At 42.0% G+C, this 72,089-nt stretch overlaps 3 protein-coding genes across 3 annotated transcripts; 2 read left to right on the top strand and 1 right to left on the bottom strand.

The window, feature by feature from the left end:
* The first annotated feature begins 13,494 nt into the window (after window positions 1-13,494).
* On the top strand, window positions 13,495-61,760 carry LOC139784131 (uncharacterized). The gene is made up of 3 exons (XM_071723297.1): window positions 13,495-13,521; window positions 15,926-15,942; window positions 61,181-61,760. The coding sequence occupies exons 1-3, from the start codon at window positions 13,495-13,497 to the stop codon at window positions 61,758-61,760; spliced, it is 624 nt and encodes a 207-aa protein (XP_071579398.1).
* Window positions 48,829-49,927, top strand: LOC139784130 (uncharacterized). The gene has a single exon (XM_071723296.1). It carries the CDS (start codon window positions 49,054-49,056, stop codon window positions 49,771-49,773), a length of 720 nt encoding a protein of 239 aa, XP_071579397.1. The 5' UTR covers window positions 48,829-49,053; the 3' UTR covers window positions 49,774-49,927.
* A 1,308-nt stretch (window positions 61,761-63,068) lies between the features above and the next one.
* LOC139784124 (stromelysin-1-like) lies at window positions 63,069-63,767 on the bottom strand. The gene has a single exon (XM_071723290.1). The coding sequence runs from the start codon at window positions 63,765-63,767 to the stop codon at window positions 63,069-63,071; it is 699 nt and encodes a 232-aa protein (XP_071579391.1).
* Window positions 63,768-72,089: the final 8,322 nt, after the last annotated feature.

Raw genomic sequence — 72,089 nt, 5'->3', positions numbered from 1 at the left:
AATTTAATATTTAAAATAGTAATAAAAACCAAATAAGTTTAAACAACGTGTAATATAACCTCTATGTAATATGACTTCTAATTCCTTACAAGTATTTATTAACTTTAGAAGTTAAAGGACGATGGGTACAGAGCCGATTTAGGTCCTGACCATTGGGGAATCTATCTTATGTTTTTTTATACCCTTGATGTACTGAATCATTATCAAACGTTAATTTCAAGCTAAACTAATGAGAGAATAGCAAAAATCGCATTCAAAGTATCACAGTTTTGTTGGAATCTGAACAAAAACTCAAGAATATACAGGGTGTTTTATGACATGTGAGACCCACTTTATCAGCAATGAATAGGGGACACAAAAACAATGAAAAAAGTTCATATATACATATGTTTTATTTGATCTTGTTTCCGAATTATAGCTTTGTGATTCAGTAATTTTCAGCTGCTTACCTTTTATGCTTGGGAAGTGCTTGAAATAGCCTCCTCAGTTTGTATGTAAGTTTACAGTCATCGTATCAAATTTTTCAATCTTTTAAAAATTCCAGGTATTTGTCGGATTTGTTGGCAGCCTTGTTGCATATGTTCACGAACTATTTCAACACTGGCTGTGGGTGTTGAAAATAGAGCTCCTTATTTCACGTGTACACGGGTACACGAATTACACGTGTAATTAGCATTTACGTGTATAAACACGTGTATCGTGTACCCGCGTGTATTACATGTGTACACGGGTTACACGTGTTTTAAAAACACGAATAAATAAATTAGTAAATAAATAAATCAATCAATCAATAAATATTAAAATTAATGAATAAATAAGTAAGAAAGTTCGAATTTCACACTAATCTTATATTTATATGACATAAAGAAAATAAGATTATTCGCAATTAGCAAAGTTATTTATCATTGCTTCATAAAGAAAAATTTAAAATTTAAAATTTTGTATTTTATAATAACAATATAAATTTAAAATTTTAAAAGTAAAAATTTTTTTAATTGCAAATAGATATAAATTTCTGTTTATTGGCCATTTAATACACACATTGGTGGAATATAATAAGAACGTATCTTCAAAAGTAACAAAATTTTTTATTGAAAAAAATATTTTTAACCCTTCACCTGCATACGTTTTTTTGGAACCTTTTTAGTTCCACATGGGTCTGTCGTGTCCGACGTTATTTTTCCTACTTTAAAGTATTTTAAAAAATTTGAAAAAATTCACAAAACATCTGTCTACATTGTAATTGACGATTTTATATTTATTTTGATAAACATCGTTTATTTAATATTTTATTTTTAATAAACTTTAAATAAGAATAAAGGAAAGAGATGGATTTGTTTAAAAATTTGTAATTTCTTTTATGCAGTACCTATAAAAAAATATATTTAAAATTGTTTACTTCAGAGATAAGTGTTAAAAAAAATAATGCGGATTGATATCTTCAAAAAAGTTGAATTATTCAGGAGGATTAAAATGGTACTTTTTAGGTAGGAAAAATTATTGATAAATAAAAAATTAAAGATAAAATTATATAATATAGCATATATGACATTTTTTAATAATTTATTACAAATTTATGTAATATAATGTTGAATATGTTGAAAAAAATTATATAATATGTTGAAAAAAAATTATATAATATGTCAAAAAAAATTTGTCTGCCGAGCTTCGGCCGCCGTCCAAAATTCCATTTCTTGGGAATAACTAGTGTATACCTGGGTCTAAGACGTACATACGTACGAAATTTAATTTGCTCGGCTTTCAGCGATATATCTATTTTTCGAAGTAGCTTTGGGTCCTTGGATTCCTTCCCCCACCTACTTTTTTTTAGAAGGGGGTCCCAGACAAACAGGCTTGTTGGTTCTCATTGTTTTCAAGTTACGAGCAGATGTTTTGGCATGGACATCGTAGACCCACGTATACAGGTGGAGGGTTAATATATTTAATATGTGTTTCGTATTTTTTAAACAAATTTATATGTTAACATAAAAACACAAAATAAAAAAACGCAAACAAAAAGGTGAACATACGGTAACGTATTAGCCGATAATAAACTTATTAATGAAAAAACAACTAAAATATAATAATAAATATGCATTATTTAAATATAAATTAAACATGCATTTGTCACAAAAATAAATTGTATAAAAATTTCTATTATTTTTGTAAAAAAATGGCAAGGGGTATGCTATCTCTCTAAATCTGAATCAGTGAAAAGTCACTGAAGTAACATACTTTATACTGATATCACTGAATAGTCACTGAACGCATCGTGAGAGTGTTCTGACAATGAGTAGTATTACGTATTTTGAGAATGTTTAAACGTTTAGCGATGTGTTTTTTAATAAACGGTTTAGGAAAGCTATTGTTATTCAAAATTTTTTTAACTATTTTAATATTATCGTCTTGGAATTTATCGTCCGAAAGTAGAATAGCGCGATCCACTAGACTAGTAATAGTATTTAACTTGTATTTTAATGGATGGTTGGAGTGAAAATTTGTGTATCGTCCTGAGAACGTAGGCTTCCGATACCAATTTTTATAAATATAAATACGTTAAAGTATGTTGCGTGACACACGAACGCAAACATACACGCGGGTAATTTAAATACACGGGTACACGTGTACCCGCGGTGATCCGTGTCAGGTGTAACGTGTAGTACGACTACACGTGTCACGTGTACCCGTGTATTTTAAAACACGTTTCTGACCGGGAGCTCTAGTTGAAAACAATTATTTTTAAGTAGCCTCACAAATAAAAGTCTAATGGATCTAAGTCTGGGGAACGAGCAGCCATTCCTTGATCTGAATACTTATTCATTCTTCCTCACTTAACTATTCTAACGTACAGCAAATTAGTGAATTATTAAGTGCTTCTAGCAAGAGAATGAACTGAAGTGAGTAAACTCAATCAATAAAATGTGTGAAATCAACAAGGTCAGGAAATATTCAGGAGATATTAATCACTGTTTACAAATATAAATCGAATATGGCTATTTCGATTTTCAAGCATCTCTTATAAAGGTATGTATAGCTATAAATTGGAGCAAAAAATGGTTACAATTCGGAAACAAGTTCAAATAATAGAACATATGTTTATATCAACTTTTTTCATTGTTTTTGTGTCTCCTATCCATTGCTGAAGTGGGTCCGTTAGGAAACATCCTGTATACGGGATGTGTTTTAAGTCAGGTCGATATAACTTCAAGGTTTTATAGGAAATTAAATTTGGAACAAAAAGTTCCTATAAACATAAATCCGAAAACGCTTTGTTGATAAGTTATAGCTACAAAACTTCAAAAAAATCACGTTTTTTGATGACTTTTAAAAATAACTTTAAAACTCTTCATTTATTTGAAAAAAGTAATGAAATAAATCTAATGGATAATTAAATAACAAACTAAATTACACACCAATTTTATTTAATTCTGATAAAACGTTCAAAGGAAAATAAGCTCAAAGCAATGAAAACAGCAGAAACTTGAAAGAACCACCTTTCGATGATCTTTGTGTAAACTACATTTGTAGCGTTTGCTTTAATGTAACAATTAGTAGCTAGTTATTTAAAAAAATCATCAAATAAACATGATTTTTTAAAATTTTAACTATAACTTTCAAAAAATTAAAACTTAATACGGGCAATAAGAGCCAAGCGTGCCGTTTTACCGCTCAAATTTATTATAAAATACATGTGGTCAAAATTACGAACGTTTCGACCCTTTTTTGGGGTCTTCCTCAGCGCATTGTATAACAGTAAATTCTACATAAATATAAGACTATATAAAACCTTCTACACCGCAAACATCAAGTCATCGTTAATTGTTTGGGCAGATGTGCACTCCGACACGTTCCTAAGCATCGTCGTGTAGTTTCCTGGTTAGAGCGCCAGGAAATTTAAACTGGTGTCATGTCCCCTATCAATGCATCCGATTCATGAATTAGCATGATATCCGAATATTTGGCTTTCACAAGGAAACTTGATGTAACATCAATGTTCCCTGCATTTCTGGGGTGTAAGACTGTTTTTTCTTGTCCAACAACAATTTTTTACGGTGAAATAAGTTCTGCAGGGGGGGGGGGGCCAAAAATCGAACTTTTTTAACATCATTCTTCAGAAAGTAATATTAATTTAAAAAATACAATTATATTATGGCTATCAAAAATGTTTTTACACTTTTTTCTTAAAGCGGAGCAGCAAACAGCAAAAATAATTTACTAAAAAAGTGTGCAATTAGAAATTTGCACATTGCTTTTTATTGCGCTCACAAAGCTCCTCTATGAGGAAGGTCGTATTTTATTTGATGCATAATTATTAGTATTTATTAAAGTAAACGGTCCAGTTTCTGACATCTTTAGAGTAGCGGCCCCGGTTTTCTATTGTTTACGAACGCGAGATATTGTCAAACCCAAAATAAACTGTTTTAACACGTGCATTAAAGCTTTCTGATTGTGAGTAAGATTCACCCATATTTTCAGTTAAATCATTTAGCTCTAATAATTAAATTATATTAATAATAATGCTTGTCTACTACCGGGATTTCTGACATAACCTTAATTATGTGACGTACTTATTGTCTCTGGAAATTTAAAAGAAAAACTAACAAAATAAACTATTACACTATCTGATCGATAAGTGGTTGCTGAACATGTTTACGTAACTTTTATGTCATTTAATACTTACGTGACGCTAAAAATTGGCAATTTTACATCTGTTATCGCTAAAGGTATGTTTCAACTAGGAATGCCGTTTGGAAGCTACTGCAGAAACGCGAGTTACCCTTTTCACCGGTAAATTTAAATACAAAAAATTAAAAAAAAATGTATCTGCAATAATCAACAGTAAAAAGCGTTCTTTAACTGTTGGTGTCAGAAACTACGGCAGTGTCAGAAACTGGGTAATTTACCTTAGTTTGGCTACCTCATAAAGGAAGCTTTATGAGCGCAATAAAAAGCAATGTGCAAATTCTTAATTTGCACACTTTTTTATTTTTATAAAATGTTCACATTTTTACGGGCTTCATCCTCTTCTAGGTAAAATATTACATTATTCTAGATCAGATTAGGATATCGCTTTTTAATGTATTTTTTGTTTAAATAATGCTAGATTTTCATAAGTCATTTCTCAAAAAATTCAAAATTTGATCGCGTATAAAGTTAGATCTAATCACCCAAATCTTAGAGAATTATACATAAAATAAGGGTAGAAAAGACTGAAGAATATAATAGAATTATAAATAGCTCGATATCTCAAAATTGGCGGAAGTTGGAGCAACGACGGACATTTCTCAAAAAATTTACAATTTTATAAAGAAAGAACCCCTTTACAGATTATCGCCAAATTCAATACCAACTTTCCTTCGATAATACTCGACATAAAAAAAAATTGAGTCCGTTATCTCAAAATTTGCGGAAGTTAGAGCAACCACAGACATTAAATCCGCACACATACGCGCGCGCGCACGCACGCACGCACAAACGCGCGGACATTTTATAAAAATGTGATTTTTCGGCGTTTCATAACATTCTGAACACATTGGCAGAGAAAACTAAAAAAAAATTTTTTTTTCATGAAAACAAAGCTTTCTTTATGAGGAAACAAAATGGATTTGAACGATAAAATTTGTTAAAGGCCACTACCTCGACATCACGCCAACTTGCCTTGTTAATCGAGGCATGTTAGCAATAATCTGCATGTTTATATTTCGGTTAAAAAATAGTAATAACACCTGTATGTTAGAGTAAAATCTATTAGTACAAAATTACCTTTTTCAAAAAAGGTTAAAAAAGGTGCCAAGTACACGCGCAATGTATGTTGTAAATCAAAAAATGCAACCTAAGTGGTAGTAGATTTATTTCTTTTGAACAAAATTATTAAATCACAAAATTGCATTACCTAACTCAACCTAAGTAATATGTATTTTTAAAAAAAAGTATGAAATTTTTAAATTGCGCCAATTACATATGTATTACCTCAAAAAATAATTTGCAATTTTGCACTTATAAAAAATTAAACCCAAGTGGTACGTACCTTTGTATTCCCATTTAAGGATTTTCCTATTCCAACCCAAGTGTATGTATATATGTAACTTTATTTCTTCCCCTAGGGGGGCTTGAAAAGCGTTTTTAAAAGGAACGTACCCAAACCTTTACAGCCATTTTACATCTCTCCTTATCCTAACTTAACCTTGGAACCAACGTCTAGGCTACTCAATACCGAGCTAGCCACCGCAGAGGCCGGAGACGCAATGCCGACCGTCGCAGGCCAGAGGATGGCGAGGACGACCCAGGAGGAGAGGCCACCGACACCCCAGCCACAGAGAGCACCGACGCCATACGATTCGGTGATCCAGGGTGCCGAGGAGTCGCCGTTTTTATGTTCTCAGGTTTTGCTAGACGAGGATCAACTTCAGAAGGAGCTGGAAGCACTGCGTGACCAGAGGGACCAGGCGGACATGACGATCTTGGAGCCCGAGCCAACAGGCTTGGCGGATGTCAATCTGGCAAAAATGGCAGCAAATGTCATGGAGGTGATCGAGCCTGAGGAGACGACGCAGATTCCGGCGGAGGAGAACATCCGTGCCGAGGATGCGTCAATAGGGTCTGCGGACACACAACCAGCTACGGAGACACAATCTCTGTAAAAGGTTACGCGAAGTATGTAAATATAGTAAGTAAACGATTAGAATGTAAGTTTATATATGAAAAGTAAGATTTGATAATATTTTGACAGTTCCTATAGCTCAGAGTCCATTCGGGTAACGATGGCATACTTTTACGATTAGAGAGTAGATTTTGAGTAATGTGGATTAAATCGAGTTGTCTTAAAGTTTAATAAGCAAGAGACATGCTTTTTATAAGAATTTTGACAGGTTCGTACATTGCGTGTACATAGGTCACGTGATGTGACACAATTTTATATTACAAGGTTTATTTTGACATCAAGAGCTTATGATAATTTAAACATTTCTTACGTTTATAATGATTTTGAGTCATTTACTTTAGCTTATGTCCATGCGTGACAGTTGAGTACAGAGAGACCAATAATGGTTATTTTGAGTTATTATTGATGAATTGAATTGTGATTTATGACGAGATAAACATTTCTGTGAGTTTGAGAGAATGAGAATAAAGATACGACCAAGTTGGAACATAGTGTGAATGTCGTGAGCATGATCACGTGACGTGTCACGAAAATGACCAATATGTATATATATTTAGAGATTCAGTATGATTGATTCATTTTATTGAGATACGTGTTCATTGCGAGCGATTTTAAGAGCGGATTAATAACACAGGACCACAAAAAATTTTTTTTGAAAAGCAACTGGGATCAGAGTAGGTGCTTCTTATAGATTTTGGGTCACTGAATCCGAATTCGTAAACCGTTTTGCTCCATCACGTCTAGATTTTTAGATAATCGAGAAAAATAGCGGAAAATCTGTGAAAATTGAAATAAACATTTAAAGAAAAAGCAAAAGTATAACATCAAAGAAAGAGAAAAAGTATAACATCAAAATGCGGTCGCAGAACTGATTTAAATATATTTTGGTAAGTTAAATAAAGTGCAAAAAAGGAGGATGTTAAAAAAGGGACGAATTTCGCCCAAAAAGGTGTAAGTAAAAGAAATAGTGTTTTTTGTAGATCTTGATCTCCTGAATACGATAAAGCTAATAAAAAGTTCGTGGTGCTTGGGGAACACCTTGAAAATTGAGCATAAACGTGGTGTATTTACAGAAATTCGGATGATATATGCTATATCATAAAATGTACTGGTGAAAGATTTGTTGGGGAGAGAAACGGGGGAAGAAAGAGTGTTGTGTGTGTGTGTGTGTGTGTCGGCGCGTGCGTGCGCGCGCGCGCGGGTGCGGGTGTGCGCGTGTGTGCGCGCGTGCGTGTGTGTGTGTGTGCGTGTGTGCGTGCGCGGGTGCGGGTGCGTGTACGTGTGTGTGTGTGTGTATGTGCGCGGGTGCGAGTGCGGGTGTGCGCGTGTGTGCGCGGGTGCGGGTGTATGTGTGCGCGTGTGTGTGCGTGTGTGCGTGCGCGGGTGCGGGTGCGTGTGTGTGTGTGTGTATGTGCGCGGGTGCGGGTGCGGGTGTGCGCGTGTGTGCGCGGGTGCGGGTGTATGTGTGCGCGTGTGTGTGCGTGTGTGCGTGCGCGGGTGCGGGTGCGTGTGCGTGTGTGTGTGTATGTGCGCGGGTGCGGGTGCGGGTGTGCGCGTGTGTGCGCGGGTGCGGGTGTATGTGTGCGCGTGTGTGTGCGCGGGTGCGTGTGTGTGTGCGTGTGTGTGCGTGCGTGCGTGTGTGTGTGCGTGTGTGCGGGTGCGGGTGCGGGTGCGGGTGCGGGTGCGGGTGCGGGTGCGGGTGCGGGTGCGGGTGCGGGTGCGGGTGCGGGTGCGGGTACGGGTGTGTGCGCGCGTGCGCGTGTGTGCGAGTGTGCACACACCCGCACACACGCGCGCACACACACGCGCACACCCGCACACACCCGTACCCACACACGCACCCGCACTCGCACACATGCACACACACACACGCACACAAAACACTCTTTCTTTCCCCTTTTCCCTCTCCCCAACAAATCTTTCACCAGTACATTTTATAATATAGCATATATCATCCGAATTTCTGTGAATACACCACGTTTATGCTCAATTTTCAAGGTGTTCCCCAAGCACTACGAACTTTTTATTAGCTTTATCGTATTCAGGAGATCAAGATCTACAAAAAACACTATTTCTTTTACTTACACCTTTTTGGGCAAAATTTGTCCCTTTTTTAACATCCTCCTTTTTTGCACTTTATTTAACTTACCAAAATATATTTAAATCAGTTCTGCGACCGCATTTTGATGTTATACTTTTTCTCTTTTTTTGATGTTATACTTTTGCTCTTTCTTTAAATGTTTATTTCAATTTTCACAGATTTTCCGCTATTTTTCTCGATTATCTAAAAATCTAGACGTGATGGAGCAAAACGGTTTACGAATTCGGATTCAGTGACCCAAAATCTATAAGAAACACCTACTCTGATCCCAGTTGCTTTTCAAAAAAAAATTTTTGTGGTCCTGTGTTATTGATCACGTGACAGGCGGATCGGGTATGTACGACGATGTACCAAAGTGAATGATCGTAGATATAATTGTGATATTCGTAATCAGTATCTCATCCCGAGTACGCCGATACCCATTTTATGTATGTTAGAATGATTTTTGACAATTCGGTAATGTTACGTGTGATAGAGTGAGAGACAGAGAGTACGCGAAGGCACGGAAATGCCTAAAGTTGATTATTTTTTATTTCTTTCGATAGATTCGTATTAGTTATTGTTCACTGAGTGAGAATATGTATTTTATATTGATTTTTATATTAGTTTTGACATGAACGTGCCAAGTCACGTGACGTACCAGAGAGACGGTACCAAGTATTATTTTCGAGTCTTTTATCATGGTTTTCTTTATTCTGATATCGAATGCATTATCGTGATGTGAATTTTAACGAGATAGAGTGATTTTTGTACATTGATTGTAATCTTAAGACTTGGCGTGATCCGAGATCGCGTGACGTCACGATGGGTGCGTAAATGGCTAAAGGTCGAGTAAATTTATTTTAATTAGTTATTTCATCTATGGTATGACGTTGTGGATGTGATTCAATGATGTTTTTGAGATTATGGGCGTTTTGTGCGTTAAGTTTGACACTGACAAATCACGTGACGTCATACTTAATTTTATTATTGCTAAAAGACAAAGTTTGATTTGATTAATGATTCCTGCTACAATTTATATTCATTTGAGTGATACTTACCTTATTTTTATCTAATTTTGTCTCAAGGTGACTTCCTGCTGTAAAGTAGGCGATCCTGAAAAAGAAAGGGTTAATTAGTAATTAAGCGCGTGTAAAATAATGTAATTTGATTTATACTTACCATTTTTTATACTTACCTTTGATCCTATGATGATCCAGCGTAGCGAGGTATTTGTTGCGACACGTATTGTATGATTGTATTCATTTATATCCTTAATTATGGACTAATTAATTATTTACAGCTTAAAAACAATCCTTGATGATTCCTAATTAAAGTAAATTCATCATATTTAATGTTAATTTCAAGAGTTTGTACAATGCTAGTAACAAGCCACATGATTGGCTGAGAACGAGTCGACGTAAGCCGGAGAGTAGGGAGTGGCGCGCAGTGCGTGCGCGTCGTTATTCTCGAGGGTCGGGAACGGCATTCGAGGTCTTTTCGTCGTAGACAATCGTACGGTACGGACGTGTGAGCCAAGTAAGCCGGCGATCGGCAAATTACCCGCGACGCAGCGTTATTGCGTAATATATTTTCGGTTAATCGTAATCCGGTGATTACATTAATCGCGAGGCGTTGTGATTATACGCGTAATACATATTAATGCCTTTCGATTAACTACTCGACACGAAAGATCTTGTTCGAGCGAGAGTGACCGCGTTGTGCGTACTTGATGTACATTTTGATATTCAAATATATTAATTGTTATTTGTTAATAACAAGGTTGATTAAGCCAATTCATTACAAATACCCGAGATATCCTATCCGAGTTTCGTGAGTCTCGCGTACGCGTAACAAGGACGTTCAGGCGTAACGGCGACACGGAAGGGCGTGGCACGTCGGCCATTAGGAACAGTCTGCGACGTGGACATCTACGACTGGAAGGAGGGGACAGAGGCCATTACAAGGCACATTACGCATTACATAGTTTCTGTTAAGCTGAAAACACAGTGGCGACCGATATTCAGCCCAGTAAGTGGCATATTTTACATTATATTCGAGGGATTATCCAATCACAAGTCGAGCATCCGGTTACAACCTAACTTATCTCTACTTAACTTACTTGTGTGGCTGTTGGTTTTCCGTCGCCCACACCCACCTCCCTCCCACCACACCCACCTTTCACCTCCTTATACCATTTGTTGTATTTGGACTCTTATCCTCTCCCATCTCTCTGCTCTTTGTTCCTCTCTCTCTTCCACCTCACCATCTCCTCTAGCCGAGCCTCCTCCTCCCCTCTCTCCTCTCCTACTCCCTCTAACAGCAATCCTCTGTCACTAAAAAACTTCTTCCTATTTTCCTCCCAACTCAAGCTCCCCTTCCCCTTCCCAGCACATTCTTGCCAGCTCGCTTCCTCCTCCTTCTTCTAGTCTCTTTTCAAACCCCCATGCCCTCCTACCAGCTCTACCTCTTAATTTCTTCCTCTGCAGTTCTTCCCTCACCAAATATCCCGGCGTCCTCCTGTCTACTCTCAACACCCATCTTAAATATCTTTCTTCTAGTCTCTCCATCCCCTCTCTCTCTTCCCATCCCCGTATTTCGACCCAATACCCCAATACCGTCCAAACCAGCTTATCAAACAGCCATAGCCTTCTTTCCCAGTCCTTACCAAACCTTCTTTTCCTTATCCCCCACACTTGTCCCATTACCGCCGCCGTCTTTCTAACCCTTTCTTTTACGTGCGCCTCTTGACTTCCATTCCTTTGTAGTGTGTACCCTAGATATCAGAACTCCTTCACCTCCTTCACTTTTTTCCCCTTCCACCTCCAATCTCTTTTCCCTACCCTTTCTCCTCCCTTTCTGAATCTCATAATCTTAGTTTTCTCTGCATTAAGGGGATCCTATAGCGAAGGCCGAACTTCTTCGATTTTTAATCCTGTTTTCTCTATATCTGTCCTTGTCTAACTATAGATATCTGTCTTTGTCCGATTGCTGCGCCTTTCTCGCTACACGCAATACTGCTTATCCTATCAACCTGAATGTGCTTTTGCACATATAAAAGTTAAATACATACAACTTTTTTTCTAGGCTTTCAATCTTAGTTTTAATTGCACGATATTGTTCTTACATGTTATCCCTAGAGCGCACGTATTTCATTTTGTATATATAAACTGCAGTATTTTTGTATTAAGCAAATATTGTTGTCAGTGACAGCTATATACGCTCAAATTTTTAATTTTTTTTTCGTTTTTGATGTAAAATCGACCGGAGCGCTCTACTTTTTTGTGCGTACTTTAATTCTATAAAAGAATTTTGCAATTCTGTAAAGCCAATTAAAAGTTTAATGTATTTAACTAAATGTCGGTAACGACTGCCACTATAGGATCCCCTTAAGTTCTAACCTCCTTCCTATCTAAGTACCTCTCTAGTCTCTCCATCATGCTTCTCATTTCATCCTTCCCCTCCGCCAGCAGCACCATATCCGCATACTGTAGGTCATATACCAATTAAACTGTGCGCAAAAGTACTGTGTCCAATCCAACATACGTTTATTTATTTAAATAAGTTAATAAGTTAAATAATATGTGTTGTGTCCAAAAGCAACTGTGTCCAATTGAACTGTGCGCAAATAAAATGTGTCCAAACGAACTGTGCGCAATTGAAACGTGTCCAATCAAACGGTGCGCAACTTTATGTGTCCAATAGCACTGTGTGCAATTGCAACGTGCACGATTGTACTGTGCGCAACTAAACCTCTCCCAAGAGTAAAAACTTGGCTACAAAATTTATAAGGACATTTTTGGTCTACGTCGCTTTGTTCAACTGGTATAGAGTGAAAATGATAAAGGTGCAAAAATTGAAATGTCAAAATTGCCGGGGCGGAGTCGTCACTCCATTCTCGGACTGAATTTTAAATAAAAATTTATAATTCCGATCATGAAAAATGATAGGATACATTTAATTAATTATTAAAAATTTGAAACATTAATTAAAAACACGATGGCGGAAAATAATTACAAGAAAAACGCACACACTTATGTGACCTACGCTTGCACGAAATGCACTGTTTCTCGTCAGCTCTATTCTGTCATCTCTGAGCACACGCAACACATATTATCTAAGTCCTCGCCGGAATCCGATCACTGCTGCTTCTTTGACTTTGATTTGCGCCCGAAGCCTCCATGATATGGCTTGATGACGATTTACCCCGGTCACAGATTTTAAGTTTGATCGCTCATGAAATATTATAAATCAACAAAAAAAAAAAATTTTTACTGGATTCGTGTTCAGCATGCATTACTTTTCAGAATCACTTATCTCAAAATTCGGAGAAAAAATAATATTTAAAATATTTAAAATTTTTGACGCGCAAAAAATTTTACTTTTGACCTCCGAAAACACGTTTGCCTTAATGAAAATTACAACATGGCATATAATTTCACTAAACTCCGTTGGTCACATGGGCTCCATAAGTAGTGTTTACAATATTAATGTAATGCGAGTTTACACAACATGCAGATTTCGAGATAATTGTAGTGACGACTCCGCCCCGGTGACGACTCCGCCCCTATTTAAATTTTTTTTCATTTTAAAGGGTAAAGTCTGTACCTTAAGAAGCATTCGTTCCTCCCCGTCCCGTCATTTCTTTAAAAATAAGGACGTGTTTTGTTTACAAAAGAAATTGCATAATTGACGCACTCTATGAGGATGGAATAAATTCTTTTTGCAAATGTCATGATAACTATCGTAAAATATGGACTTTTACTTGCCAATTAAAAAAGTGTGCAGTAGAAACTTGCACATTGCTTCCTCATCATTACAGATCACTACCATTGCTCCTATTTTATTTTGCTCACAAAGCTCCTCTTATGAGGAAGCTTGTATTTTATTTGATGCATAATTAATAGTATTTATTAGTTTAGCTTCTTTATAGAGGAAGCTTTATGAGCGAAATAAAATAGGAGCAATGGTAGCGATCTGTAATAATGAGGAAGTGATGTGCAAGTTTCTAATTTGCACACTTTTTTAATTTTAAATTTAACCTTTTTATGAATTGATAGAGGTTCAGCTTAGTAGCTCAAGTGGGGTTTTACAATCCATGCAATGTCAAATCGATGTTGACTTATAATGGCCTGCCGTTGTTGGTAAGGAATCGAGAACTCGGACTAGCTTGCCGGATCAGGGTTCGATGGTAGGCACAGAAACAATAATCAGGATTTTAATTCACACACAAACATTTATTCGATATAAGAGATATAACGCATTACTTGCCAGGATGCAATAACGGGTCGCCGCGCCGGTTTAACGGAACGCGGTGTTACATGGGTTTGTGCGAGCGCAATGAATCTCTCGGTTTACACCGACGCCTACGCCTAATTAGATACAGGGATTAATTCTTGCAATGATGCAGTAACAGCACGCAGGTTTACACGGAACGCGGTATTACATTGGTTTACGCGGGCGCAACGGATCTCTCGGTTTATACAGGCGCCGACGTATAATTAGATAGTGATTAAGGCTTGCAATGATGCAGTAACAGTACGCAAATTTACACGGAACGTGACATTACATGGGTTTACGCGGGAGGCAACGAAATGATGCAGTAACCGTACGCAGGTTTACACGGGACGCGATATTTACAACAAACGCGATATTTACAACGACGATGCACGCGGCGCGGTATTACAACGGGGCGGATTGAGACAAGTGTCGTGGCGGTATTTACAACGACGGTGCACGCGGCGCGGTATTGCAACGGGGCGGATTGAGACACGCGTCGCGGCGGTAAAGGAAGGGACGGCCGGTCAGGTGGAAGCTGGCCGGCCGGTCGCACAGTGGTTCCAAATCCCAAAAACCTGGTCAAAATATGAAAGCGGTTTTCAATTTGTACGAAATTTGGTAACGGGGGTTTTTGAGGTCGCTGATTACGAATCCAAGATCAAAATGACAAATAAAAATGGCGGATCCAATATGGCGAACATGAATGTTAAAAAAGACGTTTAAAAACGAAAATAGATACATTTTTTGTCATGACGGTTAATTATAAATTAGAAATAAAATAAAGTTAATAAATATCAAGAATAGAACAAAAAATTTATGTTGAAATAATTATAGATAGTTCTTTTTTATTTACTGTAAATTTAAAATTTAGAAAATTATATTAGTAGGAGCTCAAATAAAAAGTAAAAGATGTATAATAAATATGCATTTATCAAAATAAGTTTAATAATAATAAACTAAGTATAGGCTCTCCTGAATAAATCAAATAAAGGAAAGTGAGAGAGACAATTGGAACCACGCGCGGTAATTAATGCGCAATCAAAATATAGTCAATAGGATAAAATATATTAGTTAATACATATTTGGACGTTTCGACACTTTCTTTGTGTCATCTTCAGCGTGTAAACAAAATTAAAATACATGAAAATTTCAGACAATATAAATTACAGTCAAACGCGATAAAATAATATAGTCGATCAGTAGAAAAGCGCAGTCAAATCAATGAAATAAAAATCATACGAATGTTCGGTAATCTATCAGGCTGTGGATATGCCAGTATGCAATTGCTCCGAATCGATCGCATCTTCGAGGCTTAACTTCCGGGTTGGAAGACCAGGAAGAAAGGAGAAATTCAAATACGATTGTCCTTTGGAGCATTACAGACCAGTAAGTCGCAGTGTTAAAATGTACCTGTCACTCTGACGTATCGTGAGTCAGTGAGTCAAGTTTAATAAAATTATTAAATAAAAAATGTATAATGTAAATTATTAATCAAAGTCTTCGTCTGTTGAATCATCATTGGTGTCATAGTCAGTTGACTGTGCTGTGGAAACATTAGAGGCTTCATCACTCGTTTCAACGTATGGTGGAATTAATAACTGCACTGCTTCTGACGACAATGATTTTATTTTTTTTATGGTAATTTTCTTATACTTGATATAAATGGATCTGATGCTACCAAGAGTCGTAAAAAAACATCTTCCATTGTGTGTTACGTCCAACCCCGGGATTAGTATAAGAAAATCTGGGAAAGCGAAGGAAAGGCTAACCAGAGGGGTCGGGGTAAGGAAGGACGCAACTAGACGCTTAAGAATACTGCTCGCAGGTACGCGCTCTGAGGCGCGTGGCGCGAGCCGAACGCACTTTTATGACTCAGGAAGGGTCAGGGTCCGCAGGGACCCTAGGACGCCTTCTGTGAGCGGTGAGATCGTCGGTCCTTTTTTAAATCAAGGAATTTAATCCCTTTAACTTAGGATCGGACCTCGTGCGATTTCGAGTGGGAGATGGGTGGTAATTGAGGTCTTAAATTAAAGAAAGAATGGAGATGTCTTTAACATAAGTAATTATATTTATTTGACATAAAAAAAATGTTATTTAGTATAAAAAAAAATATAATTATAAACTAGGGGTTAGTGTAAAATGTGTATATGTATATAATGGAGAGTTGGTATGCGCATTCTTCGCGGGTATAACAAAAGTACGGGGCGATCGGGCAGGACCTTTTGAGGGGAAATCTATTTGAAAGTGGACATCCTGCCCGCTATTATTACATCGAGATCGGGATTGAATAGCATAATGATTTGGTTAGGTGTGCGTGCGGTGTATATGAGTACTTGAAACTAATTTAAGTCGACATTAAGAACTAAATATAAAGAAAAATTTGGGGAGTGAAAGCAGAGGGACAAGAATTTATGGATAAAAAAAAATGATTGTCAATCTAGAGTCACTATTTCGGGACCGACCATTTCCTCGTGGGTGTCAAGGGTCGAGGCGGTCGACGGAGTCGGGGATGGTCCTCGGGAAGAGGAGGGGGAGTGGGGAGGTTCGAGGAGGGTGGCGGGATCGGGGTTGACGGGGACCACGCGAAACGGGGCCACGCGACAAACAGGGCGAGAAGATGGGGGGAAAGGGCGAGAAGGCAGGACGACAGGGCGAGAAAGGGGGAAAACGGGGCGATTCTGCTGTGAAGAACAGGGTTCTTCTGTAAAAGCTGGGGGAGGGGGTGGAGTGGCGAGTCGCGGAGGACCTGCGTTGATCGATTCCTGAGGGATGTCAAGCTCCTTCGCCCCCGCTTGTTCCGACGATTCCTTTCGTGTCTCGCGGCGTTTTTCGACCTCTTGTGGGTGGGACAGCCCGAATCCACTACAAGTTAGCGGATTGTTAAATATTAAAGTCCTTTAACTGTGGGGAAGTCACCTCGGGTTTCGGAGATTAAAGAAATCAAAAGAATACCTCGAATCCACTGACGAGTCAGCTAACTCGAAATAATAGAGAGAGATTATTCCGAGCCCACCAAAAAATCGGCTAACTCGGAACAACGAAGGGAGATTATTCCGAGTCCACCGAAAAATCGGCTAATTCAGAACAATAGAGACTATTCCGAATCCACCGATAAATCGGCTAATTCGGAACAACGAACAGAGATTATTCCGACTCCACCGAAAAATCGGCTAATTCAGAACAATAGAGACTATTCCGAATCCACCGATAAATCGGCTAATTCGGAACAACGAACAGAGATTATTCCGACTCCACCGAAAAATCGGCTAATTCGGAACAATAGAGATTCCCCCGAATCCACCGATAAATCGGCTAATTCGGAATAGTGAAAAGAATTGGAGGGTTGGAAGGGTTAATGTTTAATGTTTAACCGAGGGACTTCCCGAACGCGTGAGTGTTCGAGTGAATACAAAAGGGGTAAGATAATGATAAAAGGGGCCCGATATCAGTATGTGAATAGGTATGTAGAGGACTTACTTCTTGGTGCTGATCAAACTAAAGTAGAACAGCTGAATCTCTTTGAGCCCCGTGGGTAACTGCTGGATCTCTTTGGGCCCTGTAGATAGCCTCTCGTCGACACTCGGTGAGTTTAAGTCCACGCACAGAATTTAACTTAAAACTTGAGATCGGATTTGAATGTGATAGTGTTCGTAAACGGAAGAGAGGCGAAGTAAATTGAACTGGGCCGAAGAGGTGAACCGTCAGAAGAGAAGCTGAACTAAGAGAGCAAGTGCTGCGATGTCGAGATTTATATAGGAAAGTTCTAAGGATGGGAAGGGTGAATTGCGTGTGGGATGTGTCAGGTTTTCATTTTGGGAACTTCTGGTTGGAGGGATGTTTCTAATTTTTGTCTGAAGGATTTCTTATTGGGCGAGATGTTTCTCATCCAAGAGCTAGATTCTTAAGTCTTTGCCTATCCTAGAAGTTTAGAGACGGTTGTCGATTTTTCCGACTGTTCATTGGCGAGTCTTCTCGTAAGGCCCCCACTGCCTTATTGGGGGTGCAACCCATCGCTTCCTCCAGTGACTCACTTGTTTTTCGGTTAGGTTTCTCCTTTATTAGGGTTTCTTTTTTAGTGTTGACGGACGATGCACACCTCTCAATCTTAAATGCAAGCAAAAACTCCGCCACGTGTATTTACGGACACGTCTCAGGCTTTGTTTCCGCTTGCCGGAAACATCGTACGTGCATTTTGAAAGCTCGCTTGATGCAATAAAGATCTTCATCAACCCATTAAGGCCCATTTGGCGCGTCGAGTCGCCAGGTTTACATTCTTTCAGTTTTAGGCCTGACAAAGCCGATGAAAATCCTGTTACGTATGCCCCGTCCGTCACTAATTCGTCATTTGGAAGGTTGCGTTTAAGCGCCTAGGTAAACAGATACTTTACCCTTATAAAAAAAAAGGAAAAGGAATGTGCAAGGATCAAGGCTCACTCGTCGATCGACAACCGACCGTGCTTAGTTTACCTTATCCTAATCTTAACGGCTATCCTGAGCGCAGAGGAATTTAAGCGAAAAAGGGAAATCGTGGAGTTCGCAGGACGTAACAGTGTTTATTCTACTATTTTTTCTTGAAAAGTCTTCTCGAAACCGTTTAATATATTTGTTTGTAGATTCTTGAGCATCTTCTGCCATTTGTCCGATCGGCAATAAAGAAGAAGATATTATTTCTGTGCCATGAATTAAAAGTTTGTGTACTGAAGTTGGCATATAGTACCATGGATACAGTTGTACAAATTTACGAGCTGTTTTTATTGAGTATTCTCGAAATTTGGTTAAATTGATTTCATGGCCACTTGAAATTGCTTGTAATATTATATAAAATCGTTTAATTAAATCTTCATCAACTCCTGTTATACAGGCGGAAATGGTGGAATTTTCAAAGAATCGTCGAGCAGTATTTCCGTCGTTTGTAGTACCAAAACCAGGCTTTGGTTGATCGATGATAAGTCCCAGTTGCAAACAAAAATTTTTTTTTATATTGTTTATTCGAGTCCGCGTTTTTTCCTTCTCCTCAGCAGTGCGCGCTTGCCATTTTTTTATGTCGAGTTTGTATGACAAATGTAAGCAGCACTCGAAAAACCGTATCCATGCATGAAGCGTAGATAATCCAAACTGCAAATTATCTTCTATCACTTTTTTTTGTAAAATTGCATCAATATCATTGAAGTTTTTGGATGTTGTATTACATAAGTAGCAACGTTGAGTAGATGCAGTATACGTAAGTGCGTTGCAAACTTTACCGTCTATCATTGTTAGAGCAAGCTTATACGATACTGTAATTTCTTTTCCTTCCATTATTTTTTCAAAACTGACAAGTTTACTTTCTTGTTCTTTAATGTAATTTGCTTCATTAATGGTGGCTTCAGGATTTTCATGTAAAAATTGTAACCTTATAGGTCTGCAAAATCGAGGAGAAGAAGGTCTCGGATTTTTCCATATTACAATTTCTGCCTTTGTAGTGTCATCAGTAGATATGAGTTGTAATGGTACTAGAGAAGTGAAAAAAACGTTTGCATCCGATTTACTTCCGTCATCATCGCTAAATTTTTGTTTGTACATACTTTGACCAGAGGTGCCATCGCAACCCCATTTACAAATTAAATTTAAATTACGAACATTTTCAGAAGCCAAGCTTTTTATAACATCCATTTGTGTTAATAAAATTCGTTCAGCTGTATGATCTAAAAGAGCCTGTAGTTTTACTTCAGCACTACATTCTGTTACGGAAATGCTTGACTTAAGTAGGTAGCATTTATGCTTAGCTTCCAATATTGCCTTATATGATGGATATAACTTGCATTTATTTTCTCTGCTTACAGCTCGTAAACCTTGATATTGGCTTCTTGATAATTTCAGCTCGATTAAAAGCGAAAGAGCAGAATGGGCAGAAAGAATATTTTCTTCAACTAATTCAATAGACCTTCTATATTTTTTTGCTTTTGATGGGCTACCCATTGTCACATCCTTTATAACATTTGCAGCATCCGTTTCTCCTGCAGCTCGAAGACTCATTTACGTCGCGTAAGACAGTTCTTGGACACTTGCCTCTGAACGAAGACTTTCAGTTCTTCTTCGCTTTGTTCTTTCACTCAAACTTGCAAAATCTGAGGCAGGGCGACCTGAATCCGATTTTTTGGGCGTTTCTACAACTTTTTTAGTTTCTTCGAAACATACAAAAACATTTAGATAATTATCAAAAGTATTAAAAAATCTTTGTTCCATCCTTTTAGCTTGCTGCCACTTTGTTTTAAAATCAAAAATTAATTTGCGTATAATTGGTTTCACAGATTCTGGTAATGTAAAAGAGGATTGTAATTTCTTTGACATGATATCTTCAATTTTGTTATATGCTATGGTTGCATTTTCGTTTAAACGGTCCTTCAATAAAAGAAAAATCTCCTTTTTTGATAAACCAATTTTTTCGGTATTATCTGTAGATTCTAAAATATTAAAATATATAGGTACTGTTATTAATATAAAAATATTTTATTCTGTAATTAAAAATAAAATATCCATGAGAAACTTGTTAGAACATAAAAATGTATGTAAGGTATTTGTATCAAGAGACACGGCAGTGTCTCGCGCCAAGTATGCGCGGAGCGAGACGCACCGTGACTCATTTATGCGATTTTCATCACAAAAACTTGCAAAAAAACCGGAGGGGCAGCTATGGGCAGCTAGTTTTTGTTTATTTTATTAGATAACAGTATAAGCTACAATCCACAATAACGTTTTTTGGAGAACTCTGCAGAACTTATAACTTTTTCTCTAATTTTCTATAAGTTTCTCATGTAATTTTACATAAATGTGGGCAAATTATATTTATAATATGCTAATTTGTATATTATTAATATAATATTTGAAATACATGTTCATATTCTACCTGCTTTCAACTAAAAGATCCATTTTATAAAATTCAAATCGGTGAAACGTGTGAATTTTGGTATACTTCTAAATCCAACGTTACTTTCTCCTTACGTGCGTGCCAGATGCTAATCGTTTGGAGGTGACTTTTGTACTGGCTGTATAAAAGCAAGTATAAACAATTCTCAATATCAAACCTCGGTTAATTACATTTCAACCTTCCCTCTACCCAACCTAACAGTCAAAATCCCCTAGATTTAAACTTTATTTTTCGACTTTTGGCCAGTTTTTCGGGATTTGGAACCACTGTGGGTCGGTTCGGAAGTCCGGAGCTCGGGTGACAAGAGTGCTTGTCACGAGGCCGAGTGTTCTCGACCCCGCTTGGCCGTCGTCGCAACAGGGAATATAGACCAAGGGAGTTCGGGTGACAGCCAAGACTTCTTGGCCGAGGCACAGAGCACTGTACCCAGTTTTGCTAGTCGCCCTAGGGAGTTGGATAGGTCTCTTCTCTTCGGGAGCAGCGGAGCTGGTGCTGATTCTCGAGTCGAAGTCAAGTTCCTTTGCCGCGACACCGATTTTTATACCCCCCCGGCGCGATAGGTTCGGTGGAGAGAGGAGGCCGATCCTTGTGCGAGCCGTGCGGCGCGCGACAGTTGGAGCGGTACGGAGTAACGCACGCTCGCATTCGGCGAGGATCGGCTCCCGTCGGCGTTCGTCGGGGTCCCGAGGGGATATCGGTGCCGCGAGCCGCAAACGCTCGCGCACACGATAAATTTTGGAGCGTTTAAAAAAAAGTGGGCGCACCGCGCCTTATCCTCGCCCGACGGATGATCGGGCGGCATCCGGCGGGTGTTAGCCGAGAGACGATGTGTTAAGAAGGCTGCATCGTTACAGACTTTGGGAGTTCAGGCTACATGGTCTATATGTGGATTTCGCATATGAACTTTTGGTCGCGTATAAAGCTGGGTCTAACCAAATCTTAAAGAATTATATACAAAATAGAGATAGAAAAAACTGAAAAATATAATAGAATTATAAATAGCCCGATATCTCAAAATTGGCGGAAGTTTAAAAAAATTCAAAATTTTATAAAGGAAAAACCCTTTTACTGATCATCGTCAAATTTAATACCAATCTTCCTTTAATAATACTCTATATAAAATTATATGTATAACTTATACATATAACTTTTTAAGCAGAAATCCGTAACCCCTTCACCGATTTTCGCAAAATTCAATAACAACCTTCCTTAAATAATACTCTATCTATCAAATAACTTATACATTTTCTAGCAAAAATCGGTAACCCCTTCACCGATCCTCGCCAAATTCAAAACAACTTTTTTTTAATGATACTCTATCCATAAAAAAAATTAAGCTTAATATCTCAAAATTTGCGGAAATTAGAGCAATTAAGTAGATTTTTTTTAGACAGAAATCGGTAACCCCTTTATTATTAGCAATTTTTCTAATTTTATTATATTCTTTAGTCTTTTTTACCTCTATTTCATATATAATGCTTTAAGATTTGGTTGATTAGTTCTTGACTTATAGATAAATGTGTACATACATACACACATACGGACATACGGACATACGGACATACGGACATTTATTTTTAATACAATTTTCCGACATTTTGGAACATTCAGAACACATTGGCATCAAAAACTAAAAAAAAATGAACGCGTGATCGCCACGCGCGTTAAAAGTGAAACTTCTAAAGGCAAGGCTTTGCCATAACTTTTCTGAAATTAATACAAAAACAACTGTGAATTTTCGTTACACTTTCGAGTTTTGTGTCGCAAAATCAAACTTACTACCGTGCCAAAAGAAAAAGCCGTCTCGCCAATGCCGTACGTCTATTGGTCGAATTTTTGTTACACTTTCGAGTTTCGTGTCACAAAATCGAACTTACTACCGTGCTAAAAGAAGGAGCCGTCTCGCCAATGCTGTACATTTATTGGTTGAATTTTCGTTACACTTTTCGCTTCCCAAAATTCGTGTCGCAAAATCGAACCTACTACCCACAGTGGGCCAGGAGACCAGGAAAAGTGGCCAAAAGTCGACTCTAGAGATGAGATCGGGCAAATGTCCTGTTGTAATCTTGATAGTTTAAAGTAGTTATTTTGAAAATTTCACCCGATTTGGTCGGTTGTTTTTCATTTGATAACAACTTGAACTTTCAAAATCATATATACAATTAAAGATTTTATTGGTAAAAGTTTACAATAACTTACACAGCTCGGATTACTTTGACCTTGACATATGTTGTCAAGGACATAATACTGAGTAACTTTTCCTTATAACTTAATCGGCGGTCGCTGCTTATTAAAAAGTTATAAACAAAAAAAGTTTGGGTAATTATTTACAATAACTAACACAGTTCGGATTACTTTGACCTTGACATATGTTGTCAAGGTCACCCTCCTGAGTGACCTTCAGAAGGTTTTAGTCGGCGGTCGCTGCTTATTAAAAAGTTATAAACAAAAGAAGTTTGGAAAATATAGCAGCTATTTTGAGTATTGGAAGGCATAAACGATTAATATATACCACCTTAAGTGTTTAAACAGTTAAATACTTTTAAAACGCGTCACTAACCTACATAGGTTAGTTGACGCGCTTTAAACACTTAAATACTTTTAAAGCGCGTCATCTAACCTATGTAAGTATTCTCTGCTTTAACAAAAAGACTTCAATTTATCAACAATTTACTGCTTTAAATGTTATGTTTTGGTAAAGCAGCGACTTTCTTGCGAAATAAAGTATTCACTGCATTAACAAAAAGACTTTAATTTATCAACAATTTACTGCTTTAAATGTTGTGTTTTGGTAAAGCAGCGACTTTCTCGCGAAATAAAGTATTCTCTGCTTTAAAAAAAAACGTAATATTAGTCGTTTATGCCTTCCAATACTCAAAATAGCTGCTATATTTTCCAAACTTTTTTTGTTTATAACTTTTTAATAAGCAGCGACCGCCGATTAAGTTATAAGGAAAAGTTACTCAGTATTATGTCCTTGACAACATATGTCAAGGTCAAAGTAATCCGAGCTGTGTAAGTTATTGTAAACTTTTACCATTTTATTTTCCAAATATTTCATTGGTACTGTTGTATTTCAGCAAATAAAAAATCTTTTATTACTTCTCATCCATTATTATATATAGACATATCATTATAAAAGAGCACAAAATAAAAATAGTGCAAAAATTAAAAATGGCATAACTTTTATACTCATATATTATTGAATTTCGATAATTTGCGCATACTTTCGAATCGTGATTCCCCTAAGTTCCGCTAGTTATTGACATTATTCAGGTAGTATTGAATTCCTTCGAGTATGTACTTTAAGAATATGGCGCCCACTTTTGCTCGTTTTTGGCATAATTTGAAGACTTTTATAATAATTCGAGACTGTGCACGCATGCAAGATGTAAAGAATCGGTTTGTACGCATTGCGTACCATAACCAATATCCATGTTAAAATGCAGTTTAGTTCAGAATTGTTGAACAATATGTAATATATTTTGTAGATCAACGTTATATTATTTTTCTGACTAAAATATACTTTGTGATAGCCAGAAAAATGGACTTATTTAGCATTATCATATCTGTACTACACAGTCATCGCAGTCTTCTCTAAGTAAGGATGATAGATTTATATATAAATAATTATAATAATTATAATAATAATTATTATAATAATTATATTATTATATTATATATAATATTATATATATATATATATATATATATATTATATATTATATTAATTACACCAAAAATGTATAATATATGCTGCACGTTGACTAAAGAATAAGTTTGTTGTTTCAAAATTTTAAAATATGGAGCTTTGAAGGATTGAAGATTTGATAAAAAAATAAAATTTATTTGATTAAAGTCACTAAAAAGCGAATATCCTTTATAGTTAGCGGTTCTTAAATTCATTATTCGACTACTTTCTCTATCTGTTTTTGTCTATTTCTTTTTCTATCTCTACTTTAGACATAAAGATTATTTGTAAAGATGTCCACATTCACCAAAAAAAAAATTCTACAACAAATTTCAAATTTAAGGCAAATAGATTTGGGTATACAATACATTTTGGCGAAAAAAAGTATTAATATTAAGGAATTGAGACCTGACCTGACTCGATTGAAGAGTGCTGTTAGAACATTTTTAGTAAAACGTAATATTAAATACAAAGCCGCTAATAGAATGAAAGAGAGATTCGAGCATCAAAATAGCGAGTGGTTAAATTTCGAGTTTCATATTCTCATTATTTATACTGACACCAATGTTGAGGCACCTTCTGAAACACGCATTGGTCGTCCTTCTGTGGAATTTAACCAGAAATCTAAACGATCGCAACGACGAGAAGTTGCCGAGATGAAAAAGGTCCCCCGTAGCCCTCGGCGGGGGAACAGGTGGATCATAGAAAGGGAGGAAAAGAGTGTCGGAAAAAGGTGTTATAGGGGAGAGGGAAGGTGGAGGAAGAAAGGTAGGCGTGAGAGAGGACGAAAGGAGGTGAAGTAAGTGGAGGCGAGGTGGAAAATAAAGTGGAACGGCAGAAATCTGTTGGAGATGAGGAGGCCTGAGAGAGAGGTTATGTTGACGGTGAACTTTGGCGATGGAGGAGATGGCACAAGAGGCGAGAGCGGCAGAAAAGACTAAGGCGGATGCGCAACACGCGTCTTCGCAACGTGTGTCGACGGATAAGCGGCGAGATCGAGAGATCGAAGGAAGGGATCGATAGAGCGAGGTGAACAGGCAAGAAACGCACGTGGTAGCAGTAGAGAGGGCAAGCTGTGAGACGAAGCGAACGGTAGTAGAAAGTAAGCGGTGAAGCTGATTGTTGAAAGAATTGTTTTTGGAAAGATCAAAAATAAAGGTAGAGGTGAAGGAGATAAGCGTGATAGGTCAGAGGGAGAGAGGAGGGCGGGAGAGAAAGAAAAGTAAGGGAGAGGAGAGTAATTAAATGTGCGTGTTACAGACAACCAAAGAAAGATGGAATGCAGAGGGAAGATAATAATAGAGAAGAAGGCGATGGAAAAGATAGTGGAAGAGAAAGTATGGAAGATGATAAAGGAGGTTAAGAAGGAATGTAAAAGAAGAGAGGAGGAGATGAAGGAGGAGGTAGAGAGATTGAAAAGAAAGGTGGATAGGATGGAACAGAGCGGGGGCAAAAGGAAGAGGAATGATAGTGAAGAGAGTAAGGGTAAGACTGGTAAGAGAAAATGGTGGGCGGAGGAGTTTGAAAGGAGCGACAACGAGAAGAGAAGGAAGAATGTGATAATAAGGGTCGAGAAAGAGAGATGGGAAGAAGAGGAATCGAATTGGGGGAAGCTGAAGGAATTGTTTGCGGATGGATTAAAGGTGAAAGTGGAGGTAAAAGAGATAAGTGTGATAGGACAGAGAGGGGGCTGGATGACGATATTAGTAAAGATGGGGAGTGAGGAGGATAAGTGGAAGGTTTTGGAGGCAAGGAGAAAGGAAGGGAGAAGATTAAGGGTGAAAATGGACGAGGATAAATCGGTAGAGACGAGGGTAAGAGAAAGAGAAGAGAAAAGAAAGGAGAGAGGAGGAAAGCGGGAGTTGGAAGAGGACTGAGGAGGACGAGATTACGAAAAGGATGGAGGAGAGTCTGTTGATGGAGTCGGGCGAGGATGAAGATGATAGGAAAAAAGAGAGTAGGAGGGCTGTAGAATAGCAGGGAGAGACGAAGGGAGATAGAGAGAGAAGCGGAAAGGAAAGGGAAGGGAGAAGGAGAAGGAGGTAAGAGCGTAGGATTAATAGCTATAATTACAGAGTAAGGACAGAGAAAGAAGGAAGGAAGGTGCCGATCGCAAGGTGGAGGAGAGCCGGACAAAAGCGAAGAGGCCCGCCAGGAAGGAGGGAGTCAGAGAGATGCGGAACTGGAGGAAACGGAGGGAGAGTGCCAGTGGGGTACCGGATGAAAGGGGAGGGGAAGGGAAATATGATGTTAGGTCGCATATGGCTGGGTCCAGTCACGGGTATAAGTGTAAAGGATTGGGTACGTCCCTGTAAAACACCAGGTAAAATGATGTGATTAATGATTGAATGTATAATTGTAAAGGTTTTTGGGAACGTTTTTACTGAAAAAAAAACGCCTTTCCAACCCCGGAAGGGGAGAGAAATAAAGATGATTGATTGATTGATTGAGAAGTTGCCGAGATTAGTGCCCAATGCAAACATAATCCTCTGCGAATTATAATGGCAGGTCGCTATGCAGCAAGGCAATCAGGGCAGAAGGACTTACATATAATATTACGTAATATTTTGGAAAGTTTAGAACATCCAAAAAAGAAAAAGATGGAAAATTGCTGGATATATCAGCATCAGCACCTTTATTTATTAAAAAGACTCCTGAAGAAGCCTTGGCATTTATTTTAGACAATTCTCTTTCTAAAAGTATCTATACGAATATACGCCTAGCATCAAAATCTTCCGGAGCTGATATTTGGCCACCATATAATAATGTTAGGGATATTAAAGCACAATGTAGGCCACCAAGAGAAGCAATTACAATTTGCGAAAATGTAGCGGAAGTTTCTGTCCAGGCACTCTTAAACCATACTGTCAAACGAATTGTTGACTTACAAACAGAATTAATCATAAAGATCAAGCTCCAGTTTGTTAAAGAATCACGCGAAGTAATTTTGGCGCAAAAGTTTTGTATTGAGCAGCAAATATCAAAACTGCAAGTATTCGAGATTATGCTACAAAATATTAGTATAAAAATACATTTTTCTTTATTTTTAATTTTAATCAATGGCAAAGTCTTAAACACTATCACGGACACGAAATCGATGCAGACTTGCCCCATTTGTCATGCAACTCCTAAGCAATTCAACGATCTTTCGAACAAAACCAACAGATTATTTCTACCTGATCCCAATTCATTGCAATAAGGAATTAGTCCGTTACATATGTGGATCAGGTTTTTTGAATGCTGTCTACATATATCGTATAGACTTACAATAAAAAAATGGCAAATAAGATCTGATGAAGAAAAAGTTGAATTTGCTAAAAGAAAAAAACATATTCAGGATGTTCTCTGGAAAAAGCTTAGTTTGAAAGTAGATATATCCATGTCAGGTGGAAGTGGAACCAGTAATAATGGGAATGTAGCTCGTCGAGCTTTTGAAGACCCTAATCTTTTTGCTAATTGTCTCGGATTAGATAGTGAACTTATTCGAAGGTATAAAACTATTTTGATTGCTCTATCTTGTCATCTGCCACTCGATCCGATCCGTTTTGACGACCTATGTATTTCTACATCTGAGCTATATGTTGCTCCCTATGCTTGGTACCCGATGCCATCTACTCTTTACAAAATTTTGATACATGGGGCCCAAATCATTTCTACAAGCATATTGCCTGTAGGAATGCTTGGTGAAGAAGCGTCAGAAGCCAGGAATAAGAATTATAAAAAATATAGAGAGTGTCATAGTAGGAAGCACAGTCGTGTGACAAATATGGAAGATATCTTCTACAGAGTAATGGATGTGTCAGATCCAATTGTATCAAATGTCAGCCTCAATAATCGTCTTAAAAACCAAAAACGACTGCCTTTTTCGCAAGATATAATACGGCTGTTTTTAATACCCAAAATAGACGAAACTATCCATCCTGATAGTGAAGAACTATTAGAAGATTGCACTGGTTTCAATGAAACTATCTCCGTCTTAGACGAAGTGGTATTGTCTACAGAAGAATAGTTTGTGAGTGACGAGGGAACTCACAATAAACAAGCACCCTAAATAGTGAGAGGCAAGGGGACTCACAATAAACAAGCACCCCGAATAGTGAGAGGCAAGGGGACTCACAATAAACAAGCACCCCGAATAGTGAGAGGCGAGGGGGACTCACAATAAACGACTTCAACATTTCCTGAAAATCAATTTTTATGCAAAACGACTAATTTTTATAAGTTTTGGTCGCCATGTTGAATTCCCCATTTTGAATTTTGAATTTTCGACATCATATTCACTACCAGCGACCTCAAAAACTTCCATATATCCAGTTTTATTGAAACTGACCAATTTTTACGAATTTCAGTCGCCATATTGGATCCACCATTTTAAATTTCAAATTTTGACATCTTATTCGTTATCGGCGACCTCAAAAATCCCTATATATCAAGTTTTATAAAAGCCCGATAAAATCTTGAATTTTGGCCACTTTTCCTGGTCTCCTGGCCTACCGTGCTACCGTGCAAAAAGAAGAACACGCAGTCTTTGCCCTACTCGTCTCGCCAATGCCGTACGCCTGTTGGTCGAATTTTCGTTACACTTTTTGTTTCCCAAAATTCGTGACGCTCTTCCGTGTCGCAAAATCGAACTCACTACCGTGCCTAAAGAAGTTACACTTCAAAAATTTTTTCTTCGGTCTTTTCTACCCCTATTTCATATAAAATTCTTTAAGATTTGATCGATTAGACCTAGCTTTATACGCGATCAAAGGTCCATACACGAGATTTACAAAAACAAAGCTTCCTCTATGAGGAAACAAAATGAGATCTGTACGACTTTTTTTCGCGGAATTACGGTGTATCAAAGTTATTATGCATTTTTGTTCAGTTACCGTCTGTATCAAGAGACACGGTAGCAACGGAAGGGTTGCGAGTATCAATGGAAGGGCGCGGTGAGAAGGGGGGCTCCGCTTCCCTGGCGGCGGGCCTGACTGGTGCCGGGGCGCGTTCCGACGGCCGCAGTTCCCGGGTGGCAAGGCCCGACTGGTTGCCCCGGCGTTCCCCGATGGTTCGTCGCCGTGGGATGGCGGTTGCTCCCTCTTCTCCACCGCCTGGGGGGTGGCGCGTGGTTCGGGCTCACCACGCGTCGCTGCTGATCTTGACTGGTTGCCTTAGGCGATTCCCGATGGGTCAGCAACTCCAGAGTGGGGGGTGACGGACTGGGGCTGGTCCCCCCTGGCCGTCACTTGTTAGATTTTGTCTGGTGGGACGGGGGGGTGGCTTCGCCCCCCCTAGGAGGGGACCTCATGGGGGCCGGCGTGGGGAGGATCATGGATGTGATCAATGCGTTTCCCGGGTCCTCCCCTACATAGCGCCTAGGAGGGACTGATGGGGGTTTTAGCCGGTAGGCTATGCGTGACGTCGCTTCGGCGATAAGCGCGCGTAGAATTTAGCACAACCCCGCCGCGGGCCCGAGGGGCGGGAAGTTTTTAAAAATTTTCCCCGTTTAAAAAAAAAAGGGTTGCGAGTATCGGAGTTTTTAAGATCTTAATAACAACTGAGCCAATCAAATTCTGAATAGACTCAAGTAGCGAGGTAACGGGCACTCCGAACCCCAGGCTGCGGTTAGGGGGGCGGGGGGGCCGCGCAAACACGGGGAAAATGCCGTAAGAGGTGGGGGGCAAGGGGGCCGAGGAAAGGTGTAAAGGGTCATCGGAGGGGGAGACGCGCGGGGGGAAAAGTCCCTAGGCAAGGTATTAGTATTTATAGGTATTTATAAGACGTAAATTCCCTAGGCAAGTAATTAGGGATTTAGCACTAGTGTTGGCACGGGAGTCGGGGAGGGGGGATCGTCGAACCCGGAGCGCTCCGAGAGGGGCGCGCGCTCGGACCGGCGGGGAGAGAGGAAGCGCGGTCCCGCGTTATCGACCGAAGGCGGAAATCGCGCGCGCTCTCGGAAAAAAAAGAGGTCGCGTTATCGACCGCGCGCGGAAATCGCGCGTTCTCCCGAGAAAGAAGAGCGGCGCGTTATCGGCCGCGGCGGCGCGCATCCATCCGCGGCGTCGGTCGTCGCGCGCTTCCTTCTCCTCGCGGGCCGGACGCGGTTAGAGGTTTTCCGCCCGTGTCCCGCGGATCGAGGAAAACGTTCGCGCGCGAGGACAAGAGAGAGAGAGAGAGAGAGAGAGAGAGAGAGAGAGAAAGAGAGAGAGAGAGAAAGAGAGAGAGAGAGAGAGAGAAAAAGAGAGAGAGATTGATTGATTGATTGATTGATATTTATGCCCAAGCATAAGCTAAAGGGCAAGGATACAACATAACATAATTGTAGCATAAAAAGAAATAAAATAAAATAAAATAAAAATCAGAAACCAAAGTATGTCGTAACAAATGTATGCTACTTTCCACATAACTAACACAACTTAAACTAAAAATAACATAACGAAACTTAAAAGTAACATAACGCAACTTAAAATTAGAGAACTTAAAACTAAAGAAAAAGCTGCAGACAAGAGAAGTGACCAGTAACAAGACCTAACACGCAAATTCAGACGAGAGCAAATAAGTGCGAAGAAGACTTTTAAAGGATGTAAAAGATGATGCAGATGTAATATTTCCCGGAAGAGAATGCCAGAAATAAATAAACGATAGCTGGAAGGAATTTCTATAAGTGACTGTTCTATGAGTTGGAATATGAAAGATATGAGTAGAAGAAGCCAGACGATCAGATCTCCTGAGCAGTGGGTCAAGTGGGGTAAAGAGCTCGCGTAAGTACACAGGTGAACACATATAAAGAATTTGATACATCTGACATCCAAGAAAATAAAGTCTTCTTCTTTCAACTGATAGCCATCCCAGGCGACGCCTGTACGGAGTTATATGCTCATCACGCCGTAGATTGAATATAAATCTAATACAACAGTTCATAAGTCTTTGTAATTTAACATTTAGTTCGCTACTTAAGCTATGATATACTAGGCAGCAGTAATCAAAATGAGGTAAAATTAAGGTCTTAATTAGTTTAATTCTCATCTGCGTGGAGAGAGAATTCTTATTGAATTTAAGGCTATATAACGCACAATGGACTTTTTGTGAGACATGCAAAATATGCTTCCTCCAAGAGAGGTCAGACGCAAAAAGGACTCCCAAATTCCTTACCTCACTAACAAATGGTATAGGCATGTTGTTAACCATGATGGGTGGCAGCAGGTTAAGATCAATGTTATTTACATTAGCCCTACTGCCAAAAATGATTACCTTTGATTTGGCAGGGTTCAGTTTCAGACCATTCTCTATGGCATAATCAAAAATAGCATTAGCATCCTTAGAGATCAACATAAGATTATGACGAATATCTGAAGGTGGACAAGGGCGATAGACCTGGACGTCATCAGCAAATATCATGTGATCAGAATAAACCAGGACTCTACCAATGTCATTAATATAAATAGAAAATAAAGGTGGACCAAGTACGGAGCCCTGAGGAACACCAGACAACATGGAAAGCCAAGATGACAGATTTCCCATCTCATCCACAACAGCCTGAGAGCGACCAGTTAGGTATGAATAAATCCATATGAGAGCAGGGTCAGAAAAACCCAACTCTTTAAGCTTAATAAGAAGTTGAAGATGCGGAACAGTGTCAAACGCCTTACTGAAATCGAAAAGAATCATTATCATCACAAGTCCATTGTCGATTGCCTTCCTGATGTCATCACTCACACGCAGAAGTGCAGACTGAGTATTGTGCCCAGGGCGATACGCTGACTGTCTAGGATTAATGAGATCGTGTTTGATTAAGTATTCCGAGACTTGTGAGGCAACAACTCTTTCGAGTATTTTGGACAGTTCCGGCAGATTGGCTATTGGTCTTGTATCAGACGGAGATAAGGGAAAGCGAATCTTGGAGAGAGGACGGATAAGCGCTTTCTTCCACTGAGACGGAAACGAAGAGGTCTCCAATGAGCAATTGAATAAAGCTGTAAGACACGAAGCAATCGTAGGCCATGCAATGCGTAAAATGTAAAGAGGTATGCCATCTGAGCCAGACGCATAAGAATGGAGAGGCTCCGATGAGATGAGTTTAAGGACCATACAGGGTGTTATAGCAGAGAAAGCAAACTCAGGTCGCTGAGATGGACAAGCAACCTGAGCAATGGCAGAAATAAAGTCAGCATATAAGCAAGGTGACTGAGCATTAGATACTGAAACATAAAATGAATTTAGTTGATTAGATGTAAAGAAATGCAGAGGAGAAACTAAGGTAGATTTTACAAGACCAAAACAGGCAAGTTTTCTCCAAAGTTTAGCAGGGTCAGTAATGTTTTTTAGTAAGTTAAATTGAAACTCGCTTTTGATACGTTTGATATCAATATTAAGCTGGTTGCAAAAAAGTCTGTAGGTGGCATAGCTAATGTTGTGAGCGCACAACGTATTAGAGATTAAGTAATGCACTTGGCAACTCCGAATTTCCTCCTATCGGAAATATGACCCTAGCGACGAAGACCGCTGACGCGAAGACCTGCACAAGCCTCGGGAATGACCAAATATGGGCAGGTCGGACATCACCTGCCCGTTAGGCCGTCGCGAAGTCAAAATCCGCTGACTGCTAGGTCAACAAATACCGAGGTGATAAAAAGCCCGCCCTTCCAAGGAACGGCGGGCAGTCTAAGAACCGATAGCGTACCGCGAGTCAACGTGTCAGTAAAGTATGGTAACCCGCAAGTCAGGGTAGTGAAGTAATTGATTGAAGTGTAACCACGAGAGATCTGTTTTATTAAACGCCTTTGAAATCACAAACTCGCAAGTGTTGTTCTCTCCTCCAACCCGGCGGATCCAAAGAACCATGTGCCGGAACACTCCCGTTTACGGCACAACAATTGGTGGCAGCGGTGGGATCTGCTAACCGGACGAGAGGACATCCTGCCAGACTTACGCCTGCAAAAAGGAGCGGATCATCAAAAAGCGGTAAAACATCCCGGAGAGGAACAGCCGACCAGATCCAAAGCGAGAAAAGCCACGGTAGTAGCCCCCGCGTGTTATCAGCGACACCGGAGAAGGCCCCGACCTACCGTACAGACTCGCCAGCCCGAAGCAGCAAAGCAGGGACGCAGCGAAACAACGAAGCAGAGGCGCAGCGAAGCAGCGAAGCAGAGGCGCAGCGAAGCAGCGACGACGAAGCAGCGAAGCGGCCCTGCAGGACAACGACTCAGCGGAAAACGGACGCGTTGCGCTACACGGCGTTACTGTAAGTCCGTTACAATTTATCATTGCGAACGCCAAATGTAAAACTTTGCGAGCGACGCGAGACGGTCCGCGAACGCCGATAACAAAAATAGTGAGAGCCGATAGATGTCAGACGGCGAAATCACCCCATTCCGCCCCGTCAGAAACGCATCGTTCCTGCACAGCGAACCAGCACTGCGCGCGATAGAATATAGCTCGCGAAGTCCTGTGCGCGTCAATAGAAATACCGATAGCGAAACATTAGACCGCGTGCGACGGAATTTAGACTCACAATTTTCGAACGATAGCACACCGGTGCTAGAACTGCACCCGAACGTCATTATAGAGCGGGAATTTCCGTTCGACGAAATAGACGCAAGTTTAGCGCGTGAAAATAACAATAATAATTGCGGTAACGGCGACGATAGACTGACCCCGACACAAGCAGACGCACACTCCGACGTCACCAGCAGTACGATTAGCAGAACCTCCCTACGAGGAGAATTCTTCCTGACCTCTTACGACAGCGACATATTCGATCCGACTGAAGAGGATTATACACCCCGGGCCAACAAAATGAACCAGCAAGGAGGAGCGGCCCAAGACGTTATACCCCGCGACGACATTCAAGACATGCCGACGACTCCCGAGCGGGTCAACGCGGAAATAACGCGAGCTCGACCCTCGGTTGACAGGCGCCCGTCCGAAATTGACCAACGCCGAGCCCCTGAGCCGGCGCGAGCAAGCCCAGGAGCAATAGACTACGTGCTCAGCGACATCCAGCACATGATGCGCGACATGCATGATCGAATAAACCGTGCAGAGGCCGCGGAATTCGATCGTTCTACAGAATCGCAATGCGCGATATGCAGGACCGCGTAAGCAGGCTAGAAGCCGCAAATTACACTTGCCCCGACGAAATAGGTCGCCGCGTACGCAGCCAAGGTCCTCTCGACATAACTTACGGACGAACGGTGGAAGACGTCAGAAACCAACATGATCCCGTAAATACGTACCTTAAATTAAAAGAAGCTCGCGATATGATTCCGGAAATCGACGGAACGTCGCGCAGTCAAGTACAGAAATTCTTAAACGCAAGTACCTATGCGATGAACGAAATTAACCCCGCAGAGGAAAAATCATTATTGAAAGCGATACTTTGCACGAAATTAACAGGAAAGGCAATGTACGATTTCCAAACGCGAGACACACACTCGTTCGCTCAATTGAAGCAGGAAATAGAAATGTGCTATCTAGCAAAGCAAAGCACCACGCACATTCAGAAAGAATTTAATATGCTCCGGCAAAAGCCAGGCGAAAGCGCGAGAGAATACGGACTCCGCGTAGACAAATTATCAATGGAGCTATATCAATCGATGATCGAAGGCCGGAAACAGTCTTCAGAACAGAGAAAAGCGATATTAGATACGATACAGGAGCTAGCGCTAGAAAATTTCCAGCTAGGACTCCGAGATGACATTCAAACTATCGTGAGGTCCCGAAACTACGCTAACCTCACAGCAGCCATTTTAGGCGCCACTTCCGAGGAGAAATTGAAAGGACCTCCCCAACGTTCAACATTTAATACCGATCGAAACCAAACCGGTCAGGAGCAAACCCGACGAACTCAGAGCGTCGGAGTCAAGTGCAATAAATGCGGAAAGCTCGGCCATAGCGGACCAGAATGCCGTACTAGCCGATACGCCTATAGATATTCTCTCCCGAGAGCGGAAAAACCCCACGGAATAAATGCCGTTGAGAAATATTGCTTCCACTGCAAGAAAGAGGGACACAAACGGGAAGACTGTTGGACGCTTAACGGGCGACCCGAGAAAGAACGGACTCGCCAAGCCAAATATGATGCATAGGAAAAGAAGCCGATAAACGCGACCGAAAAGAATCGAGGCAATAGGACCTCGGAAACGGATGAGGACATGTCAAATAGCGACAGCAGCAGCAGCAGCCGCAGCAGCGGTAGTGACAAGAGAAACGGAGAAGGCATAAGACGCGACACGCGCTCGAGTACCGAGTAGCTCAAGTGATCGGTAAAGCGGATAAGAATTCTAATCTGGACCTCGTCACCCTCCCGATGCGAGAAGCAACTAAGGAAAAACTGAGTTTTTTGCTTGACTCCGGAGCCGCCATAACTTTCATCAAGGTCGGAAAATTAAAAGATAAGACTAAAATACGAGAAAAGAAAATAGCGCTGACCGGCGTAACTGGACATCAGATCTACACCCTCGGGAAAATACGAGCATCAATACTAATAGGCAAGGAAACAATCCGGCATACAATGTACGTGGTACGAGACGATTTCCCGGTCGACTACAAAGGAATTCTGGGAATCGACTTCCTGAAAAAGCATCAAACCGTGCCAAATCACGCCGAAAATCGATTAAAAATCGGTGCCGCGACATTTAAACTACAGCCGTATCGAAAGTTTACCTTACCACCGCGTAGCGAGACAATAATATCCGCGATAACCAACACGAATAAAGTAGGTATCGTAAGGGGTAAAGAAATAAGTCCGGGAGTATTCATCGGTAATTGTATGGTAAAACCGATAGATTTCCTCTGTCCAATAAGCATAGTAAACATAACGGAGAAGCCCGTCGAAATAATCACGCCGCATGTAACTCTAGAAGAGGCACCGGTGACTGACAAGGCCGACATATTCACATTACAGCCGACAGAAGAGCGCGAATCAATCACCGAGCGACGCGAACAATTGCGCCGTAAATTAAGAATGAGTCATTTAAATAACGAAGAAAGAAAAACGTTAGAACAAATATGCGAGGATTATTGCGATATATTCCATTTAGAAGACGACAAGCTAACGTGTACCCCGGCGGTGAAACACGAGATCCCGACGCGAGCAGATAGCGCGCCGGTGAACGTCCGACCTTATCGCTTGCCAGAAAAGCATAAGGAGGAAATAAATCGACAAATTAACAAGATGCTAGAGGATGGAATTATCCGCCCTAGTACGAGTTCGTGGAATTCGCCAATACTAGTAGTACCTAAAAAACCTGACGCTTCAGGAAAAATAAAATTTCGAATCGTAATAGATTTCCGCAAGCTTAATTTCCTTACAATCGGAGACTCATTCCCATTGCCGAATATTGCAGAAATACATGATAAATTAGGAAAGGCAAAATATTTTACAACTTTAGACCTCGCATCCGGGTACCATCAGATACCGATGCATGAGAAAGATAAAAAGAAGACAGCATTTTCCACTCCCAATGGACACTACGAATTTAACCGAATGCCATTCGGACTAAAGAACGCGCCAAGGACTTTTCAGCGAGCTATAATAGCAGCATTAATGGGTTTAGAAGGAATCAAATGTCTCGTCTATCTCGACGATGTCGTAATATACGGAGCAACCTTGGCCGAACATAACAGGCGCCTAATCGAAGTATTACAGCGATTACGAAAATACCGTTTCAAGCTTCAACCCGATAAGTGCGAATTCTTGCGTAAAGAAGTATTATATTTAGGGCACATTATTTCAGAAAACGGAATACTACCAAACCCTGCCAACATACAAGCAGTAATAAAGTGTAAAACGCCTAAACGATCAAAGGATATCCAGACTTTTCTCGGATTTGCTGGATACTATCGAAAATTTATAAAAGATTTTTCTAAAATTGCAAAACCTTTAACAAAATTATTGAAAAAAGGGGAAAATTTTAGTTGGACAGCCGAACAGCAAATGGCGTTCGAAACACTAAAGGAAAAATTAACTACGGCACCCATATTAAATTACCCCGATTTTAGCCAGGAGTTCTTAGTAACCACAGACGCATCCGACTACGCAATCGGAGCCGTGTTATCACAAGGAACAGTAGGACAAGACAGACCGATAGCATATGCCAGTAGAGTATTAAATAAAGCTGAGCAAAATTATAATACGACAGAAAAAGAATTGTTGGCAATCGTATGGGCCGTAAAACATTTCAGACCTTACGTGTACGGAACAAAATTTAAAATAATTACGGATCATAGACCACTAATATGGCTATTTAATGTAAAAGATCCCGGCTCCAGATTAATTAGATGGAGACTTAAACTAGAGGAGTACGATTACGAGATCGCCCACAAAGCAGGCAAAATGAATGCAAACGTTGACGCATTGAGTCGAAACCCAATAGTGGAGGACTTACAAGTAAATAACGTGCATCAAGAGGAAATGCCGGGAAAATACTCGGAAGAAGATAAACTACAAATATTACGCGAATATCACGACCTACCTATGGGAGGACACCAAGGAGTCACAAGAACTATAAATCGAATCCGATTGACCCACAATTGGAATGGACTTACGAAAGATGTCGAAGATTATATAAATAAATGTGAATACTGCCAAAAGAATAAATTGAGCAGAAAAACAAAAATGCCCTTATCAATTACGGATACTCCACAGAGACCATTCGAAAAATGCGCCCTTGACATAGTAGGACCATTAACTAGTACGGATAACAAAAATAAATATATTTTGACCTTCCAAGATAGCCTGACAAAATTTAGTAAAGCAATTCCCGTAGAAAATCAAGAAGCCACTACAGTCGCGAAAGCTTTTGTTACCAAAATCGTGTTAGAACACGGAATACCGGAAAAAGTACTCACGGATCAGGGTACAAATTTTACTAGCGAAATGTTCAAAAACGTGTGTAAATTATTAAAGATTGAAAAAATACAAACGACAGCTTATCACCCAGAAAGTAACGGAGCATTGGAGCGGTCGCACCGCACATTAGCAAAATATTTAAAACACTATATAAATGAAGATCAGACGAACTGGGATGAATGGCTGCCCTACGCGATGTTTACATATAACACAACGCCCCACACCACGACAGGATTTACACCTTTCGAATTAGTTTACGGTCATCAAGCTATATTACCGACAGCCCTAACGAAACCGCCAAAACTGACATATACCTACGACAATTACGCACAAGAACTTCGAGAAAGAATACGCGCAACAAACGAATTAGCTAGAGAACACATCAAACATGAAAAAACCAAAGCAAAGCAACAGTACGATAAAAAGACGAATTCCGGAACATTTAAAGCAGGAGATCCAGTACTATTATACGACGAAACGGTTCGACGAGGAAGATCAAAGAAACTAGAAGCGAAATGGATAGGACCGTACACAGTAATAGAAAAAATTAATGACATAAATTATATAATCAAAAAGGGACGAAAAACGTTACGCGTCCACGCTAACCGTCTAAAGGCCTTTATCGAAAACTAAGAAGGCAAAGAGAGGAAGCATAAGCAAAAGACATAGCATAAGGAGCGTACACAGTAATCAAAAAAAAAATCAATGACATAAACTATATAATTAAAAAGGGACGAAAAACGTTACGCGTCCACACAAATCGCTTGAAGGCTTTTATTAAAAACTAGATACACACAGAGGGAAAGAAACAAAACAAAAAGAATAGCTAAGGAATTTACCAAAAACAAGAAATAACCTAGTAATAGTAAAATAAACGGAACTTACGATTAATCCCGACGAGGAGCACCATGCCCCAGACCAGCCGGCGGACGAATAGGCCTATCCGACATAAAAAGGAGCCGAAAGTGGATATACAAATATTCAGTCATGGGGTCGGAAAGGGACCGACCACGACCAAGAGACATCAACCGCTCGGGCACACGCTGCTCACTATGAACAACAAATTCGCGCATCAATCGAGCGCGACCACGGCCCAGAGGCTCCGGCACCACCAAGACCGGGAGAGCAGCATCCTCCTCTCCCTCGCCAGCCCGAATTTCACCCGGGTCCACAACGTCAGCCCAGACTGACACACGCTCAAGCGGTGACATATTAACGTCACGAAGACTCCACCAGCGATAGACTCAGACTGAAGAAACTCTCCAAGCAAGAACAAAGTAACAGCCCACTGACAGTCAGTGTCAGCGAAATTAAAGGATAACGAGGCTCATCCTTTATCAGTACCTCGTAACAAGAGTATCACCCATACCACCGCACGAGGTGGCACAATTTATCAACGAGCCAGGCATCCATCTCGAAAAAATCGGACACCAACAACGATACGAATAGACGCAACCACATTAAAATCAGATTTCCACAGCTTAACGTAGACACAAAATAACATTACTAACACGCGGACTTCCATTAAGAGACTATAAAAATCAAATGTACGCGAGAAACCAATAAAAGTAGATGCGATCAAAATTTACCTATAGAATTCATAACTGCGAATACACCAAGCGTTTTCAAGTAAGAATATTGCATGTCCCGTAGGTCCCGCAACCATAATAGTAGTCGTAATAAGGATTATACTTGTAATTATTTATGTAATAAAGAAAAAAAAGGGAATCATTAAGAATTTAAAAGGGGAAACCGCAGCATATTAGCATATAAGAAAATTAGATTGTAACCTCTCAGGAAAAAGAAAAATGCAAATAGATAAATAACGAAAAACTTCGAATACCTCAGTTTTTCTTTTTCCGCAGGGGAAGGGATGTTGTGAGCGCACAACGTATTAGAGATTAAGTAATGCACTTGGCAACTCCGAATTTTCTCCTATCGGAAATATGACCCTAGCGACGAAGACCGCTGACGCGAAGACCTGCACAAGCCTCGGGAATGACCAAATATGGGCAGGTCGGACATCACCTGCCCGTTAGGCCGTCGCGAAGTCAAAATCCGCTGACTGCTAGGTCAGCAAATACCGAGGTGATAAAAAGCCCGCCCTTCCAAGGAACGGCGGGCAGTCTAAGAACCGATAGCGTACCGCGAGTCAACGTGTCAGTAAAGTATGGTAACCCGCAAGTCAGGGTAGTGAAGTAATTGATTCAAGTGTAACCACGAGAGATCTGTTTTATTAAACGCCTTTGAAATCACAAACTCGCAAGTGTTGTTCTCTCCTCCAACCCGGCGGATCCAAAGAACCCTGTGCCGGAACACTCCCGTTTACGGCACAACACTAAGTATACTATTAGAACGTCTTGCCTGCTTATAAAGCTGATTGCGAGTACGAATTCGGGTCTTGATTTCATCAGTAACCCACCGCATCGGAGGCCTCTTAATCACTAATACACGAATAGGAGCAAATGCATCAAGTGCCATCAATAGGTTATCCGACTGCACTCCACAAAATCCGTCAACAACGGCATCACCAGATAATTCGTCTATCTGAGTCCGCACCGTCTCAGCCATGGATCCAAGATATTCAGAGAACTCGGAAGGATTAATGCCTCTGTAGTTACGTCTAGAAATAGTGCGCTCAGATGTAAGTCGAGTGTCAAGTGACACAGTTAATCCTATAAGATCATGACCAGCAATAAACGGACTCGAAGTTTTAGTGAACGACACAACTTTATCAACATCATCCACAACTAAAACATCAAGCCATGAGTCAGAGGTCGCAGTATGATAAGTAGGTTCGGAGTTGACGATGTGTAACGATAAGTTAGACATAAGTTCGCGTAAATAGATCGCTTCGTAATCGGACGATGACAGGTTACAATTTAAATCGCTGCCTATAATAACATTTTTATAAAGATGTGAATATCCAGTTAGTGTGTCGACAAAGTCATGTAAGAGGAGGCCCTTAGGTCTCCTATAAATGGACGCAAATAATATTGATTCACAATCGGGTAAATGAACTTCAATAAGAAAATATTCAGGCGCGTTGCCGCAGACATTACTGGAAGTAGCTATAATTTTAGTTTTAAGCGATTTATGAACATAGCATGCCACCCCACCTCCCATGCGTCCCACTCTATCGTGACGAACCAGAAAATAATCATCTAGGGCCACAAGTTGATCTGTAACATTAGCATTTAGCCACGTCTCCGATACAGAGATGATATGATAAAAATTAGTACTGAAATACAACCTAATAAAATCAATATGACCACGAAGTGAGTTTGCATTAAATTGAGCAACATGAAACTGAAATGACTTTTGATTAGAATGTTTAGTAATTACCGTGTTAGGTTGCACTGGTCAATTTAGTTTAACTAGATCGGTAGCATTGTCAATGTAAATAGTAGAATCCCCATCAGCACGCCTAACACATATTCGACACTTGTTTACCCAAACGTACTTAAAAGACTTTTCCTTGGCAACACGTTTCGTCTGCTGTAGAAGATCATATGTGGCCCTAGAATACAATTCATTTACATATATAATTTGATCAGATCTGCCAGAACTACTACCGCATACCTCACTCCACTTGAGTACACGTTTGACCCGTTTTTTGGTAATAATAATATCACGAACTGCTTCAGAGGTCAACGTGACAATAAGTGAGCCAGTGCCAAAAGAAGCCACGGGCCCGTTACCTGCAGTCTCCGGATGAGGCTTACGAACTACCTTTCTGACATTAAGAACATGACTCGACAAGTTAGAAACATCGAGAGCCGAGAACACATTACCAACGACTTCTTCAGGTGTGGCCGACAATTCAGCTGGTACACCAGAGATAATTAACTTATTTCTATCATTGTCACGCGCCAAAGGAGCTACTAGAGACGTTTTCAATACATTAATTTCACTCACTAGTGTCGCGCTTTCTCGCTCTAAAACTGCAATGCGCTGGCAGTTCTGATCAACAGTTTCCGATATACGATTTAGCTGATTAAGTTTAGCATTGATTTCGCCGTTTGTCTGCTGTTGATTTTCAATAAACGCAGAGAGTCTAGCATCAGTTGCTGTTAACTGATCAATCAAACGAAGCAGAAGATCATTTGTCGTGTTGTCACTCTGAGTCTGCAATTGAGTGCCAGTGCTCGCAGGAGTAGCCATATTTTCAAAATTAAATGACCGCGAAGTATTTTCAACCTCAGGTGTAAGAGGTAAGCTAGGTGAAACGGACAACGATTTACAGCAAGAATCAGCGTATTTTGAAAGAAAAAATGGCTTAATACAACCCGGATGAAATACCCGCCCACACTCGCACTCAACCGATATGGTCGCAATAGGCTTTTTGCACCTAATGCACGCACGCTGCATCACTGTCTATCCAGTGAGCCGTAAATCACAAAAGACGACGTAGAGTTGAAAGTCTATTCATATGTTTCCGCCAGCACAGCAGCAACGTCGCACAGCCAATCAGGAGTCATAAGAAATCTCGCACTCAGGACGAAGCATGCTGATAGAGATGCTCGGCAACAATAAGCGCACGCATAGCACCGGTATCACGTAACGACCAATCGGACGTATCGACCAATCAGAAAATCAAGGCAGTATGTACAGATCACAACAGGCGCCAATCGGACAAGCACATGCACACGTTAGACCCAGAAATAGTAAAGTGTAGAAAGAGCAGATCTACAGGCAGGCGCATGCGCAGCTGGAGTCAACATTTTGCATGAATAATTCCAAGAACTCCATGAAGATTCCGAGAATAAGGTTAGAATAAACGATGAAACTTGTCACGAAAATGCTCGGAATTAGGTGGCGATTCTCCAAGAAAAAGAATAAGGCACGTGACAAACAATTAAAAGTCTGCTTATATCTGCAACAAAATAGCCCGGAGGCAACTTACGGCAGCAGTAAAATTCACTAATACAGGAGCAAAGAATACAGACAACCACCAACACGAGAGAGAGAGAGAGAGAGAGAGAGAGAGAGAGAGAGAGAGAGAGAGAGAGAGAGACGAGTAGGGAAGACCGGGGCAAACTCGACACAATTTTTTCAAAGGCAATTTTTAACAATTAATTAAAATTTTCAAGCAAATTTAATGGTACACATTTAAAGAGCGTTCCTTCAGGTACAAAAATGCTTAAGGAAATTTGAAAAATGCCGGGGTAAACTCGACACTTTGCCTGATCGACACAATTTGATCTGGAACTTATTTTTTATTGTCTGAAACTAAATATACATTTGTTTATCGTGTATTTGGAATCCAAAAATTTGGAATTAAGTAAACAATCATTGGAAATAATGAGAACAAAAATTGTTGAATATTCAATTATTTTCATCTAAACTCATGTCTGAAAAACAATTTATGCAAGTAAATTCGCGATTACACGTGCACACACATTTGTTATGGGCCATATAGCTGCATCACAAGCATCGTTTATTATTGGGAGCCAATAAAACAGCGTGTCGACTTTGCCCCGTCGACTTTGCCCCGAACGTCGTTTTTTACTTTTGTTACTCCAAAAATATAAAAATTTTGAAAATATGCAAAAACTATTATCGGATTCGTATAAATCATCGAATTTCTCATCAAAATCACTTACCGGTAGATTCGCAAAAGTAAAGCTCGATGAAAGAGTAGACATTTTCGAGAGATCAGAAAAATTACTTTTCACTATCAAAAACGCTTATGTCGCGTTAAAGATTACACTATAACTCAGAATGTTACCAAATTCCGTTGATAATACTGGCACATAAAGACGCATTTACAGTAGGAAAGACAAGTTTCTACGATAGATTTAAATTGGCAAAAAGTCTAGTGTCAAGTTTGCCCCGGTGTCGAGTTTGCCCCGGTCTCCCCTACTCTCTTCTTTGTCCGCATAATTCGTACGTTTTACCTATTTATTTTTTGCGCGCGGGACGCGCGTTCGGACGCGTCCGAACACGTTCAAGGTCGCTCTTTTCGCGTTCGAACGTGTTTGAGGTCGCTCTTTTCGCGTGGCCCCGATCACCTTTTCTTTCGTACTTGTCCGTTTCGGTCCGAAGGGTGCTTTGATCCTTCGGACGTATCGCAGATGACGTAATCGCGGCGATTGTGGAGTAAGCGGAATCGGGGGATCTAGGAAGCGCGGGATCGTAGAAGATGATGACGACGCAATCGCGGCGACTGTAGAGTAACCGCAGTTGGGGGGACTTAGGGAGCGCGGGATCGTATCGAGATAGGTACAGATCTGAAAGGAGGGGAAAAGAAAGAGAGAGAACACATAGATGAGACATCCGCGTACGAGCGGTAGTTTTAATTTTGAAAAAATAAAAAAATATGCATACGTTGATATGCGTTTACATTTTTTGTGTATGAATATATATATTTGTAAATATGCATCGTGACATTAGAATCGGAAACAGAGCGCGGTAATCTTACAGTCGACGATGTTAGGATCGAAGAATTCGCTCGTTAGTATCGCAGTCTTAACCGAAGTTCCCATCTTAATCGCGTTGGCGGCTATCTCCCGATAGCGCGAATACCTCGCGTCGAATTCCTCGGTTACCGCGCTCATCGCCGAGACGATGCGATCGACGCAAAATTGGAGATCGTACAGCGAGAGCAGGGTATTGAGCGACATTGCCAGACGAGCCGCGGTGGGTAGCTCCATACGCAAGATCGGCAGGTTGTTGATCCATCCGAATCGCAGCGTTAGGTCTCCGATCGATATCGGCGAGGGTGGGCGGGCTCCGTCGGCGAGGTTGGATCGCAGACACGACAATACGTCGCGTTTGCGCTCGACGAGTCCCTTCCACGTATCGAGCGACAGAGAGATCTCCTTGCCGTGGCGATCCCCCAGAACGATATCCATGTACGAAGGAGACTTAACCGTGACACCAATGGCTAAGTATTTGTAGCCAGTCGTCGTCAGCACATAACGTCTCGTCAGGATGCGCACCGCTGGAGTAGGAAGATAGTGACAGATCTAGGCCGGGTGCTCCGAGGGGGGGAGCGGGGTGGGGGGGACTCTAGCGCCGCGGTCCGGCCGAGGGGTCTGCGGGGGGGACCTGCGTTCCCAGCATAGGGTTCGCGGGGGGGGGGGAGGGCCTCGAGATCGAGGAAGTCCTAGTGAAGGGGGGTGGGAGGGGGGGGGGATCAGGCGAGCGCGTCGGGACATGTTCGATAAACAAATGCCGCCTCGCGTCGATGTTCGGCCGATAGTATTTATAAACAGATGTCATTTCACACCTCAGATGCGAGCGAGCGCCTATGGCAGGCGGCTATAATTTATGACCTGCGACTAGCGTGACGCCGCGGTCCTTTTCACCTTTCTTCGTAGGAAGAGTCGCTTATCGGGGTTTCACGGCGCCATTCGGTTATGGCGTCGCGCGTTACAAAGGCGAGCGCTGATGACAGGCAGCTAGATTTTATAAACACTAGACGGCATAAGCGCAGCAACGCGACTCAATTTCTATGGGTATCGACGAACGTCGATGACAGAATTTATAAACGATTATCATCTCGCACTGCAGATGGTCGAGCATCGATGATCGACGTAGGTACTCGATCAAAAATTTTAGGCGACTTAACCGTCTCACGCAGCAACGCGACTCAATTTCTATGGGTATCGACGAACGTCGATGACAGAATTTATAAACGAATATCATCTCGCACTGCAGATGGTCGAGCATCGATGGTCGACGTAGGTACTCGACCAAAAATTTTAGGCGATTCAACCGTCGCGGTCTCTCCTCTTTATTTTTCTTTCTAGGAAGAGTCGCTTATCGGGGTTTCGCGGCGCCATTCGGTTATGGCGTCGCGCGTTACAAAGGCGAGTGCCGATGACAGGCAGCTAGATTTTATAAACACTAGACGGCATAAGCGCAGCAACGCGACTCAATTTCTCTGGGTATCGACAAACGTCGATGACAGAATTTATAAACGAATATCATCTCGCACTGCAGATGGTCGAGCATCGATGGTCGACGTAGGTACTCGACCATAAATTTTAGGCGACTTAACCGTCTCGCGCAGCAACGCGACTCAATTTCTATGGGTGATATTGTTTCTCTGCAGTGTATGCACACCATGCACTAAAACAGAAGAAACGATACGCGATGCTCTAGTTGGAACGAGAGGAAAAGGCGATAGAAAAAAGTATATAAGGAAGAAGGAAGCGAGTCAAAATCACAGTCTGTGATTTGAAAGTCTACGCGTCGGTATATCGATTGGAAAAAAAGTATAGCGGTTATTTTGCATTTTTTGTGCCGAGTATTCAATACAGAGGAATATTTTTTACGATAAAGAAGATGACAATAATTTCGATATGGATGTAGACGAGGATCGCGCGTTAACGGACGACAGTGACTATTTCAGTGATGAAGACGACGATCATGAAGAAGTCATCGATAGAATGGTGCTGCCTTGGGAAATCGTTGCACAAAATTTACGTAGGAAACGCTGCGTAATTTATTTTTATTATTCAACGGGTGGTGCACTTGCACTATGTGCTCCATGCATGGATGTTCTATCGGACCTTGGCGATTACATGTACGCTCGTCGAAAACACTTCGTTGAGTTTCGCGGAATGATGGATACCCGGTGTTGTTCAAGATGTCATGAAACATTGTACATGATATTTCCGTGTAATATGTGCCCAATTTGCACACGAGATGGACAATAATTTCGATATGGATGTAGACGAGGATCGCGCGTTAACGGACGACAGTGATTATTTGAGTGATGAAGACGACGATCATAAAGAAGTCATCGATAAATTAGTGCCGCGTCCCGAATATTTGGCGTTGGATAGACGTACGAAGTGTTGCGCGATTTATTTTTATTTTATATATATTGTTCAGATAACCTGTGTTATTCGTGCATGATCACTGTACCAGACACTGGTGAGCACATACGTGAATATCGAGAGCATGTAACCGAACCGTACGAGGTAATGAATGGTCGATTTTGTGGAGATTGTCGCACTCCATTGTTCCAAATATATCCATGCAAAATGTGCTCGATTTGCATGAAGTGATAAAAAAACATTATCGCGAGTGGGGCATTATAAATGTGCGCAACATGGAATGGCCAAGTGAAGAAGAGAAATCTGACGATGATTTAATAAACGATGTCGCCAATGTTCTGCGTGAAGAAGATCGAGGAGTGAAATTGACGGATGTGACATCACCGGTGCAGTTTCTTCGCGATCGCGAACTAGGTATACGCGAAACTGATCGACGCAGCGTTAAACAAAGAGTCGCTATCGACTATATTAATTATCCTTATGAATGGGATTCGGATAACGTGAGACGGAAATTGTATCGGCGGCTGCGGGACGAGGCAAAAAAACGTGAAGCTCGTGAAGCTCGTGATAATTCTTATTTTTATGATTTTTACATTAAACCTGACTTTGATTCGGAGTATCAGGAGTATCGCTATTGGGCGAATAAAGTTATTACTGATATGCTCATGCTCACTGATACTATGCTCATTCAAATTCGCACAGGCATTGGGAAGTGCGTCGAATTGGCGGTGATGAAAAACATGAACAGACAGAGATCAATTTTACATATCTCTAATAAGATAATAGGTCCTAATCATACATCGATTCAAAGAGCTCTTGACCGTGAACTTAATGATTTTAACCCTTAAATGCCACACCTCTCAAGAATCTCGTAAATGACACATGGGGTCTAAAAGACCCCAGCATGAAAAATGTCTCCTTACTTATTGATTTTTTGATATTTAGTTATGAAAATTATTTTCAATGTTGTTCAAGGCTTAGAAAAGAGAATAAAATGCTTATATTGTTAAAATTTCAATTTCAACATAGTATAAAAAATTAAGATCGCCAACAGTTAAAATGTTGGCTCGAAAATAAAAAAAATAAAAAATAATAAATAAATAAATATGAGCTCCATATTTGGCGGGAACATTTGAAAATATATCATTCTAAATGGTCTGGGGTCCGCTGGACCCCGGGTGGCATTTAAGGGTTAATGATTGGCACTTTGATGTCCCCTTCTTCAGTCTTTATAATTTTATGCTTAAACATTATTCCATTCTATATTTCTGTCGACGTTGTCCAACGTGTAAGCGAGTCACGTGCAAGTGCTCCATCGAAGAATGTGACGTGATCTAAAAAATAGTGTGAAAAAGACAGTATTAAAAAACATGGAACATATCGATAAAACGGAACGCAACCTGTTGGAACAATTCGACCAAATCGCTACCTTGGGCGAATATCTTGCATGGGCACAGCGATGCGAGGAGTTTATCGAGCAGCTCGAAGAAGACTGTCGTTCCAAACATCCGCGGCTCTCAATCCGCGAAACAAACAATCCGGGACACAGACAATCTTTAGTGGCAAGAATCGCGTGACTCGAAGGTGTGAAGACTCTATTACAGAGACGGTTCGTACATATCGGTGGTGAGTACGCGGCGGGCAGTAGTAGCGGTAACGAAAACGTGGAAAGACTCGTCTGGCGAGAGATCGATGCCGCGTTCGAAAGCCGTGTATTGACCGGTGCAGTGATAAATACAAATTACATCGAACCGCAAAAATTTCTCGAAGATGCTGAAGTCATCGTGCTCGATCATGTGCAAAATGTCATGCAAAGACACGCAAGTGTAAAGATAAACACTGTGTTCAACGGTGAGTTTGTGACGGGTGACAAACGTGCGAACAAAAGTATCAGCACGAGAAACTGCGAACTCTTTCGTTCGTCCGATCGGTCCGATCTGCGCGAGTGGTACAAGCTACACGTTATCGAGCCCACATTAGCGAAACTCGAAGAGTTTCAGGAACGCGACAGCGGGTGGGCGTTATCGCGTATACTCAATTTGACAGTGAACGTGAACAAGTACAATCCTTTGCGCGCGGGATGTTACATCAATTTACCGAAAAAAATTAAATTGAAAAAAGCTGTGATCAACGTGCAATCTATGGATAATGCGTGCTTCGCGTGGTCAGTGGTCGCCGCGCTGTATCCTGCCAAGGATCATACATATCGGGAATCCTCGTACCCTCATTACGCAAAAATATTAAAATTACAAGACATTGAGTTTCCAATGACTTTGAAACAGATTAAACAGTTTGAAGAACGCAACGATATATCCGTCAATGTGTATACCATCGAGGGAGAGAAGACGCCAACCGTTCTCCCGATACGGCTCACCGACCGGAAGAGAGAAAAGCACGTAAATCTGCTGTACGTGCAGGACCAGCGAGACGACAACGTGGGACATTTCGCGTGGATAAAAAATCTATCCCGCCTCGTGAGCTCGCAATTGAGCAGGCACGATGGTCGGAAATACTTTTGCGATCGGTGAGTACCTATACTTGTTTTAATAAAAATTATAGAATATTTTATTTTTTATTTAATAATTTACAAAAATTGTGTTTTTCTTTTTGCAGATGTTTGCACTATTTCTACACGAGCGAGAAATTGGAAACCCACACCGTCGACTGTCGGCAGATGAACGACTGCGCGATCAAGTTACCGAGTGATAACGACAAGTGGTTGGCCTTTAAGAATCACAGCAGGAAGGAACGACTTCCATATGTCGTATACGCCGACCTGGAATGTACCCTCGAGAAGACGGATGCGGATCCGACAACGTCCACGTTCAAGTCTCAACATCATCAGGTATTTAGCATAGGATACTACGTGCGGTGCTCGTACGACGACTTGTTATCCGCGTATCGATTTCGTCGCGATAAGGATTGCGTCGCGTGGTTCGCCGAGGAACTAAGACGTTTAGCACACGACGTAAAGAACATCTTGTCCGCTAATATACCCATGGCGGATTTCACGCGAGACGAGTGGGAAAAGTTTAACAGCGCAACGCACTGTCACGTGTGCGAAAAACCGTTCGAGCCAGACGACGTGCGAGTACGCGATCACTGTCACTTGACTGGCAATTATCGAGGTCCCGCGCATTCTAATTGTAACTTGAATTATAAAAATTCTCACTTTATCCCAGTAATATTTCATAATTTAGCGGGTTATGATTCTCATTTTATAATAAAGACAATAGCTACCGCGTACGAAGGACGTGTAGACTTACTCCCAATTACCAAAGAAAAATACATTTCGTTTACGAAGAACGTTAAAAGCACTGAGGATAAAGACAAAAAAAATTGCATCAAATTAAGATTCATTGACTCATACAAATTTCTCACCGCAAGTCTCGAAAAATTAGCATCATATCTCAGCAAGGATAAACTGCAAATATTACAACGCGAATTTTGTGAATTATCCGCAGAAAATTTTGATTTGCTGACGCGAAAAGGTGTATTTCCGTACGAGTACATTGACTGCGTCGAAAAGTTGGAGGACTTGTGTTTACCATCGCGCGACTCGTTTTACAGTTCATTGACAGGTGACACCGTATCCGAGAGCGATTACGAGCACGCCGTTAACGTCTGGCAGCGGTTCTCCGTTCGAACCTTGGGCGAATACAGCGATTTATATCTAAAGATCGATGTCTTGTTATTGGCCGACGTGTTTGAAAATTTTCGCGATAGCTGCGTCGCGAGTTATGGACTCGATCCGGCGTATTATTACACTCTACCAGGTTTTACGTGGGACGCTATGTTGAAGCATACGCACATAAATTTCGAACTGCTCACGGACATTGATATGGTCATGTTCATCGAACGCGGTATTCGCAGAGGTTTGAGTCAATGTTCAAACAGATACGCACAAGCCAATAACAGGTACATACAATCTTATGATTCGTCGAAACCAACGTCATACCTGATGTATTTCGATGTAAACAACTTGTACGGCTGGGCGATGTGTCGACCATTGCCATACGCAGATTTTCGATGGATCGAAGACGTAATCGATTTTAATGTTATGGATGTCGCGTTGGATTCGCCCACGGGTTACATTCTCGAAGTCGACATAGAGTATCCGCAGAATAAACACGACGCGCACGCCGACCTACCGTTCTGTCCAACGCGTGATAAACCGCCAGGCAAACGGCAGGAAAAACTTCTCGCAACATTATATGATAAGAAGCGTTATGTCATACACTACCGCAACCTACAGCAATGCACGCGCCACGGTCTTCGCGTCACAAAAATTCATCGCGTATTACAATTCTCTCAATCTCCATGGCTCCGCGCTTACATCGAACTTAATACAAAATTTAGAACACTGGCCAAAAACGATTTCGAGAAAAATTTATATAAATTGATGAACAACGCGGTATTCGGGAAAACGATGGAGAACGTTCGAAATCACGTTGATGTAAAATTGTTAACAAAATGGAACGGTAGATACGGCGCGGAGGCACTGATCTCGAAACCAAATTTTCACAGACAGTCTGATATATCACGTAAAGGCGAGGATGTGTACATGAACATGAAACGGGATATCGCTAAATTCGACACGAGCGATTACGCGATCGACAACGCGTACGGTATACCGCTCGAGAACAAGAAAGTGCCGGGCTTGATGAAAGACGAAAACAACGGTGCTTAGAGCTTAGAGCAAAGATGTACGCCTTGCGAGTGGACGGTAAGAAAGATACGAAAAAGGCTAAAGGTGTTAAGAGTAACGTCGTAGCCAGGTCGATAACGTTCGACGATTACACGCGGTGTCTGCGAGACGAAATTGAAATGACGCGACAGCAGGCTTGCATAAGATCGGAAAAGCACGAGGTGTACACCGTGAACGAAACGAAAATCGCTCTGAGTCCGTATGACGATAAGCGATACATTATACCCGATTCGACCGATACGTTACCGTGGGGACATTATCGAATACCTTTGTAACGTATGTATTGTATGTATAAAATATAATGTATGCAATGTATGTAATAGTATAACGTATGTAATAGTATAACATATGTAATAGTATAACGTATGTAGTAGTATATGTATGTAATAGTATAACGTATGTAACGTATGTATTGTATGTAACGTATGTATTGTATGTATAAAACATAATGTATGCAATGTATGTAATAGTATAACGTATGTAACGTATGAATGTATGTAGTATAACGTATGTAATAGTATAACGTAACCTATGTATGTTGTACGTATGTCGTACGTATGTATGTCGTACGCATGTATGTCATATAACGTATGAATGTATGTAGTATAACGTAACGTATGTATGTCGTACGTATGTCGTACGTATGTATGTCGTATAATGTATGAATGTATGAATGTATGTAGTATAACGTAACGTATTGTGAGTATTATATTACAGTATTGGAAAGAATATTAATAAATAAATATATTGCACATACTTTATTTGTATTTCATATTTCAAACACTTTACATATGTATTACATATTGCATATTTTTATGTTAAAAAATAAAAAAGTTTGCACGAATTAAATAACATTTTCCTTATGTATCCATGAATTGTGCGATCCATCGAATCCCAGCCATTTAACGTAAACCTCGTCGCCCCTCCTGCGCAGTACTTTCTCCACGAGATACACGTCCGGATAAGTCGCGCGATGCAACTCATGTTCGTAGAACCCTCCAGCGACGGATTTTCCACGATAGTCCTCGAGTAGATAGGTTACGGGATTGGTACGCTGCACTTTAACGATCTTAAACACCTCGGTGGTCCAATTCGGCGTGTAACCCTTTTCGAAAATCGTCTTGTATTTGCTAACGCGTACCGAGTCGCCCGCTTTGAACTTTGCCAGACCTGCGATTTTTATCGCGTTGTACACCGTAGCCAAGAGTTTTTCGGCTTTCGCGGGGGTAACGTCGACGGGCCGCATGCCGATGGTTCGATGCTTGCGCGCGTTGTAATCCGATACGAGTCGCGGCAAGGCGTCGACCCATTTGTAATTTCCATTGAGCGTAAACATCTTCCACATGTCGTTCTTGAGCGTGCGATTGAATCGCTCGACGACCGACGCCTTCAATACCGAATACGTGGAATAATGATTGATGCTGTGTTTCCTCACGAGACGTTGCACGTCGGTGTTGTAAAATTTCTTCCCCATATCGGTTTGTAGGTTACTAGGGCACCTCCCGCTGCGTCGAATGATCTCAGCGATAGCGTTAGCTGTTTCGCTTCCGCCTTTACCCTTGAGTGGCATGGCCCACGCGTGCTTGCTCAACACATCGATAACGGTAAGTATGTAGTGGTAGCCTCCGTTGAAACGTGAGTACGGACGCATCTCGACGATGTCAGCCTGCCACAGGTCATCGTACCCTCGCACTATGACGTGTCTTCGGGGAAAATTTCTTCTCGCCGGAGCGTGCAGTTCCTCGACGAGTCGTTGCTTTTCGATATTTTTACGTCCATCGGATTTTAGCGATGTCATGTTTTTGTTGCCGTTTATAATTGCTCGTTAGCCGTTTTTTAGCCGTTCCTGAGTCGTTTATTTCCGTTTGTTAACCGTTTATTTCCATTCGTCGTCGTCGTCGTCGACGTTCTTTAACCGTTTGTAGCCTTTCCTGTCTCTGCGTATTTCGCAGCTGTTTCTAAACCGCTCGTAATCGTTTTTAAGCTGTTTTTGAACCGTTCGACAACCGTCCGACAACCGTTCTTGAACCGTTAGACAGCCGTCCGACAACCGTTCTCGAATCGTTCGTTTTCGTTCGTCGCCGTCGTCAATTAACCGTTGCTTCTCTTCACTCGCCGGCTTTCGATAGTCGTTTCTGCTGAACCGTTTGTCCATTGTTGTTCGTTGTCGCGTCTGATTCAACGATAGTCGAATGGCGAAGCTTGTTTATCGTAGTCCGTAACGCTTGCAGATCCTTCTCGAACGCAGTCAGCTTCTCGTCTGATTCTTTTCGTTGATTGCTCAACATTTTAAAGAATTGATCAACGTATAGTTTATTAACCGCGTCATCGTCAGCCTCTGGTTGCGCCACGCGACGAATCTTCCGCGACCTTGCGTCAAAGTCCATAACGGTGCGACACAGAGCGTTATCGCGCACGAAATTTCTCATTAATCCGCTCCATCGATGGTACGGTTCCGCCCCGTCTCTTCCGAGCGATATGCCAAACTTGTTGATCGGCATTTCAATGCTGATTGAATGGTTCACCGACGCATGGTTTAATTTATAATAAGCCCGGCTTCGCGAAGTTCCTCGATGATCGACATGATCTCGTTGTCGTGAGCATTGTTGCCAGCGTGGCGCGAAGCGTCGAGCAATCTGTGACGATCCACCAGCTCGTTGGGGTTGTCCCAGTGCACGTAGTCGATCTTATTGTCGGTTAGCGTCATCGCGCGAGGCATGGATAATCCCTTTCCAGATTTTTTCTTTCTGGATTCGATAGATATCAACGGTGCGATTACATATCTATACTTGTATCCCCTGTTGCCCAGTAATGGAGCGTGCGCATTGTGTTTGCGTTTATGAGCACTCGTCTCCAACAGGATGCTCTTGTACGTTTGCTTATCGTCCTCCGTGTAGATGTCGTCATTGGGATGATTCTTGAAGATCAATTCGTAAAGACTAGGTGTGCCGATATATCGTACGCCGCCGATAATTATGTTATCCGCCTTGTCCACGTCAAAACGTTTGTTGCCGAGCATCATTCCATCGTTGTCGAAATAAACGCCGTACACGTAGTCTATAACCTTTTGATTGTCGTTCAAAGCAGTTTCGATGTACTTTTGGCCCAACGGACCCAAGTGATCTCGCTTTGATTCTTCAAATATTTCTCGACCCTCCGCTGTCTGCAACTGCTTTCGAACGGACGTCTCAAGATTACTTGTGTTCATGCTTTCGAAAACATCATCATCATCATCATCATCATCATCGCTCGCGAGTGATTCGGAACTTGTACGTTGTACGGTACGCGTCGCCGCGGACGGTGTAGAGGTTATCAGTGCAGGTACATTTAGTGGAGCAACTTTCGATCGTTTCGATTTAAGAAATTTAAGCGGCGTCGATCCGAAGCGATTCGACCAGGAGCTATCTCGTCTCCTCTTTCTCGACATTGCATCCTCCTTCTCCTCCTCCTCTTCGCGCTATTGATCGGGTAACGTTTCCATCCCCGCGTCAGCGACGCTTTCCGGCTCCTCCTTCTTCACCGCGATCGAGTTGTCGACGATCTTTTGCAGCGGTCCGATGAGGGGCTTAAAGTGCGTGTCCAACTCAATGTCCTTCTCGATCTTACCGGTCTTCAAAGCGCGAAGTTTCTTGCGAATCGAATCACTCGTTTTCGCAATCTCTTTCCCAATCTTTTCGCGTTCGCAAATATTCTCGCTCCCGTTGATTGCGGCCATCGCGGGGAAAACAAACCAAAGTGTCGATCTCTATAACGCTAACGTTTCACCTCCGACGAGGTATCGGCAACGACTGATCGCTTTTGCGGTATCGCGAACACGTTAAATCCTTTTCTGTATCGGCCGTTCGAAAGCGCGCTGTCCTTGTCTATTACTACGAATCCGTAGTTGCATTGCCAACAATCGTGACACAACGAGCAAAATTCGTCGTACGGCATGTCGGTATTTACGTGATCGTTGTACACGTGTTTCAAATTGGTACCATCCTGTTTGAACAGGATCAGCAGGATCGCGTTGTCGCGTATCAGATGTTTAGGTATTCTCGCGTACGTCTGACAGAGATAGAAGGAGTCAACGCTCGAGTGCCTCCCCATTGAGAAATACTCTCTCACCGCGTCTTGCTTATCGCACGCCACGTCATCGAAGACGAAGATCGAGTTTGGACGCGCGTCGCTCGGTGGAATGACGTCATTGTTATTGGAGAACGTAAAGTAGCCGATTTCGTCGATCGATGTCAACAAATTCTCCAAATATCGATATTTCGGCTGTTGCAACGATTTCGAGTATACGTACACGTTTTCGAAACGTACGCCGTGCGGACTTTCCAACATGCTTATCAAAACGTTGGTTTTACCGCAATTCGAGGGGCCGCAAATGATCGCGCGTATAGTAGTCGGTAACATCGTACCGTGCTTGCGTTTCTCCGCGTTGCCCCTCATCGACCGTAATCTGTCGTCGCAAATGGTCACGCGAATTGCCAACGGTTGTCGCACGAATCTCATTTTTTCCACACTGCCGACTTTCTGGCTGACTCGAACGCCTATTTATAGGCGAGCGGAACCGCGAATCGCTCAGTAGCAAAGATGTTCGTCCTACTGTCGAGACCTTCCGATATTCGCGGCTTGAGCGCCGAACAGCTGCAATTTGTGCCGAAAGCCGTTCTGTTGCAAACGTGCGGTGATCACGTCCACTGCGTGTGGGACAAGCTTCCGGAACATATAAAGGCGGATTTAGAGGTACAGACCTATCGTCGCTGTTACGAACATTACAATCAACCGTGGCAGCGAACGCACCTCGACGGTCCCGCGCCAATGATAAAGGATTGCGGCGAATGTCAACGAAAAAAATTGGTAGAGGCCTGTTAAATCGCGCGATAAACGCACTTCCGATCGAATTGCATATTCCCGGCTATCAATTTTGTGGCCCGGGCACTCATTTAGAAGAACGATTGGCGAGAGGCGATCAAGGTATTAATCCATTAGACGCGGCGTGTCGCGAGCACGACATAGCTTATTCGCGTAGCAACGATCTCGCCGAGAGACACGCGGCGGACGAGATACTCGCTGCGGAAGCGCGAAAACGCATTACCGCGAAAGATTCGACTCTCGGAGAGAGAGCTGCCGCTACAGCCGTCTGGGTGGCCATGAAGGCTAAGACAAAGCTCGGAATGGGCTTGAAAACAAAGAAGACGAAGAAGAAGAAGAAGAAGAGAGTATCAAACAGGCGAATACTTTCGGTGGCAAAACGAGGCGGCGTATTGCCGATTCTACCGTTGTTGGGAGTTCTCAGCTCGTTGGTCGATGGAGCGGCGAGAGTCGTAAAGGCCGTGAACGATAACAAAGCCGCGCAGCGTCAGCTGGAAGAATTGAAACGTCACAATCGCGCCATGAAAGGTCATGGACTTTATCTCGCTCCGTACAAACGCGGGCAAGGAGTGGCATCGAAGAAGAAAAAAAAGTCGCGGAGATACTGAAAATTCCCAAGGGCGTAACAACCAACGTACAACTACAAAAACTGGCAAAGCGTATGCACCTTCCATATTTTAGAGGTATTTTCATGCGTACTGCCTTACCAACAGAGGGAGTGTGTCGAAACGAGAGTGGTATCGTGAATTTGGATAACGCCGAGAGACCGGGTACTCACTGGGTGGCGTACGCGAAGAGGGGAGATCGAGCCATATATTTCGACAGTTTTGGCAATCTTCGACCGCCGAGGGAATTGGTGCTATATTTAAAGAACAACGTGACGAAGATAGAGTACAATCACATGCCTTTTCAACGATACGATCAGAGCAATTGCGGACAACTGTGTCTACGCTTTCTACAGACGGTTGACGATCAATTTAAAGACGACCGTCGCGCTGTTTGAACTCAGTATTCATTCAAACATGTCGCTGACATTCACGCTCACCGGCAAGAGTAGCGTCCTCGCGGTAAGCTACTTTCCCGCCGTGGATTTGAGCGATGGCGATTACGAGCTCGGCCTGACAAATTTTGAAACCTATTACACGATACCGAACGTGAATTCTTCGAACAATAAATTCTACTTTGACGACAAGGAAATTACCATTCCCGAAGGATCGTACAAATTGCGTGATATAAACACGTATCTAAGACGCGTCATTTTACGGGATCAATCCAATAATGTCGCGAGAAAGCAACACGTCGGCGAAGATGAAGACTATCCGTTGATTATTCGTGCCAACAACAATACGATGAAGAGCGAGATCAAGTGCGCTTTCAGAGTAAACTTTAACAAACCGAACAACATTGGATCGCTGCTGGGATTTTCAACGAATCGCGTGCTGGAGCCGCGACAATGGTACGAATCGGACGTACCGATAAATATCATTAGCGTAAACATCATTCGCGTAGAGTGTAACGTGACCGCGGGCGCGTACAGCAACGACAAGTACGTGCACACGATACACGAGTTTTCACCGAGCGTGCCACCAGGATATAAGATATCGGAAACGCCGGCACAGATCATTTACCTGCCAATCACCGTAAGGAGCATTACGGACCTAACGATTCGCGTTGTGGATCAGGACAATCGATTGATTGATTTTCGAGGAGAAGAGATCACCGTCAGATTGCACGTACGACTGCGACAGCGATAACGCGCGCGAGTGTACGGACGACATATGAGATGCTCGTACTGAACGACTCGGAGCACGCAAGAGATAAGAATATCTTTACGGCAGCGGTCGACGATATCACCCGATCAACATTCGGTGGAGCTAAAAAAGAGACGAGAAAGAAGCTCACCGCATCGAACGTTGAATTTCTACGATCTTTGGGATTCGCGGTGCGAAATATCTGAGGAAGCATGGTCAATATCCTTAACATTGGAGGTGAACCGATCTTTGACGACAGTGTCGTCAAGATTGAAACACACGCGTACAGTCCGTACGCCAATACGACGTTTAGACACAGCGACGAGATAAGAATACCCATACAACAACAAGATTTATACACGTTGCCGTGCGAAAGCTTTCTCTACGTCGAAGGAAGATTGGTGGTAAAAAAAAAGGAGTAACGAGTCTATGACAGCGTTTGTAACTAATTGCGTGGCGTTCATGTTCGATGAAATTCGATACGAGCTCAACGGCGTGGAGATTGATCGCAGCAGAAACGTTGGAATAACCAGTACTCTCAAGAACTATGTATCGATAACGTACGACAAGGCGGAGATGTTGCGGAATGCTGGATGGGACATTTCACCTACCCGCTCGGAAGAATATTTCAATTTTTGCGTTCCGCTCTACACATTGTTAGGCTTTTGCGAGGATTACAAACGCGTGATTGTTAACGCTCGTCACGAATTAATTTTGATACGAGCGCGTAACGATAACAATTGCATTATAGGAAATCCGGCGACTGAGCCGGAAATCGAATTGTTCAAAGTACAATAGCGAATGCCTCACGTTACGTTAAACGAGGTCAATAAACTGTCCATGTTACGGGCCTTGGGAAGCGGACGATATCTTAGTGTCAGTTTTCGTTCGTGGGATCTGTAAGAGTACCCCCTGCTGCAGAGCACGACCAAGCATTTGTGGGCCGTCAAGACTGCGACTCAGTTAGAGAAACCGCGATACGTTATCTTTGCGCTGCAGACCGGTCGCAAAAATATCATGGCTCAAAATATTGGCTATTTCAATCACTGTAACTTGACCAATATCAAGCTTTATCTAAACTCTGAATCTTATCCATACGATGACTTAAATCTAGATTTTGAAAAAAATCGATACGCCCTTCTTTATGATATGTATGCGCGTTTTCGTAAAGCTTATTACGGATACGATCGCTACAATACGTTTCTCAATTTGACTACATTCCTGACGCTTGGACCTTTCGTCATCATCGATTGCTCCCGACAAAACGAGTCCGTCAAGAGCGCCACCGTGGATGTGCGAATAGAATTTGACTGTAAAGAGAACGTGCCTGCAAATACTACCGCCTATTGTCTCATCTTGCATGACCGCGTAATCGAATACTGTCCGTTGTCAAACGTAGTGCGCAAACTCACGTAAATTGTAATGTCGGTAAAAATTTCGATATAAGAGAGACAGATGTATCGCGATGTGATACAGTACGGATCGTTCCTTCGTTGCATCATGATCGCGCCAACGTTCGTCGATCTGCAAGGATTCATCGTCGGGATGAAATTTGTCGTAAAGGAGGTAGCGGTGCTGAGAAACAGGACTGTTCTGGCGCATCACATCTTTACATGCCCCATGCCATGGAGTCTCCTTACAAAATTCGACAAGTCATGTGCTTCCTGGTTGATTCACAATCACCATGGATTACGATGGGAAGACGGAAACGTGCCGTACAGCATGGTGAAACGTTTAATTACATCGGCCGTGCTCGGTGAGCACGAGGACGACGACGATGACGACGAGATGCCGACTCTCGTGTACGTCAAGGGATGCCAGAAACGAGAATGGCTGGTGGATCTGCTTGAGAATAAAGCGAGAAAAAACTTAACCATCGAGACTTTGGATGCGGATTACGAAGATATCGAATCTTTAAATAATCTAGATGTTACCAATACTGTGCGATGTGGAAAACATGTTAAGAATTGCGCATTGCAAAATGTATTAAAAATATTTAACTGGTGGTCGCGACGCCAGAGAGATGTAATTTTTTTTAAATAAAAAAATATAAATTTTACAATGTTTAATTTCCTTTTCCCTTTCCCATTAGTCGATAGTGTAAAAAATTAAAGAATAAGTAGGTATACGTGACGAATTCTAACTCGAGAGCTTCGAGGGGGGGTATCAGGTTTAGACGAACATGTCTGAACATGTTTCACGGTTGATGTCATGTGGAGAGGGGGGTATACGTCTTAATACAGAAAAAATCCTACCTTAGTCCCCTCTCCTAAATTTCAGAGCTCTGATTGCGCGTTACAGAAACATTAATTTCCCCCCTCCTTCATCATAGTTTTTTGGAAGTTGCCGCGTATACTCGATTAATTTTATACGATTAGTCTCGTATCGGCTGCTTGTGTGAACGGTCCGCTTCTCATAACCGAGAGAAAGAATGTATTCCGTTGAAGGAAGCAACGGCGGCAGTAGACGTATGAATTATTATGTACCAATTCCCGAAGTTGAAACTCCAACGTGTGAAAACAAGTAAGTTTTGTTTAATTTATAGAGCTATATATTTTTATATCTTTTTGCGAATTGTCTTATTTTGAAAGTAATCTCATTATTTTTTTTCTACAGCATCTCGTTGGAGCGTCGCGCGGTTCGTATACTAGGCAGACGATACGCATTGACATCAACGGCTTATAAATATTTGGATATTGGAATTAGCGTGGGACCTGTGTCCTCTGTGGAACTACTTCTCGGTGATAACCGAGGAAATCAGATGGTGTTGGCTCATACGACGTGGACAGCGCTAATTGAAAGACGTGCGGATATCGAACGACTCCTGCAGTCAACCGCACCTTCATCAATGTTGATTCGAGATCTGCGTATAGAACTCGTAAAAATACGCGATGCGAATGTTGTAAAACTTACGTTGCATAATAATTCCATGTATATGAAATCATCGACTGTATTCTTCTTGTTCGCACTAGAACATTGCGTCGAGAATGTGTATTTTCAACTATGCCAAAATGTTCATGGCGTAAGTGAAAAATTTAAACAATTTGTAATCATTTTACGAAGAAATTGTATAACCGATAAATGTGATGCAGCAAGAATCTTGCGCGACGTTTTTGATAAAAATTCGATTATTGATTGCGAATTATTAGCTTATGCTTTAGACAATATTGTATACGATGCGACACATGAGAAATAAATTAACGTTTATATGATAAAAAGTTCATTATCTTTCAATTCTCCCAATTATTTATTATAAAGAAAAGAAACGTGAACGAGGAGACGCGAGAGAGAACGCGAACGAAGAGATGCGAACGAGAGAGAACGCGAGCGAAGGGACGCGAGCGAAGGGACGCGAGCGACAGAGAACGCGCCTATGTATTTTTGCCCGCCATTGTAGTGCGAGACATATTTCATCTTTATTTCTTTTCGTCGTAAGAGGCTGTCCGATTTTAAACTGTTACCATATTGTTTTCTCTGGTGACATCTTACCTCCGCTTCGTTTTGCAACCTTCGTTAAATTCAGTCTCGTCGAGTCCCCGAGCAGTTCGGACGTGTTTCATGAAAATTTCGCAAAAGTTAGTGATTTCTTTTTGAACAAATTTTGTTGTTATTTTTAAATTATTTGCATATTGAAAATTACAATTATGGCCGAACGTGTGGAAAGAATAGAAGACCATATCGAAATTACTTATCCAACTGCAGGAGTAAGTTTACATAATTGTATATTTAAAATATTTTTTAATAATTTTTAAATATTTAAAATAATCAATCTTTTTTTTTCATATCGAAAAGACGTTATATATATTGCCAGTCAGGTCGATTTAAATTACTTTAATTGTTATTCTTTTTTTGTTACAGTGGATATGGGTAGGCAACTTGCCCGTAGTTGAAATAGAAGTAAATAATATGGTGAGGATTCGGATCCCTCGCAATCCGGTACGTAAGAAAATATTCATAAATTTTACATTTTTTTAAATTTTTGTTTATTCTGTTTTCAGCGCGTTATATACATGCATGAGATAAATATACGAGGATTCGTAAATTTGGCGCGCCAGCGTTGGGTGCGTTGGTTTAGGACGGATGACCAGGAAAACAACGCTGTATTCTGGGAAACTTCCGGGGACGTCGATATTTTCGGATTACGTCGTTTATTCGATATGGAGGCCTTTGAAGAGGAAGAAGAAGAACACTGGTAAATTACTATTTCGTATAGTAGCGTTCGCTTCGCTTATTTCTTTCCGACGCGTCGTATTCGGCGGACGATGCGATACTGATGCTTTGGGGGGACACATCGGTATAAGTAGAAAAGTTCTTACTTATATTGCGCGGTGTGTGGTGTGGTGTGGGGATTTACACAGTCCTCTACTTCCTTTGGTTGGTACGGTGATCGAAAATCCGAACGCCGCCGTCGTCGTAATCGTCCGAATCGCTCGCCGGTGCCAGTAAATCGCCGACGCGTACGATTCGATCGAGAAGATCGCGCAACTGCTGCAACAGTTCGGTCTTAGGGCAGACGATATTCAGAGTGACCGATCTCGTGCGTTAGCGTGTAATGCAGGGAGTGCGTATCCGAGGGATTTTTACTTACGTAAATGTGCCACGGCTCGTCCCCGTCGACGTGCATCTCGGAGACGAACCCCGCTTCGTCCGTCGGGAAAGATGCGTGGGCGAGCACGCCACCGGGGCCGTCGAATTTATCCGAGCAATTTGGGCCGTTTACCTTGATATTCGTGTTACCGTGACGTAGGTGTCGCCAAGATATTATAATGTCAGGATTCGTTTCGGAGCGTTCAAACGTCAATGCCGAATGCTGCGACCACAAGTCGAACGCGGCCCGCGCGGTGTTCAACTCGCTCGCGGTGGCTACGAAAAAATCCCACGTCAGGTGCGTTTTCGGCCATTTGGATAGACTCGTTCTGTGCTTCAGGATATCTCGGAAACCACATTGTGGTTTACGCATCAATTGCAGCGTTTCGTTGTCAAGCGTTCCATTGACAGGCAAACCGTAGTATTTCTGAAATTCTTTGATGGCGTTACAAAGAACGTCGTTTCGTCTCTGAGCCGGAAACGCGTCCACACCTTTGGTCAGATATCCGTATTTCTGCAGGTAATTGATCGTAAGCGCGTAATTCTCGTCGGTGGGATTGATGCACTTCACAGCGATAAAATATGCGGTTAACGCGATTACGCGCGCGAGCCACATCGTCGAGAGTGAGAGAGAGAAATGGCAGGACGGCGACGACCAACGGTGCGTTGCTGTATGAGCGCGATCGCGACGAGCGGTCCGGATGTAAACGTTTACGCGGGGATGCTCGTTACCGATAGCGCGGACAGGTGGCAGCGGGAGTCTCGGGGTGGAAAAAAATTGCGTCGACGCTTCCGGCGGATGAGTCGGGTTTGATAAAATGCATTTTTTCCTGGATGCAAAAATGCTATTATTATTATATTTTTTACCACAATATCCTTCCTTTGTTGCACATCCTCGATATATAAAGAACTCGAGGCTAGACTTGGATGTAGTCTATCCACAGTCTTACGGGAAAGCGACGCGAACTATTTTAAACGCGTAATGGATAAAGTTAATGAGTTAAAAGGAGTGTGCGATCTGATGCAAACTCACGCCACGTCCCTGGCTGGGGCTACGGACGAGTTGCACGAGGCGATGCTGCAGCTGCATGGGTCTAGATGCCTGGGTCCGCAGAACTGATAGCCGGGTATATGCAGCTCGAAAGAAAGAGCGTTTATCGCGCGATCGAGTAGACCGGCGCCGCACGCGCGGCGCATTCGGTTGCGGTTGCGGGAGGGTTTTTTCTACTTATTTTGAACGGGAAGTCGTCGACTCACCGCTCAGAGTGAGCATGCGGTTGCACTCGTAGCAGTCCTTGATGAGCGGCGGTGGACCGTCTATGTGCGTTTGCTGCCACGGATGATTGTAATGTTCCAAACACGCGCGATATCTCTGCACTTTGGGATCCGCTTTTATATGTTCCGGCAAACGGTTCCACAACAGTTGCACGTATTTCTTAAAATTACGCAACAGAACGATCTTCGGAACGAATTCCAGCTCCTCGACGGTTAGATTGAGAATATCGCGCCTGTCCGTCAGTATGGGAAACATCTCGATCACGCGAACGACTCGTTGCTTTTATATTAATTTGTACGGATACGGCGACACGCTCGCGCTACTTATACTTGCGCGCAAGGCGTTTGCGCACGCGCGACGAAACGAAACGACGTCCGTGCTCCCCTCCCCTCCCCGGCGATTGGGGGGACTTTTCGCGAACGAATCGAGCGAACGCGCGCTTGCGGAAAAGATCGAGAGAGCGAGAGAGAGGGCAAAATGCGATTCGTGCGACAGTCGGTGACGATAGGAGTTTCAAATCTAAATCACAAAACGCTGGTGAGGTCGGGCGCGACCGAGAGAGGAAGCGGGGAATCGCGCAGTCCTCTCCTACCGAACGTCGTACGTTGCATCATTTGCGGCCCTCCAACTGCGGGAAGACGAACGTTCTGGTGAGTCTGCTGGAACAACCGCATGGTCTTCGTTTCGAGAACGTGTACGTGTACTCGAAAACTCTGCAACAACCGAAGTATCGATACCTCGAACGATTGTTCGAGCCTATGGACGAGATCAGCTATCGCGCGTTTTCTAACAATCGCGACGTCGCGCGTCGTTCCGCCCGACGAGGCGCATCCCGACTCGATCTTCGTCTTTGATGACGTGGCCTGCGACAAGCAGGACAGGATGAGGGAGTACTTTTCTATAGGTCAACATTCGAATATCGATTGCTTCTATCTCTGTCAGACGTATGCTAAAATACCGAAACATCTCGTGCGCGATAACGCAAATCTGTTAATCCTGTTCAGACAGGACGGCATCAATCTGCGACACGTGTACGACGATCACGTGAACATCGACATGTACGACGAGTTTCGCGCCTTTTGTCGCGAGTGTTGGCGACGCACCTACGGTTTTGCCATAATAGACAAGGACAGCGCGTTGCGAGGCGGACGGTACAGACGGGGGTTCCACGACTTCGCCGTGCTGTAGAGCCGATCAGTGCGCTTCGCCGAACGACGCGAGAATGAGCGCGATCGCAGGGGAGGACCGCGCGAAAGATAGTTAGAATGCGCGCCTCGATTCGCAGGAAGTACGCCGTTCTCAGGGCCGGAAAAATAGAGAGCGAGATCGCTCTGAAAAAGAGGTACGAGCCCATCGTCAAACCTCTGAAACGGCTCGCCGAAAATGTGGAACGTAGGGATAAAGGGCCGGACAAGATTGGCGGCGACGACGAGGAGGGTAGCTATACGCTCGCGAGAAAAATGAAAACGACGAAGAGAGCGAAGAAGGATAGCGAGAACGGTGAGAACGACGACGACGACGATGCTTACGCCGACCTCGAGCGCGAATACGAGGAGGACGACGAGCTCCACGCCGATCCACGCCGATTCGGCCGATACTCCCATCTCACAAAGTCGGGACTACAAAGGGTGCCGGACTACCGTCGGCCGTGCGACTGACCGGGACGATCCCAACGAGCTGGTCGATCGACTTCAACTGCTAGACGCCTCTCGTCGGGCCGGCAATGACGCTCACGACAACAAAATTCTGTCGATGATCGAGGAACTTCGCGAGGCTGGTTTCGTCATAAATTGATCGGTCGCGTCGATCACGACGGCAGTACGAATCGCGCGCTCGCCAGCGCCTCCCCGCGCGTGATGTCCGTTAACAAATGTCTCTGACAAACCGGTGACGGAATCGACGGTGCGTCAGCGGTGAGATTATGCTCCTCGATCGAATCCCTGCGTAATTACACGCGCAACAACGCGCTCTTTATGAGCGAGGATTCCTACGACGCGAGGGAGCGCAAGATACGGCGGATAGCCGCGCCAGAGATCGACGACGACGCGACGAACAGGAGTTACGTAGAGGGAGCGATCGGGCGGCTCAAGAGCGTCGTGATCGAAGAGATCAAGAGGAACGACGCGATTGAAGAATTGAGACGCGGAATCGCGACGCTGAGGAACGACGCGCTCCGTTTGAACGAGGATTCCTACGACGCGTCGGAGCGCAAAATACGACGCGTAGCCGCGCCGGAGATCGGCACCGACGAACAAGAGCTACGTAGAGGGCGCGATCGAACGGCTCAAAAGCGTCGTGACCGATGAGATCAAGAAGAAAAACACCGCCGATAAAGATTTCACAGGCGTCATGATGACAAACGCGACTCAAGGTTTAAGAGACGAAATCGTGACGTTGCGAAACGACGCGCTTCTCGTACGCGAGGATTCCTACGACGCGTCGGAGCGCAAGATACAGCGCGTAGCCGCGCCGGAGATCGGCACCGACGCGACGAACAAGAGCTACGTCGAGAAAGCGATCGCGGAGCTCAGAAAGTCTTTAAGAAATGTGATCAAAGAATTTAGAAGCCAGTTCCTAACTGTGAAGAATACCGTGGATAAGCACGACGTCGAGATCGGCACAATTCAGACTATTTTAAACCGTAGGCAATGAGCGTAGAAAAACGAAGACTCGTGGAGGAATTGCACGCGCCGGCGCAAAAACTTTCCTCGTCGCCGCGTCGTGGTGCGCGGTTACGACGACCTGTGGCAGGCCGACGTGGTCGAGATGCGTCCTTATTCGCGTCAAAACGCGGGTCACAATTACATTCTGACGGTCATCGATGTGTTGAGCAAGTACGCTTGGGCGATCCCGCTCAAGAGTAAGAGCGGAAAGGAGGTCGCGACGGCTCTCCGAAAGATCCTTCGCGAGGACGCGCGATACCCTAGGAATCTGCAAACGGACAAAGGAAAGGAATTCTACAACGCCGACGTGCAGAAAATCGTCGACGCGCACAAGATGAATCACTACTCCATGTATTCGGTGATGAAAGCGTCGGTGGTGGAGAGATTCAATCGCACGTTGAAAAACGACATGTGGAAGCTCTTCACGCTCCAGGGATCGTACAGATGGATCGACTCGCTGCCGCGCCTCTTGTCGAATTACAATCGTCGCAGACACAGAACGATCGGAATGCGTCCGGCGGACGTGACGCCCGCCGTCGCCGAAAGACTGCTGCGCACGGTGTACAGTCGCGCGAAGATCGCCGCGCCGGCGAGATTTCGAGTCGACGATCCGGTGCGCGTGATCAAATTCAAAACGATCTTCAAAAAGGGCTACATTCCCAATTGGACCACCGAGATCTTTCATATAGCTAAAGTACAAAGGACCAATCCCGTTACTACGAACACGAGTTACTACGCGTCTCCAATCCCGACGTCTATCTCGTGGAAAAGGTCCTGCGTACGCGCGGCAATCGAATGTACGTGAAGTGGCTGGGAATGGACAGTTCGCACAATAGATCACAATCGTGAATAGATAAGGCATCTGTATTGTAACAAAAATAACACAGGACCACAAAAAAATTTTTTTTTTGAAAAGCAACTGGGATCAGAGTAGGTGTTTCTTATAGATTTTGGGTCACTGAATCCGAATTCGTAAACCGTTTTGCTCCATCACGTCTAGATTTTTAGATAATCGAGAAAAATAGCGGAAAATCTGTGAAAATTGAAATAAACATTTAAAGAAAGAGCAAAAGTAGGCGGCAGTGTGGTCTAGTGGTAGAGCGCCAGACTCGTAATCTGAGAAACCAGGTTCGAGTCCACTAGAGCCATGTAAACATGGAATGTTTTTCCGAAGCTGCGCCCCTCCGTGCAAGATAGGCTCTTGTGCGGAGCAAACTGGGCTCCGTCTTTCGGAAAGAGACGTTAAGCCGTTGGTCCAAAAGGGTTAAAGTGAGAGGAGAAAGGGTAGTAGTGTAAAGGTTTGGGTAACGTTCCTTATAAAAACGACTTGCAAACCCTGCGGGGATAAGCAATAAAGATAGTTTATGAGAAAGAGCAAAAGTATAACATCAAAGAAAGAGAAAAAGTATAACATCAAAATGCGGGTCGTAGAACTGATTTAAATATATTTTGGTAAGTTAAATAAAGTGCAAAAAGGAGGATGTTAAAAAAGGGACGAATTTCGCCCAAAAGGTGTAAGTAAAGAAATAGTGTTTTTTGTAGATCTTGATCTCCTGAATACGATAAAGCTAATAAAAAGTTCGTGGTGCTTGGGAACACCTTGAAAATTGAGCATAAACGTGGTGTATTTACAGAAATTCGGATGATATATGCAGAGTAATGAAAATTTAATTAAAAAATAATGCATTACTTATTAATTTTTTAATAAGTAATTATTTCTTACTTATTAATTATTAAAAAAGTAATCCGAAATGAAAAAAACCGCATTGATTATTAAAAAATAATGCGTAATGAAAAAAAATCGCATTGATTATTTAAAAAGTAATGCGTAATAACAAAATCGCATTGATTATTTAAAAAGTAATGCGTAATGAAAAAAATCGGATTAATTATTTAAAAAGTAATGCGTAATGAAAAAAATCGCATTGATTATTTAAAAAGTATGCGTAATGAAAAAAATCGCATTGATTATTAAAAAGTAATGCGTATAAAAAAATCGCATATTATTTAAAAAGTAATCGTAAAAAAAAATCGCATTGATTATTAAAAAATGCGTAATAAAAAATTGCATTATTTAAAAGTAAACGAATGAAAAAATCGCATTGATTATTTAAAAAGTAATGCGTAATGAAAAAAATCGCATTGATTATTTAAAAATAATGCGTAAGCGTAGTATAAACAAAAATCGCATTGATTATTTAAAAATGCGTAATAAACAAATTGCATGATTTTAAAAAGTAATACGAAAAAAATCGCATTGATTATTTAAAAAGTAATCCGTAATAGAAAAAATCGCATTGATTATTTGAAAAGTAATGCGTAATGAAAAAAACGCATTAATTATTTAAAAAGTAATCCGTAATGGAAAAATCGTTGAAATTTTGTTTATCATTCGTTTTATGTACGGATTATTAAAATAAATATTACTGTTCATCCCTGCTTAATACACACATATAGTAGTCGAAGAGTGATATAGTACGTAAATTGTACGTGTAGGGGGGACCGGGTCTAACTCGACACCGGGGCAAACTTGACACTAGGCTTTTTGCCAATTTAAATCTATCGTAGAAACTTGCCTTTCCTACTGTAAATGCGTCTTTATGTGCCAGTATTATCAACGGAATTTGGTAACATTGTGAGTTATAGTGTAATTTTTAACGCGACATAAGCGTTTTTGATAGTAAAAAGTAATTTTCTGATCTCTCGAAAATGTCTACTCTTCATCAAGCTTTACTCTTGCGAATCTACCGTAAGTGATTTTGATGGAAAATTCGATGCTTTATACGAATCTGATAATAGTTTTTGCATATTTTCAAAATTTTATATTTTTGGAGTAACAAAAGTAAAAAACGACGTTTGGGGCAAAAGTCGACGGGGCAAAGTCGACACGCTGTTTTATTGGCTCCCAATAATAAACGATGCTTGTGATGCAGCTATATGGCCCATGACAAATGTGTGCGCACGTGTAATCGCGAATTTACTTGCATAAATTGTTTTTCAGACATGAGTTTAGATGAAATAATTTGAATGTTCAACAATTTTGGTTTTCATTATTTCCAATGATTGTTTTACTTAATTCCAAATTTTGTACTTTCTAATACACGATAAACAAATGTATATTAGTTTCAGACAATAAAAAATAAGTTCCAGATCAAATTGTGTCGATCAGGCAAAGTGTCGAGTTTACCCCGGCATTTTTTAATTTGAAAATTTGTCTTCGCGTCACTTTTCCTTTCCTGGGGGCAAAACTAAGCGACGTACAGCAAAATTTCGTTAAGCAATTTTGTACCTGAAGGAACGTTCTTTAAAGTGTACCATTAAATTTGCTTGAAAATTTTAATTAATTGTTAAAAATTGCCTTTAAAAAAATTGTGTCGAGTTAGCCCCGGTCTCCCCTATATAATATTGTGGTCCTCTTCATTTTCCATGGGCGCCATCATGTTGATTGACGAGAGACATAGCAGTAACATTAATTGTCATGTACAAAGTATTGAAAATTCAAATTAAAAAATAATGCATTACTTATTAATTTTTTAAAAGTAATTATATCTTTATTTATTAATTATTAGTAATCCGGAATGGAAAAACCGCATTAATTATTTAAAAAATAATGCGTAATGAAAAAAATCGCATGATTATTTAAAAAGTAATGCGTAATAAACAAAATCGCATTGATTATTTAAAAAGTAATGCGTAATGAAAAAAATCGCATTAATTATTTAAAACGTAATGCGTAATAAAAAAAATCGGATTAATTATTTAAAAAAGTAATACGTAATAAAAAAAATCGCATTGATTATTTAAAAAGTAATGCGTAATAAACAAAATCGCATTAATTATTTAAAAAGTAATGCGTAATGGAAAAAACCGCATTGATTATTTGAAAGTAATGCGTAATTGAAAACCTTCGTATTGGTTATTAAAAAAATAATCTTTAATGAAACCGTAATCATTACAAAAAGTAATGCATTATTTTGAACCCTGGATATATGCTATATCATAAAATGTACTGGTGAAAGATTTGTTGGGGGAGAGAAAGGGGAAGAAAGAGTGTTGTGTGTGTGTGTGTGTGCGCGTGGCGTGCGCGCGCGGGTGCGGGTGTGCGCGTGTGCGTGTGTGTGTTTGGTGTGCGTGTGTGCGTGCGAGGGTGCGGGTGCGTGTATAGTCGCGGACAGAAAGGTTGTCCGAAAGGTTGTCCGACTTTGAGCCGTATTCATAGTATGAATACGGGTGTATAAGTCGGACAACCTTTCTGTCCACGAGTGTACGTGTGTGTGTGTGTATGTGCGCGGGTTCAAGTGCGGGTGTGCGCGTGTGTGCGCGGGTGCGGGTGTATGTGTGCGCGTGTGTGTGCGTGTGTGCGTGCGCGGGTGCGGGTGCGTGTGCGTGTGTGTGTGTATGTGCGCGGGTGCGGGTGCGGGTGTGCGCGTGTGTGCGCGGGTGCGGGTGTATGTGTGCGCGTGTGTGCGTGGGTGCGGGTGTATGTGTGCGCGTGTGTGTGCGTGTGTGCGTGCACGGGTGCGGGTGCGTGTGCGTGTGTGTGTGTATGTGCGCGGGTGCGGGTGCGGGTGTGCGCGTGTGTGCGCGGGTGCGGGTGTATGTGTGCGCGTGTGTGTGCGCGGGTGCTTGTGTGTGTGCGTGTGTGTGCGTGCGTGCGTGTGTGTGTGCGTGTGTGCGTGCGCGGGCGCGGGTGCGGGTGCGGGTGCAGGGCGGGTGGGGTGAGGGTGCGTGTGCGGGTACGGGTGTGTGCGCGCACACACACGCACACACCCGCACACACCCGTACCCGCACACGCACCCGCACTCGCGCACGCACACATGCACACACACACGCACACAAAACATTCTTTCTTTCCCCTTTTCCCTCTCCCCAACAAATCTTTTACCAGTACATTTTATGATATAGCATATATCATCCAAATTTCTGTAAATACACCACGTTTATGCTCAATTTTCAAGGTGTTCCCCAAGCACCACGAACTTTTTATTAGCTTTATCG

Source organism: Temnothorax nylanderi, unplaced genomic scaffold, assembly GCF_030848795.1.
Source record: "Temnothorax nylanderi isolate EJ_2023f unplaced genomic scaffold, tnyl_v1.0 TNYL_tig0588_pilon, whole genome shotgun sequence".
NCBI lineage: Eukaryota > Metazoa > Arthropoda > Insecta > Hymenoptera > Formicidae > Temnothorax > Temnothorax nylanderi.
This window is presented reverse-complemented; position numbering and strand designations above follow the sequence as displayed.

Excerpts from the sequence above, each read along its gene's own strand:
- LOC139784130 (XM_071723296.1), top strand. The coding sequence starts at position 49,054 with ATGCAAAGACACGCAAGTGTAAAGATAAACACTGTGTTCAACGGTGAG.
- LOC139784131 (XM_071723297.1), top strand. The coding sequence starts at position 13,495 with ATGGACTTTTACTTGCCAATTAAAAAA.
- LOC139784124 (XM_071723290.1), bottom strand. The coding sequence starts at position 63,767 with ATGTGGCTCGCGCGCGTAATCGCGTTAACCGCATATTTTATCGCTGTG.